Source organism: Mustelus asterias, chromosome 17, assembly GCF_964213995.1.
Source record: "Mustelus asterias chromosome 17, sMusAst1.hap1.1, whole genome shotgun sequence".
Taxonomy (NCBI): domain Eukaryota; kingdom Metazoa; phylum Chordata; class Chondrichthyes; order Carcharhiniformes; family Triakidae; genus Mustelus; species Mustelus asterias.
This window is the reverse complement of record NC_135817.1, coordinates 52,328,115-52,399,664: the sequence shown is the minus strand read 5'-3', so window position 1 is coordinate 52,399,664 and position 71,550 is coordinate 52,328,115. Positions and strand designations below refer to the sequence as shown.

The window sequence follows — 71,550 nt, the reverse complement described above, 5'->3', positions numbered from 1 at the left end:
TGATGGCAACAGGGAAGAAGTTGTTTGTGGTGAACCATCGTTGGTTACCACTGTGGGGTTATTCCAATGTTACTGTTGGGTTAGGGTGTTGCCACTGTGGGGGTGTTATAATGTTGTTGTTGGGTTAGGGTGTTTACACTGTGGGATTAATATACCTGTGGTGGATGCTGTTATGGCACATCCCGGTCGGGCCCCGCCTCCTGGGGAGAGGTATAAGACCCTCTGCTCAGGCGGGACCCCTCCAGTCTGGATTGGTGTACTCGTGTTAGATAGTTCCATTGTTTGTCAATAAAAGCCTTCAATCGCTGAAGCCTTGTACCTCGTGCTTGATTGTCGCGCATCAATTTTATTGACAAACACAAAACTCTCGACAGTAAAGAGAGGATGGAGCAAATGCTGAAACCAGAGCATCTGACGCTGGACCCACGTGCGGTCGGTGCCTCTAACACCTTCGACCACTGGCTGAAGTGTTTCGAGGACTACCTGGCGGCCTCTGCAGCAGTTACTACGGACGACGACAGACTCCAGGTCCTCCACGCGAGGGTAAGCGACACGGTCTATCTCGCGATTCGTGCGGCCACCACTTACCCGAGGGCCATCGAGCTCTTGAAAAAACGATACACGAGACCACCCAACGAGATTCACGCTCGTTACCTCCTCGCTACACGACGTCGGCAGTCGGGCGAAACCATGGAGGACTACGCCAATGAGCTCTTGCAGCTTGCCAGGGGCTGCGACTGCAAAGCTGTGTCGGCTGAGCAGCACATGTACAACCTCGCCCGAGATGCGTTTGTAGCAGGGGTAGGGTCCTCGTACATCCGGCTTAAGCTACTGGAGAAAGGGAACCTCAACCTGACCCAAGCGATGGAGATGGCTGAGATGCTGGAGGCAGCGTCGAAAAGCTTGGCTCTGTACCCCAAAGACCATGTGGAGACAACGTGGCAGGAGCAAGCACAAATCCCTCCTCGCCCCATGGGTTCGCGCTCCCATATCGACCCGACGACGGCGGCAGCTCCAGGCGGCCAGCGGTGCTATTTTTGCGGAGGGGCCAAGCATCCACGGCAACAGTGTCCAGCTAAAACAGCGATCTGCAGTCAGTGCGGTAAAAAGGGGCACTACGCGAAAGTCTGCAGATCGAAGCCTAAGAACGGCAGTGCAGCCTGTGACCCTCCAGAGCGGAGACAATCTCCTTCGGCGTCGCAGTATCCACGAGGTCCGACCACGTGCGAATACAGGACGACGCCATCGTGGCTGGCGGAGGAGGAAGATGACCACCAGGAGTCGCTACGCTTGGCGCCCTCACCCACGTGCGATTCATGGGGGCGGCCATCGTGGTCGACGACGACCAGGAGCGACCAGCAGGGGTCCTCAGTATCAACCTCGGCTGCCTGCAGTGACATCCAAGGGCCAACGGTGGCGTCGATCTCTCTGGACCAGACAAAGCATCACAGGCTTGACTGTTCGATGATGAACATCAAGGTAAATGGTCGTACTGTGTATTGTCTGTTTGACAGTGGGAGCACCGAGAGTTTTATTCACCCTGACACTGCAAAGAGGTGTGGACTCCGGGTTCTACCTGCCAAACAGACAATTTCTATGGCATCACGGTCCCGGTCTGTACCGATCCAAGGACGTTGTATGGTAACCCTGGAGGTGCAGGGCACAATTTACGAGCGATACAGGTTCCTTGTGTTGCCGCACCTTTGCGCGCCAATTCTCCTCGGACTAAACTTTATGGTCCACATGAAGAGTGTGATCCTACAGTACGGTGGGCCACTCCCTTCGCTGGCAGTAGGGAATCAGCCGCAGCCTCCAAATTGTCCAAAGCGCCCCGCATGCAATCTTTCCACACTAAAGATCACCACACCCTCTTTATTTAAGAATCTGGTACCAGGCTGCAAGCCCATCGCTACTAAAAGTAGGCGTTACAGCGTTGAAGACCGGATCTTCATTAGATCTGAGGTTCAGCGGCTCCTCAAAGAAGGGATCATACAGCCCAGTGCTAGTCCGTGGAGAGCGCAGGTGGTGGTGGTTAAAAGCGGGAACAAACCCCGGATGGTCATCGACTACAGTCAGACCATTAATCGTTATACGCAGCTGGATGCGTATCCTCTCCCGCGCATATCTGATATGGTCAATCAGATTGCGCAGTACCGGGTGTTCTCCACCATAGACCTTAAGTCCGCCTACCATCAACTCCCCATCCGCCCAGAGGACCGACAATAAACGGCTTTTGAGGTGGATGGTCGTCTGTATCAGTTTCTTAGGGTTCCATTTGGTGTCACCAATGGGGTCTCGGTCTTCCAGCGTGCTATGGACCGAATGGTGGACCAGAACGGGTTGCGGGCTACCTTCCCGTACCTGGATAACGTCACCATCTGCAGCCATGACCAGCAGGACCATGACACAAACCTCCAGAACTTTCTGCGCACTGCGTCTCGCCTGAATCTGACCTATAACAGGGAGAAGTGTGTTTTCCGTACGCGCAGGTTAGCTATCCTGGGATACGTGGTGGAAAACGGGGTCATCGGCCCTGATCCAGACCGTATGCGCCCCCTTACTGAACTTCCATTGCCCGCTAGCGCAAAAGCACTGAGGAGATGCCTCGGCTTTTTTTCTTATTATGCGCAGTGGGTCCCCAACTACGCGGACAAAGCCCGTCCGCTCATCAAGTCCACGACTTTCCCACTCACGCCGGAGGCCCAATTGGCCTTCAAGGCTTTGAAAGGTGACATTGCAAAAGCCACGATGCACGCGGTGGATGAATCCATCCCTTTTCAGGTGGAAAGTGATGCATCGGATTTCGCCCTGGCCGCCACACTGAACCAGGCAGGCAGGCCCGTCGCGTTTTTTTCCCGCACCCTTCAAGGTCCCAAAATTCGGCATTCAGCGGTGGAGAAGGAGGCTCAGGCTATTGTGGAGGCCATCAGACACTGGCGCCATTACCTGGCGGGGAAGCGGTTCACCCTGATCATGGATCAACGATCCGTGGCGTTTATGTTCAGTAATACGCAGAGGGGCAAGATCAAGAATGATAAGATCTTGCGGTGGAGAATTGAGCTCTCCACCTATAATTACGATATTATGTATCGTCCAGGGAAACTCAATGAGCCCTCGGATGCCCTCTCGCGCGGAACATGCGCTATCATGCAGGAGGACCGCTTGAACGCCCTCCATAATGACCTGTGCCATCCTGGGGTCACTCGGCTCTACCACTTCATAAAAGCCCGTAACCTGCCCTACTCGGTGGAGGATGTCAGGTCTGTAACGAGAAGCTGTCGGATTTGCGCGGAATGCAAACCGCACTTTTATCGACCTGACCGGGCACAATTGGTCAAGGCCACTCGCCCCTTCGAGAGGCTGAGTGTGGATTTTAAGGGCCCCCTTCCCGCAACGGACCGGAATGTGTATTTTCTCAATATCATAGATGAATACTCCCGGTTCCCGTTTGTTGTCCCCTGTGCGGACACGTCAACTGCCACAGTGATTAAGGCATTCAGTGATCTTTTTACCCTGTTCGTGTACCCCTGCTACATACATAGCGACAGGGGCTCGTCGTTCATGAGTAACGACTTGAGGCACTTCCTGCTCTCATACGGGATTGCCTCTAGTAGAACCACGAGCTACAACCCGAGGGGTAACGGACAGGTGGAGAGAGAGAATGCTACAGTCTGGAAGGCTGTCCTATTGGCGCTGAAGTCCAGGGGCCTTCCAGTCTCCCGGTGGCAGGAGGTCCTTCCAAATGCGCTTCATTCCATTCGCTCCCTCCTGTGTACGGCAACCAATGCTACTCCCCATGAGAGGATGTTCTCATTCCCTCGGAAGTCGTCCTCGGGGATCTCCTTACCAGCCTGGTTGACGTACCCAGGACCCGTCCTTCTGCGGCGACATGTGAGGGCCCGCAAGTCCGACCCCTTGGTCGAACCGGTCCAACTCCTCCACGCCAACCCTCAGTATGCCTATGTGGCATATCCTGACGGGCGAGAGGACACAGTCTCGATTCGTGACCTGGCGCCCGCAGGGGACGTAGCAACTCCTGTCGCTCCTATACCCCCTGTCACGAACCCCCTTTCACTTCTTTCTTCCCCAGACGTGGCGCGGTCAGCACCGGGACCAGTGCATAACAGTTATACTCCCATGTACAACTTGCCTGAGACTCGGAGATCGGCGCCACCACAGAAGATACCAGGATCCCCTGCACCACCGCTTCACCAGGGTCAACCGGCCCGTGAGTCCTCGAGGGGACAGCCGGACGCTGTTTTGGAGAGAACGCCACCGCAAGCACCTGCTCCGGTGTCGCAACCGGTGTTGAGGAGATCACAGCGACGGTGCGGTCCTCCAGACCGTCTGGACTTGTAGATTTTGTATATATGTAATCTGTTTTCACACCCCGCCGGCCTTTGTTTTCAAAGGAGGGGTGAATGTGGTGAACCATCGTTGGTTACCACTGTGGGGTTATTCCAATGTTACTGTTGGGTTAGGGTGTTGCCACTGTGGGGGTGTTATAATGTTGTTGTTGGGTTAGGGTGTTTACACTGTGGGATTAATATACCTGTGGTGGATGCTGTTATGGCACATCCCGGTCGGGCCCCGCCTCCTGGGAGAGGTATAAGACCCTCTGCTCAGGCGGGACCCCTCCAGTCTGGATTGGTGTACTCGTGTTAGATAGTTCCATTGTTTGTCAATAAAAGCCTTCAATCGCTGAAGCCTTGTACCTCGTGCTTGATTGTCGTGCATCATTGTTGAAGAAAGTACCAATGAACCAAATATTTCTGTGTGCATACTCAACAGCCTTATGTAGGCTGCCCATCAAAGTCCTCATCTGTGGCCCCAGCAGCAAAACCTGTGTGAAATCTTGTCTTTCTATGTGCAGGTGCTGCCTTTGTCCCCTGCCCTATCTGCAGTTGACCAACCCTGCCCCTAAACTATCATTTAAAGTACATTAGTGTCAGTATCTGAGTGTGAAAGTGAGTGATTGTTTCCTCATCATCACTGCCTTCCTTCTATTCCACCTTGTTCTCTTCCACCACTTCCAGGCCATGGTTACAGTTCTTGGGTATCTGATATGAGAAAAGCACAAGGCTAGGATAATTGTGAGGGAAGACAGAAAAGCAAGATGTGCTTCTCCCAACTGCAGCTAGCAGATCAGAGGAGATTGCAGGATGAGGGACAAGTGGGATATGAGAAGAGAGATTAGGTTGGAACCCATCATCATCTTCAATCCTTTTAACCCCACTGCTGGTCATAGCCTCAGCATTGGCTATTACAATAGTAGCAAGCACCATCTCCTTCCTCCTTGGTGGTGGGGAGATGCAACCATGCCTGTTCCCATCTTCCCCTCGCTGCTAGTTAGATGCTGCGTCTGTTTATTGCGAGTCACTTTCACCTGCAACAAAGAGGAAAGTGAGTGTGGTACAGTGGGATGTGCACTTGTGGTTGAATACCTGGCAGTGTGTGCAAAGTGTGCAGTCTACAACAGTGCTAAGTGTGTGAAGGTGATATGAAGTTATGAATGTTAATATGAAGAATGACTGATAGACATTTTTGATAGCTGAGTTATTGGTTGTGGTGCATTATTTGAAGCTTTCGGGTGCATTCACTAACCTTGACCACTCATGAACTTTTTGCAGCATGGCATTCAGGTCGTTGGAGCTATATTCCTGGCATTGACTGTGATAGTTATCAACTCTCATTAGCATCTGAGAAATTGTCTGGCTGTCCCCTGACTCTCTGTAGATTGGTGCCATCTCTCCTCCCAGGCATCTTCTGCATCAAAGGTTCCAGAGCAGTGTCAGAGAACATTGGTAGCCACTATTTGGCACCTTCTGCCATAAGTCCGTGGCACTATCTGTTCTGCATCTTTGGGCTAGGTTTTACCAGTCTTCTAGGGATGGGCTAAGATATGAGGGATACAGATGAAATGGCTCTGGAAGGTAGGGGTGGGATGGCTGTTGTCTTTCCATTGCTGTGTCGCCTTGTCAAGGGAATGTGGTGGATGCCCTTCTGCCCAGAGATAAATTGAAACATGTAAGTGGCTAACTAAGGGACTCTTCCTGCCTCCACTGGCATTTAGCATTTAGGTCCTCTGCCATGTGGGAAATCATCAGGTGATTGGTCAGCCACCCTGGGAGCAGGCAGTCATCCCTGGCTGCCACTGACAAGGTGCAAGGCCGAGTTCCACTTGCAGAGAATTGACACCTCCCCCCACTGCTTTTGAGCCCTTTGATGGGAACCCAATTCTATTCTGAGCTCACACCCAGACACCTGAAGCTGAGAAATTCAAATATGTTTTTTAAAATGTGGAATTAAAAAATTGGCATCAGTGGCTATGAATCTGCAGGATTATCATCTGGTTCACTACATAGAACATAGAACAGTACAGCACAGAACAGGCCCTTCGGCCCACGATGTTGTGCCGAGCCTTATCTGAAACCAAGATCAAGCTATCCCACTCCCTATCATCCTGGTGTGCTCCATGTGTCTATCCAATAACCGCTTAAATGTTCCTAAAGTGTCTGACTCCACTATCACCGCAGGCAGTCCATTCCACACCCCAACCACTCTCTGAGTAAAGAACCTACCTCGGACATCCTTCCGATATCTCCCACCATGAACACTATAGTTATGCCCTCTTGTAATTGCTCCATCCACCCGAGAAAATAGTCTTTGAACGTTCACTCTATCTATCCCCTTCATCATTTTATAAACCTCTATTAAGTCTCCCCTCAACCTCCTCGGCTCCAGAGAGAACAGCCCTAGCTCCCTCAACCTTTCCTCATAAGACCTATCCTCCAAACCAGGCAGCATCCTGGTAAATCTCCTCTGCACTCTTTCCAGCGCTTCCACATCCTTCTTATAGTGAGGTGACCAGAACTGCACACAATATTCCAAATGCGGTCTCACCAAGATCCTGTACAGTTGCAGCATAACCCCACGGCTCTTAAACTCCAACCCCCTGTTAATAAAAGCTAACACACTATAGGCCTTCTTCACAGCTCTATCCACTTGAGTGGCAACCTTCAGAGATCTGTGGATATGGACCCCAAGATCTCTCTGTTCCTCCACAGTCTTCAGAACCCTACCTTTGACCCTGTAATCCACATTTAAATTTGTCCTACCAAAATGAATCACCTCACATTTATCAGGGTTAAACTCCATCTGCCATTTTTCAGCCCAGCTTTGCATCCTATCTATGTCTCTTTGCAGCCTACAACAGCCCTCCACCTCCTCCACTACTCCACCAATCTTGGTGTCATCAGCAAATTTACTGATCCACCCTTCAGCCCCCTCCTCTAAGCCATTAATAAAAACCACAAATAGCAGAGGACCAAGCACTGATCCCTGTGGCACTCTGCTAGCAACCTGCCTCCAGTCCGAAAATTTTCCATCCACCACCACCCTCTGTCTTCAATCAGATAGCCAGTTACCTATCCAATCGGCCAACTTTCCCTCTATCCCACACCTCCTTACTTTCATCATAAGCCGACCATGGGGGACCTTATCAAACGCCTTACTAAAATCCATGTATATGACATCAACTGCCCTACCTTCATCAACACACTTAGTTACCTCCTCAAAAAATTCTATCAAATTTGTGAGGCACGACTTGCCCTTCACGAATCCGTGCTGACTATCCCAGATTAATCCGCATCTTTCTAAATGGTCGTAAATCCCATCCCTAAGGACCCTTTCCATCAACTTACCAACCACCGAAGTAAGACTAACCGGCCTATAATTACCAGGGTCATTTCTATTCCCTTTCTTAAACAGAGAAACAACATTCGCCACTCTCCAGTCCTCTGGCACCATCCCCGTGTACAGTGAGGACCCAAAGATCAAAGCCAAAGGCTCTGCAATCTCATCCCTTGCCTCCCAAAGAATCCTAGGATACATTTCATCAGGCCCAGGGGACTTATCGACCTTCAGTTTATTCAAAACTGCCAGGACATCCTCCCTCCGAACATCTACTTCCTCCAGCCTATTAGCCTGTAACACCTTCTCTTCCTCAAAAACATGGTCCCTCTCCTTGGTGAACACTGAAGAAAAGTATTCATTCATCACCTCTCCTATCTCTACTGACTCCATACACAAGTTCCCACTACTGTCCTTGACCGGCCCTAACCTCACCCTGGTCATTCTTTTATTCCTCACATAAGAGTAAAAAGCCTTAGGGTTTTCCTTGATCCGACCCGCCAAGGACTTCTCATGCCCCCTCCTAGCTCTCCTAAGCCCCTTTTTCAGCTCATTCCTTGCTAACTTGTAACCCTCAATCGAGCCATCTGAACCTTGTTTCTTCATCCCTACATAAGCTTTCCTCTTCCTTTTTACAAGACATTCCACCTCTTTCGTGAACCATGGTTCCCTCACTCGGCCATTTCCTCCCTGCCTGACAGGGACATACCTATCAAGGACACCCAGTATTTGTTCCTTGAAGAAGTTCCACTTTTCATTAGTGCCTTTCCGGACAGTTTCTGTTCCCATCTTATGCCCCCTAATTCTTGCCTAATCGCATCATAATTACCTCTCCCCCAATTATAAACCTTGCCCTGCCATACGGCCCTATCCCTCTCCATTGCAATAACAAAAGACACCGAATTGTGGTCACTATCTCCAAAGTGCTCTCCCACAACCAAATCTAACACTTGGCCCGGTTCATTTCCCAGTACCAAATCCTCTTGTCGGCCTATCCACATATTGTGTCAGGAAACCCTCCTGCACACACTGCACAAAAACTGCCCCATCCGAACTATTCGACCTACAAAGCTTCCAATCAATATTTGGAAAGTTAAAGATGTCAGAAATCTGATTTCCTTACAGGCTCTATCCTACATGTGACTCCAGATCCACAATAGTGTGCCTAACTCTTTACTGATCTCTGAAATTGTCCAGCAAGCCATTTGGATGCACTAAGCATTTAAAAATATGTCTAATAAGATAAAACTGAGTACAACAAGCACCAGAAACAGCAAAGGCGTACCCTGTCTGGTCGACGCTGCAAAGTCCTCAGTACTGACATCAACCTCACTTTAAGACTGGAGTCGGACTCAATCCAACATGAATAGTGTCGTCCATTCGGAACTCGCTGCTGGGGTGTGGAATCCAGTGCTGCTGCAGTGTTAAAATAAATGCCACAGTTTAAATCCAGAAGCAAACAGAAGTGAATAGTGGCACACAGGACCATGAATGAGGCAGGAGTGGTGGGTCTTCTGACATCAGGTTTTCTGCTTCTTCCTTTGAAGATTCATTGGTCCCGATATGGGGGGGTACAGAGGAGTTATTTGAAGCTCTAACGAAGGATCACCCAGACTCAAAACATTGGCTCTATTCTCTCGCCACAGACGCTGTCAGACCTGCTGAGATTCTCCAGCACTTTTTGTTTCAGATTCCAGCAACAGGGGGGGGCAATGACCCAGTGGTATTATCGCTGGACTATTAATCCAGAAACTCAGCTAATGTTCTGGGGACTTAGGTTCGAATCCCACCACAGCAGGTGGTGGAATTTGAATTCATTAAAAAATATCTGGAATTAAGAATCTACTGGTGACCATGAAACCATTGTTGATTGTCGGAAAAACCCATCTGGTTCACTGATGTCCTGAAGGGAAGGAAATGTGCTGTCCTGGTCTGGTCTACATGTGATTCCAGAGCCACAGCAATGTGATTGACTCAACTGCCCTGCAAGGGTAACTAGGGATAGACAATAAATGCCAGCCAACTAGCAACATCCATGTCCCACAAATGAATTTTTTAAAGATCTGCAGTATTTTACTCTTATCTAGGAGTCATTTGAGTTTAGTTAACAATGGGAACATTTATCAAAAGTGTTTTGATGGTTGAGGTTAAGCCATGTAATTGAGTGTGCCACTTCCTGAAAGAGGTCACGGAGGTTGTTCATATAGGCTCTTCCTTTCCTGAATCCATGCTGGATGGTGTTTACTTGGTTACGGTTGTACAGATAATCCTCAACTTTGGATAATTGATTCCATTATTATACATGGAGTGGAAGTATGACCAAGGGGTCTGTATTTGGGGTGTCTGTTTATTTCACCATTTTGAGTATTCCATATTAGCCTGTTTTTGATGAACTAATACCCGACATGAGCCTGTTTTTGATGTACTGTCCCAGTTTCCATTCATTCCCTCAGAATGATTGGCAATGCTTAAAGATCATGCAGTAGTATGGGATAAATACAATTTGTCCCTGTGGTTATATTCATTTTAATCATACTTAGCCTGTCAAACATTTCTATTTCGCTTATAATGAAGTTATTGACATTACAGTAATTTGGATATGTTTGTGGAGGGCAGGATGTTCATGAATACTTGGAGTAATCACACTCAATATGATCTACTTGTGCTCATCCTGTTTCACACATGGTTGCATCTTTTGTTTCCATCTAACGACAAAGGAAAAGAAGAACCAAAAAAAAGAGGAAATAATTATATATTCAGAAACTGTGAGGCTCCATTATGGGTACAACATGACCGTGGATACAAATGCATGGTAGTTTGCAGAATCAAGCCTGCAATGCAGTAGCCCTACCTCTGGTCAGTGCCTGTATTTAGCAAAGCCCTGTGCTGGCAGCAGAATCTCACTGGTTCTGATATATTTTTATTGCACTTGCTTATGTGTCAGTGAAACTGGTTTGGGTTTGGTGGATCTTTTGGGCATTTCAATGTTTTCCTCTGGTGGCTATTACAGAAGCGAACATGGAAATTTAACAGTAATCATGGGCTGAATTTCCCTTCCTCCTTGGCGGGGGGGTTTGGGAGGGGAGCAGGGGCAGAGGTGGTGTGGAGCTGGGGCAACAGTCACTGACCTGGAATTTTGAAGGGACCCCTTAATCAGCAGGTTCCACGTCCATTCAGGGGTGGGTAATAAGCCTCAAGAGGCACAGCAGGCTGTGATGGCAGAGGTGGCGCTTCAACATGGAAGTACCCTTGCACCAAATCTTTCAAAGGTTTAATTGAAAAATGGTTCCTGCAAAATGGCTCACCACTACAAGTCCCTCCATAGGGCAGCATGTGGCTGCCTCTCACACCCAGATGACTGGGAGGCTCTTTAGGACTTGTCGAGTGCTGGACTCCGGCCTGCCACAGTGGCTGCCTGCCTCCAAGAGTCTGACCCTATTGGTGCGGAACACTGGAAGCTGACGGGAAAATCTGAGTCATGTGGACTTAACAAAGCTATGTTTTTTCTAGTGTTTCTATGTTTGTCTTCATGAAGCTAATCGGATATCCACCACATGGAAGCTGGTAGCCCTGCTGCCCCCAAACCCAGCTTGGCAAAAGCAGCTGGGGGCCGGGAATGGGTTTGGGAAACGGGCACACACCAGACAGCCCAGTATTTTCGGGTCTTGTCTGCTTCCATTGCCATTTCCAGCAGGGCCCAAATATCCTGTCCCTTATATGTGCAGAGATGGTTCCTGAATAGGGAAAATAGCACTTCAAGCTGGAACCAACACTGCAACTACTGACTTGCAATCAGTATAAACTACATTTGCTACATTATAAACTAATTCAACAGCTTTACTGTTTGCAAGTTTTTCTATACATTCAGGTTGAAAGGTTGAAAGCTCTGTGGTGTAATGTTTCACACAAAATGAGCCAATGTTGTATCATTTTCTGATAAATATTTTATCTGTTACCACCAGAATGTCAGAAAGGATGATATAGCGATATACACTAGTGCTACCTTCCACCCTGTAACCTGTGAACTCAGGCTACCCCAGGAATTTGCTACTAGCAGCATTTCATAATCAATGAATAATTCTGGCAACCCTGCGGATCTCCAAGGCCTCCTCTGCAGCAGTTACAATCACCGGGTGACCATTCACCTTCCCCCCACCCCCCTCCCCACGCACTAGTTCTCAGCAGTACCGCTATGGTGTTCTACACTCTCCTCTCGCAAAGACAGAATGCAGAGAGTTATAAGTGTGAGAATTGGAATGTGTGCGGAGGATGAAATGATAACAGTTGTGGAGGGTGACTGTGAGGGATGGTGCGAGATGGCACTAAGATGAGGAGGACAGGTGTCATTGTTAGCTGCTCAATGGCGATGTGAGGAGGTGCCTCAAGAGAGAGGAATGATGTGTTGTTCTGAAGGGTGCAGGACAAAAGAATGCTGGGGAAGTCAAAGTGTGACGGTATAAAGTGGGACACCATTCACCATTCCTGCCTTCATGACATCATTGAAATTCTTTGACTCTGATTCCAGGCTCGAGGAGCCATATTCCTGTTGCTGACCTCCTTCATGTCTGCTGGTTTTGAGAGGCTGGCTCCTTCCATCCATCCACAGAGAACTGGGGAGCAGAATTTCCAGATTTCCCTTCTATTCCTCTGCATCAATATAGAATGTAGTCATTCTGAGGGCGGCACGGTAGCACAGTGGTTAGCACTGCTGCTTCACAGCTCCAGGGACCTGGGTTCGATTCACGCCTTGGGTCACTGTCTGTGTGGAGTTTGCACATTCTCCTCGTGTCTGCGTGGGTTTCCTCCGGGTGCTCCGGTTTCCTCCCACAGTCCAAAGATGTGCGGGTTAGGTTAATTGGCCATGCTCAAAACTTGCCCCTTAGTGTAGGTTAGAGGGATTAGTGGGTAAAATATGTAGGGATATGGGGGTAGGGCCTGGGTGGGATTGTGGTCGGTGCAGACTCGATGGGCCGAATGGCCTCTTTCTGTACTGTAGGGTTTCTATGATTCTATGATTTTCTGAGCCGGACTGGGATTCCTTTAAATAGGAACCCTTCCATTGTCAGTTGCGGGTCATCACCACATCTGCACTCTGTCATTGTTCAGGAAGCAGCTTGTGAATGACTGAGTTAAAGAGCCTGGGCAAAGTCCACACTACAAAAAATTCTATTTCCACCCACAGCTGGCCTATCAACCCCTCGCACCACTGCATGCAGATGAAAGTTCTGACCATTGTTTCAGCCACATGCAAATATTTTAGTAGAACTATCTTACACACTATACAAGTAAATGTGTTTCATGCATATGATACAGTCAGCTGCAACAGGACATGGATAAGCTGGTAGAATTGGCAGCCAAGAGGCAAATAGAATTTAAAATAGAGAAGAATGAGATGGTGCATTTTGGCAAGGTAATATAGACATAAGGACACATTTCCAAAGAATGTGCAAGGAGCGAGGGATCTGGGTGTGCATATATCAGACACAGCACATCTAATTCCAGACATCTCACTGCCCTCCATCTGAAACACACTTAATTCAGGTTGCCTTTCACCATGGGAACACCACCAGTTGGAAGTTCCACTCCAAGACACTCACCTTCCTGACTTGGAAATATATCACCATTCCTTCACTGTCATTGGGTCAAAATCCTGGAACTCCCTCCCTAACAGTTCTGTAGGTGTACGTACGCTACATGGACTGTAGCAGTTCAAGAAAGCAGCTCACCACTACCTTCTCGAGGGCAATTAGGGATGGGCAATAAATGCTGGCCTAACCAGCAACATCCAATCCCTTGAATGAAACTAAAAAAAAAAGCAGACATTGGATTGCCAATCCTACATTGTGAATTTATCACCCATCATGTTGTGGCACCACAGAACAGTAGGAGCAGAGCTGTTCTGATGCTAGAGGACTGGGAGGCCAAAAGATGATCTGAAAGTATGAGATTAACTTCACTGTCTGCTCTCACAATTGCCCAAGCATATTGGAAGGGCTTGTGGAAATATAGCAGGGCCCCAGTCCCCAGTAGCAGCTGAGATCCAGAATTTGTCACTTGACGAGCCAGAAGTTGAGGGTCGAGGATGCCTCAGTGACTCATTGAATCATGGAATCCATTGTGCAGAAGGAGGCCCTTTGGCCCATTGAGCTTAAACTGACAACAATCCCACACAGGTCCTATCCCTGTAACACCATGTATTTACCCTCCTAATCCCCTGACACTAAGGGGCAATTTAACATGGGCAATCAACCTAACCCACACATGTTTTGGACTGTGGGAGGAAGCTGCAGCACCCGGAGGAAACCCACACAGACACGGGGAGAAGGCGCAGACTCCACACAGATAATGACCCAAGATGGGAATCGAACCCGGGTCCTTGGCACTGTGAGACAGTAGTGCTAACCACTGTGCCACCATGACTCACTTTTGGATTAGGGCCCAGTTTTAAACTAGGCTTTCAGGAAATTTTACACCTCATTACAATAGTTTCTGCACTAGGTACATGTGTGTTACAACATGCTAGGGTTTAATCCAGAATGGCAATTGAAAAATACTGCAGATGGAGCAGGGATGTGTTGTTGCAATTATACAGGGCCTTGGTGAGGTCACACCATTGTGTGCAGTTTTGGTCTTCTTTTCTGAGGAAGGATGTGCTTGTTCTCGAGGGAGTGCAGCGAAGGTTTACCAGGCTGATTCTGGGGATGGCAGGACTGATATATGAGGAGAGATTGACTAGGTTAGGATTGTTTTTGCTGGAGTTCAGACAAATGAGAGGGGATCTCATAGAGATTTATAAAATTCTAACAGGACTAGACAGGGTAGATGCAGGGAGGATACTCCCGATGGTGGGGGAGTCCAGAACCAGGGGTCACAGTCTGAGGATTCAGGGTAGACCATTTAGGATGGAGGTGAGGAGACATTTCTTCACCCAAAGAGTGGTGAGCCTGTGGAATTCATTACCACAGGAAGTAGTTGATGTCAAAATATTAAATTTATTCAAATGGTGGCTGGACATAGCACTTGGGGCGAATGGGATCAAAGGTTATGGGGAAAAAGCAGGATTAGGCTACTGAGTTGAATGATCAGCCATGATCTTAATGAATGGCAGAGCAGCCTTGAAGGGCCAAATGGCCTCCTCCTGCTCCTATCTTCTATGTTTCTAAAACCAGGAAATGGAAATACTCATTAGATTTGGCGGCAACTGTGGCGGGAGAAACAAAGTTAATATTTCAGGTCAATGACCTTCATTCAGATTAATTGTGTGTGGGTTATCACAATGTGCCAGTTATGGATTCAGCATTAACTGGGTGCAGGTTACAAAGTAAGTGCAGCTAAATACTGACATTTCCAAAGTTGAAATAATGTTTTCATGCGTATTTGATTTAACACAGTTCTAATCCCTTTGGCAATAATTCTGACGCCCCCCCCCCAAAAAAAATATTTCCTCGTGGGCTCACAATCAGCAGGTCGTGAGGGGCGAGTTAAGAGACAGAAGAAGGGACCCCAGCTCATGAGAGGGGTAGGGGGCTGGAAAAGAAGACAACCAAGACAAATATCCCATTGGATTGTTGTTATTTTTTTTTAAAACTTGTCTTCAACCTGGTGTGCAGGAAGGAAAACGTTGCTATTCAAATGATGTAATGGAAGGAAGTTTTAGACTGAGTGACTGGTTGTTTGTAGATGAAGGAGGGTGTTGCTGAGGAGTAGGCAGGCTGGCGAATAGGACAGAGGCTCAGCGCCTGCGGAAGGGCGAGGTGAATTCTCAGAAAGCAGACATGTGTCCAAGCTGTGCTCTCCTCAGTGTTAGAAATCTATAGCGATTAATACTGAAGGTTACACCCTGCCTTTTAAAAAATTTATTATATCTATAAAAACATCGGAATTATTGCTCTTAGGTTTCGCTTTCTCTTTGATGATTTTTTTTCCGGACTGGGTGTTGTTTCCACCATCCGCGGGCTCAGGCTGAAGTTGTGACCGACAAAGTGGACCATGAGGTCGGTCAGTGCCGCTGCTGCTCTCCTCCTCCTCCTCTTCTTCTACCCCTCCGGTAAGTTGGTGCAGTCTTCCACCTCAGGGCCCTGGGCTGGAGTTAGAAAAGCTGCGGGGTGGGGAACCTGAACCTGGGGTTTATCCCGCTCCCTCCCGCCAGCTGCTTTCTGAAGCAACGGTGCTCTTGGTAAAAACCCCCAATGGCTTCATCGCCAGGTTTTCTGCGCGTCTTTTTTTTCCTTGCTCAATGCTTTCAATAGACATTTTAGTCAGTCAACAACTGGCTAAAGATCTTTGGGCCTCTGTTCCAAAGCTCCTCTGCCGTGACCGCTGTTTCTGCTCGAGCTTAACACTATGATTAGTTTTCACCCGGGTGTTGAGGCCTTCTGCTCCAGCCACAAAATCATCTCTTTTGTCGAAAAACTTAAGTCTTTTACTTTTGATTTGATTTATTATTGTCACGTGTATTAGTAGACAGTGAAAAGTATTGTTTCTTGTGCGCTAAACAGATAAAGCATACTGTTCATAGAGAAGGAAACGAGAACGTAGTGTTGCAGTCATAGCTAGGGTGTACGGAAAGATCAACTTAATGCAAGATAAAGACTGTTCAGTCTTTTTAGTTACAGTTTTGTACATAAGAAGTGTGGCCCAGTGGTTAGCACTGCTGCGCTTACCTGACAAAGGAGCAGCGCTCCGAAAGCTAGTGGCTTTTGTTACCAAATAAACCTGTTGGACTTTAACTGGTGTTGTGAGACTTCTTACTGTGCCTCGCAGCATCAGGGCCCTGGATTCAATTCGGGTGACTGTGGAGTTTGCACATCCTCCCTCTGTCTGCGTGGGTTTCCTCCGGGTGCTCTGGTTTCCTCCCACAGTTCAAAGATGTGCAGGTTAGGTGAATTGGCTATGCTAAATTGCCCCTTAGTGTCCCAAAATGTGTAGGTTAGGGGGATTAGCAGGCTACATACATGGGATTGCGGTGGGTGGGCTTGGTAAAATGTTCTGTTGGAGAGCCAATGCAGATTTGATGGGCCAGATGGCCTCCTGCACTGTTGGGATTCTAGGAACTGTGGAAAAGAAAATTAGCAATTTGAAAATGTTTTTGACATCCTTAGTTTGAAAACAAAACAAGAGTAAGAGGATCTTTATTATAAAGCAAAGCTAGTTTTCTTCCTCAGTAGGGAAAAAAGATCAACTTTTTTTTGATTGGAACCATTTTGGTAATTACTAAATGACCTCAAATGTGCAAATGGAATATATACAAATGTACCAGGAAGTATCCAGTTTTAATTTATTTTCCACCAGCACTGAGACTGAAATTTAATATTTAAGAACATATATCAATATGAATACTGTTCATTCATATCATCTTTGTCTTCTGATAAGCAAACAAACAATAATTTTGGAAGTGAGTAGCGCCACAAAAACCAAACGAGTGGAGCAAGTGTAATAAAGGCAAAATACTGCGTATCTGGAAAAACTCAGCAGTCTGGCAGCCTCTTTGGAGAGAGAAATATAGTTAATGTTTCGAGTTCAGAGGAAGGAGTGTCATACGAACTCAAAATGTTAACTCTCTTTTCTCTACAGATGCTGCCAGACCTACTGAGTACAGATAGTGTGTTGAATTTGTGAGAATAACAGTCATTTAATTTGATCCAAACTAGAAGAAAATTTTGGAAGTATTCTGTAGGTCAGGCAGGTCATTCGATTTAGTATGTAATGTTAAAAGAACAAAATGCTTGGACACTGCAGAACTTGCACCTTTTAGAATCATAGAATCCCTACAGTGCCGAAGGAGACCATTTGGCCCATCAAGTCCTCACTGACTCTCCAACAGAGCATTTTACCCAGGCCCTACCCCCATAACCGCACAAATTTACCCCATTAATCCCCCTAACCTACACATCTTGAGGCAGTAAGGAGCTTCTTAGCATAGTCAATCCATCTAACCATTGCATTTTTGGACTGTGGGAAGGAACTGGAGACCCGGAGGAAATTCAACAGAAGGTGGGAACATGCAAATTTTGCGCAGACAGTCACCCAAGACCGGAATCAAACCTGGGTCCCTGGCACCATGCTGCACTTTTGGGCTACCTAATAATGATGGATGTCAGTGGATCACAGTCGGAAAAAAACATAGCATATAAAGTACTTTTCAGTTTGATATTTGGTGAACAGCCACAAAGAGGTGGCCGGAAGGCGGTCCAGACAATCATGTTTTAAACAGAATAGTAGGTTAAAGATTAATGATGTTCGTTCAGGGATGAACACTGGAATGACTTCCTTGCCCTTCAAAATGGTGATATGTGTTTTTGTTTATTTTTGCCCACCCCAGAGGGCAACTCAGTTTAATGTATCATTTGAGAGACTTGACTGTGTTTGGTTAGATTATGCGCTTATTCTGTTTGTTCTTGGAGTGGGGGCACCATTCCTCATTGCCCAAGAGAAGTTGCTGGTGAGTCACCACCTTGCAGTGCTGCTATCCATGTGGTGTAAGTCCACCCTGGTGCTGTTAGAGAGGGACTTCCAGCATTTTGGCCCAGGGACAATGAAGGGACATCAATAGGACTTGCAGGGGAACTTCTCAGCGGTGGTGACCCATCTGACTGCTGCCCTTGGCCTTCTACGTTTTCAGATGTAGGTGGGTTTAGAAATGATGTTGAAGTAGTCTTAGCAAGTTGCAGTGCAGCTTGTAGATGGTACACACACTGTGTGTCAGTGGTGGATGGAATGAATGTTTAAGGGGTGCTGGATGATGTTGAGTTTGAGTGTTGCTAGAGCTGTTCTCGTTCAGGCAAGTGGAGAATAAGCAATCACACTCCTGACTTATTATGCCTTGTAGATGGTAGACAGGCTTTGGGGAGTTAGGTGAGTCACCTACTGCAGAATTCCCAGCCTCTGACCTGCTCTTGTACCCAAAGTGTTTATATGACTAATCTTGTTGAGTTTCTGGTCAATGGTAGCCTGCAGAATGTTGATGGTTGAGGATTCAGCGATGGTAATGAAGGGGAGATGGTTAGATTCTTTCTTGTTGGAGATGATCATTGCCTGGCACTTGGGTGGCATGAATATTACTTGCAATTATTCCAAGCCTGAATTTTGTCCAGAACTTGCTACATGCAGGGCAGACATCTTCATTATCTGAGGAGTTCTAAATAGTATGCCGTGCAATCATCAGCGAACATCCTCACTTCTGACCTTGTGTTTGAAAGAAGGCCATTGATGAAGAGCTGAAGGTGGTTGGGCCTAGGATACTACCCTGAGAAATTCTTGCAGCAATGCCCTGGGCTGAGATGATTGGCCTCTCAACAACCACTGATGAACAGATCCCAAGCCAGATGGAGAAGTATGAAACTATATATAAACCCTTCTCTTAATAGTTCATTCATTTACAGAACGTAGTTTTACACATGTCTGTATACCAACCCAGTGACCCAGAAGTCTCTGCTCAAATATTTAATTAAACAGACACTTCACCTGTTTATCTCAGCAGTGAAGTTAACATACCATTAACCACCTTCCTTTGTGCTAAATATGACTCCAGCTAGTAGATAGTTTACCCCTAATTCCCATTGACATTCAATTCAATTGGTCAAATCAGATTTGCCCTACATTTTGTGGATAGAATATGACTGGGAAATGTTCCATGTTTTAGATCCCCAGTGTTTTAGCTGTACGGACACAGCTGGCCTAGGGTGTGGCTCGGTCTTGCACAGCTGAGAAGTTGCCAGGGATCCAAAATTTTTGTTGTATCTAGTGCGCTCAGTTGTTTCTTGGAAGTGAATCGAATTGGCTGAAGTCTGGCATCCGTGATGTTGGGGAACAGTGTTCTCTCTAACTACTATTTGCTGTGCATGGCCAGCCTGTTGAAATATGCAGTCCTTTTAAGATTGATGTGTGACCATGCATGTGCCTGCCTTCTTAAAGGAATATTGCTTGTGCATGACCTGTTTATTCTCTGCGCAAGACATTCCCGATTGTTACATGATTGTGTATTCATATAGTTTAAAGGAAACTGTCAGGAGCCTCGCCCTAAAGGCCTAGTTAGATTATCCAAAGGCTCTATTGGCAAAGTTGGTTACCAACAGTTCAACTGTGTCTTCTGCACTAATGTGCTGGGCCCTTCCCATCAATGAGGATGGGGGTGATTGTGTAGCCACCTCCTCTTGATGTTTAATTGTCCACAACCATTTATAATTGGATGTGGTGGAACTGCAGAACTTTGATTTAATCCTTTGGCCATTTGATTGCTTTGCTCTCTCTTCAGCATGCTGCTTCGACTCTTTAGCACACACATTGTCCTTTGTAACTTCACCAGATTGGGTTTGGTTGGACACCTGGCATGCTGTCTCCTTGCACTCTCCACTGAACCTTGACTGATCCCTTAGCTTGATAATGTTAGAGTGCAGAATATACTAGGCCACTAGGTTAATTGTTTGTGGTTGAAGACAATACTGCTGCTGATGGCCCACAGCACCTCATGGATGTCCAGTTTTGAGCTGCTGGATTAATTCTGAATCTGTCCTATTAGCACAAACCCCACAATATGATGGAGTTTGTCCCAAGTGTGAAGGCAGAACATTATCTCCACAGTGACTGTGAGATTGTCACTGCTGTCAGTACCATCATGAACAGATGTATCTGCAACAAGTAAATGAGAAGCATGAGGTCAGGTAGTTCTTTGCCGTGGTTCTTTCCCCACCTACACAGTCTGGTAGATATGTCCTAAAAGACTTGGTCAGTAGTGGTGCTACTGAATTACTCTTGGTGATGAGTATTGAAGACTCCCGCTCACAATAGATTCTGTGCCCTTGCTGCTCTGTACCTCCAGTTGGTGTTCAACATAGAGTACTGATTGATGAGTTGAGAGAAAGTAAATCGGCAGCAGGGTTTTCTAGCCCATGTTTGATCTGATGCAATGAGACTCCTTGGGATCCAGCTCCCTCAGACTGTATACCATTGTGCTGCCACCTCTGGCTGGTCTGTCCTACCAGTTGGATGGGATATATCCAGGGATGGTGATGGAAGGGTGGCTGTAAGGTATGATTCAGGGAATATGGCTGTCAGGCTGTGGCTTGACTAGTCTGGAGGACACCTCTGCTAATTTGGCATGAGTCCCCATATGTTAGTGAGGAGAACTTTGCAGGGACAACTGGGCATGATGTACCTTTGTCATGTCTGGTGGAGAACTAGGCTGTTTGTCCAGTTTTATTTTTCAACTTTTCTGCAGAAGCTTGGTGTATCTGAGTGATTTCTCGGTAATATCTGAGGGCAGTAAATGTCAACCACACTGCTGTGGGTCTGGAGTCATGTATAGGCCAGGCGGGATATGGACAGCAGATTTCCTTCCCTCACCATCAGAAAATCAGATGAGTTTTTACGACAATCAATAATTACACGGTCACTATTGAGACTAGCATTGTATTCCAAATTTATTCTATTTAAATTCTGCAGATGAAATTTCGACTCTTAATGCAGAATATTATTCCAGGCCTCTGCATCCAGGTCTCTGCATGATCAGTCCAGTAGCATTCCTGAAATCTGACTGTTTCCCCATGCCTTCACCCTCCCACCTTTTCTTTCCTTCTCTGACCAAGACTGCAAGAAACTACAAAGGGTTGTGAACGTAGCCCAGTCCATCACACAAACTAGCCTCCCATCCGTGGACTCTGCTGCCTTGGAAAAGCAGCCAGCATAATAAAGGACCCTGGATGTACTCTCTTCCACTTTCTTCCTTTGGGGGGAAAAAGATACAAATGTCTGAGATTGCGTAGTAACCAATTCAAGAACAGCTTCTTCCCTGAAGCGATCAGACTTTTGAATTGACCTATCTTATGTTAAGTTGATCTTTCTCTACACCCTAGCTATGACTGTAACACTACATTCTGCACCCTCTCCTTTCCTTTATGTACAGTATATTTTGATTGTATAGTGTGCTAGAAACAATACAGTTCATTGTATAACAGTAGGTGTGACAAATCAATTCACTGGGTTAGAAGAACTTAAGGACCTTTTCATTCAGGACAAAGTAGCCTGCTCGATTAGCGTCCCATTCACCACCTTAAACATTCACTCCCTCCATCACAGTAGCCAATTTATATACTACCTATGAAATACACTCACCAAGGCTCTTTCGACAACATCTTCCAAACACGCAACCTTTATCACCTGGAATGACAAGGGAAAACCACTTGCAAATTCTCCTTTAAGCCACACTCCATTCTGACTCAGAACTAAATCACTGTCACTAATCCTGGTCAAAATCCTGGAACTCCCTTCCTAACAGTACTATGGGTCATCCCTAACGTCCATGATGGGGAGCATTAGAATAGCTGAATTTGGTAGTGACAAAGCCATGTATGAATATTTTAGAGGTACAGCAGTATTGCAATGATAAAAATGAGTGGTCATTCGGATGGAGACAATATGATATCTAAAGGCAACCTTTGAGATGAAATAAGGGCTAGAATTTTACCATCCTGCCCACCATGCGAATCGGAGTGGGCAAGGGGCAGACAATGGAAAAGTCCATTGACCTCCGAGATTTTACAGTTTCGGGATGAGCAAGGCTATAATATCCCGCCCAAGATGTCAATGTTGTGAACACTGTTTACTCGAATAATCTGGAAGTGTGGATTCCAGAAAGACCACTGATCCTATTATCAGGAAATTGATAATGCAATTTTTTTTTACCAGTTTAGATTACAATTGGTCTCTTGCCATTTGTTTTGGAGGGTTCTTTGGTTTTATTTGCTGCCCAGTGTACACCTGGGGGGGATCAGCAGTGGCGCTAATTCTCTGACTGTTTCCACTTCCCCACCACCCACCATCTAGATGTATAGCTGCTATTTTGAATGCATGTGCGTCATGTTACTAAATTCTCAGAAGTTTTGGGGAAATTTCACACCACAAAATTGCAATCGCTCATGTGACTATGCCAGGCCTGTTAGTCAGATACTAATTAATTTGGTGGCATGTAAAACAAAAAGTGTCTTTTGAGTAAAGGGAGTTTTTCCACTGCTTATAAGAGGTAGTCATGATGTGGAGATGCCGGCGTTGGACTGGGGTAAACACAGTAAGAAGTTTAACAACACCAGGTTAAAGTCCAACAGGTTTATTTGGTAGCAAAAGCCACACAAGCTTTCGAGGCTCTGAGCCCCTTCTTCAGGTGAGTGGGAATTCTGTTCACAAACAGAACTTATAAGACACAGACTCAATTTACATGAATAATGGTTGGAATGCGAATACTTACAACTAATCCAGTCTTTAAGAAACAAAACAATGGGAGTGGAGAGAGCATCAAGACAGGCTAAAAAGATGTGTATTGTCTCCAGACAAGACAGCCAGTGAAACTCTGCAGGTCCACGCAACTGTGGGAGTTACAAATAGTGTGACATAAATTCTGATTCTAGGATCGCATGATAAAGACTCAGGAGGAAAAAAGCAGAAATATTTATGTGAAATAGTGTGACATAAACCCAATATCCCGGTTGAGGCCGTCCTTGTGTGTGCGGAACCTGGCTATCAGTTTCTGCTCCGCGACTCTGCGCTGTCGTGTGTCGCGAAGGCCGCCTTGGAGAACGCTTACCCGAATATCAGAGGCCGAATGCCCGTGACCGCTGAAGTGCTCCCCAACAGGAAGAGAACAGTCTTGCCTGGTGATTGTCGAGCGGTGTTCATTCATCCGTTGTCGCAGCGTCTGCATAGTTTCCCCAATGTACCATGCCTCGGGACATCCTTTCTTGCAGCGTATCAGGTAGACAACTCGGCCAACGTTGTCTACCTGATACGCTGCAAGAAAGGATGTCCCGAGGCATGGTACATTGGGGAAACTATGCAGACGCTGCGACAACGGATGAATGAACACCGCTCGACAATCACCAGGCAAGACTGTTCTCTTCCTGTTGGGGAGCACTTCAGCGGTCACGGGCATTCGGCCTCTGATATTCGGGTAAGCGTTCTCCAAGGCGGCCTTCGCGACACACGACAGCGCAGAGTCGCGGAGCAGAAACTGATAGCCAGGTTCCGCACACACAAGGACGGCCTCAACCGGGATATTGGGTTTATGTCACACTATTTCACATAAATATTTCTGCTTTTTTCCTCCTGAGTCTTTATCATGCGATCCTAGAATCAGAATTTATGTCACACTATTTGTAACTCCCACAGTTGCGTGGACCTGCAGAGTTTCACTGGCTGTCTTGTCTGGAGACAATACACATCTTTTTAGCCTGTCTTGATGCTCTCTCCACTCCCATTGTTTTGTTTCTTAAAGACTGGATTAGTTGTAAGTATTCGCATTCCAACCATTATTCATGTAAATTGAGTCTGTGTCTTATAAGTTCTGTTTGTGAACAGAATTCCCACTCACCTGAAGAAGGGGCTCAGAGCCTCGAAAGCTTGTGTGGCTTTTGCTACCAAATAAACCTGTTGGACTTTAACCTGGTGTTGTTAAACTTCTTACTATAAGAGGTAGGACAGGCAAACATCTTTTAATGCATAACTGAGCCTGCGGTATGCAGAGGAGGCAAAATGCAAGCTGTTTGTTACATGTTGCTTTTTGGGGGCACTTGGAACACTGATGTATTTGAGACATGAAGCAGATCTCCAGTTCTCTGGGTTGTACATAGTGCAGAAGATCGGACAAACACCTTTCTGGAACACAAGAAAGAGGAGTCTGTTGAGCCTGCTCGGCCATTCAATATGATCATGGTTGACGTTGGACTTCAATTCCGTGTCCCCATATCCATTGATTTCCATTGAGGCCAAAAACCTGTCTATCCCAGCTCTAAATGTATTCAACATTGGAGCATCTGGGATAGAGAATTCCAAAGATGCACAACACTTTGGGTGAAGAGCTTTATCCTCCACTCAGTTGTAAATGATTGGGCCCTTATTTTGAGACTCTGCCCCCACTTTTTAGATTTCCCCAACCAGGGGAAACAATAATTGGGTCAACTGTTTCAAGCCACTTCAGATTCTAGATCACTTCTCATTCTTCCAAACTCCAGAGAATATATACCCGATATATTCAGCCTCTGATCATAGGACAAGTCCTTCATCTCAAGGACCAACTTTGTGAACTTTTGCTGTATTGCCTCCAATGTAACTACATCCTTCCTTGTATATGGAGACCAAAACTGCACGCAGTACTCTCACCACAGCCATGTACAATCGCAGCACGGTGGCACTGCTGCTTCACAGCGCTCAGGACCCAGGTTCGATTCCCGGCTTCGGTCACTGTCTGTGTGGAGTCTGCATGTTCTCCCCATGTCTGCGTGGGTTTCCTCCGGGTGCTCTGGTTTCCTCCGCAGTCCAAAGGTGTGTCGGTTAGGTGCATTGGCCATGCTAAATTCTCTCTGTGTAGCCAAACAGTGCTGGAGTGTGGCGACTAGGGGATTTTCACAGTAACTTCATTGCAGTATTGATTATAAGCTTACTTGTGACACTAATAAATAAAGTTTAAACTTTACAATTGCATCTTTATTTCTGTACCCTAATCCCTTTCTGCCTTTAATGTACTAGACTTCTGATGTGCGAATGGTGTAATCTTTTGGTTCGCGCTGACCCGCAAACTCTTGGAATTTCAGAGAGCTCATCATTTGTGCAAAATTAATTACATTTTAAAACTAAAATAATTTGAAAATTATTACATCTTGTTGTCTTCTGTTCTACTCTGGGCAAATTGAACTCCCAACAAGTTGTCAGTAATATTTAGAATAGTTCTATAATAATCTCATTATTACCTTTTGGATTTTCTTATTTGTTACAAAACTTGATAAGCAGAAGTTGGGCTTTCAAAGTAGTTGTTTTCAGCATGTCGTTCTCCACAGTGGATTTTTGCTTTACGTGTCTGTGGGTTTAGTAAGTGATTCTGCCACCTGTCATTTTTCTACTTGCTGTTAATCTAAAATCTCTTCACAGTGCCTTTTGTGAGATTTTGTTTTGAGTATCTAGATCAAAGGCCAGAGGGGAATAAGTGATCATTTTCAAGTTTTATTTTTAATGTTGAATGAAGCTGGGATAAAGAGTTCTTCAGGTATTGCAAATTTGCCATCAGTCATTTTATAAATGCATGAAATAAAAGCATTCGGCATTGGAGGTGATATTCTTTGTACTCGCCATCTGAATATGATTGTTGTTTTTGAATCACTGATTTTTATTTTCTTCCCTGAATGGCTGCCCTCTACATAAGGTCTAGTCCTCATAGTTTCAGCTGTTCCAGTACTTCATTCTAACTAACTTGAACATCGGTGGCACAGTGGTTAGCATTGTTGCCTCACAGCACCAAGGTTTCCAGCTTGGGTGACTGTCTGTGCGGAGTCTGTATGTTCTCCCTATGTCTGTGTGGGTTTTCTCTGGCTGCTCTAGTTTCCTCCCACAGTCCAAAGATGTGCGAGTTGGGTTGAGTGGCCATAGTAAATTGCCCTTGGTGTCAGTGGGACTAGTAGGGTAGCTACATGGTGTTAAGGGGTTAGGGTCTGGGTGGGATTGTGGTCGGTGCAGACTTGATGGGCTGATTGGCCCCCTTCTGCACTGTATGGATTCTATTCTACTCTAACATTGTCGCTTCTGCGCTATTGTAATCAAAAAAGCATTCTTTTTCATTCTACCAGGGAATGTTAACCACAAGATCTAGCTTCACATCTGCCAAGCCTACCTGTTATGCAACTTTGTGTTTAAAAAAAAATCTACATTTTTATAGTGCCTTTCACAACTTTAGGACCTCTTCACAGTAATTAGCTAAACAGATTTAATTTGAATATTGGTTGACGTTGCAATGTATTCCTCCTGAGAATAGCAATCTTGCACAGAGCAGCAGAGAAAGTATCCTTTTACATAATGCGAGTTGCTCTATGTGGTAGAGGGTGGGAGACGAGGTTTTATTATTTTATACCAACCAGAAGATCATACAGTTTACATTGTGCTGTTTTGTTGCTGGGCTACTTGCGCTGCAAACAGGCATTGTATTGTTTTACTCCAAATGCCCAGAACTATCCTCCCATTTCCTCTGAGCAATCATTCTGAACACACAACCTTTTAAAAAGCAGCACAGCTTTCATTCTATTAATACTACTGATTTGCCTACTCCACCAGCCTGCTGCTGTGTAATCAATGCTTGCGGACTTCTCTTTTTTTGTGCATTGTCCCATGCAGCACACCCCATGTTGAGCCTTTTCAGATCCTGCATAATGCGTTCAAGTGGATTGAGGTCAGTCTGGAAGGAGCTCGATAGGGATGGTTGCAGAGCCCACTTCACTGACTGAGCAATATGTTGTAGTATTGGGGGATTTGTTTTTGAAGGCAATGAGTTGAGTGTCTCCAGAGAAAGTTTTGTCTATGACTGGTCTACTATCAAGAAAGTTCTGGGGCCAAAAGGATATGGTGACTTTCATAAACAATATAACTTTTATGCAAATTGACTCAACCATCTTCAGCTGCTCGTTAATGACCTTCCTTCCGTGATGAGGTCAGAAGTGGGGGTGTTTGCAGAATGTTCAGCACCATTTGTAATGAAGCAGACCATGTCCAAATGCAGTAAGGCCAGAACAATATCCAAGTTTAAGCTGACAAGTGACAAATAACATTTGTGCCACACAACTGCTTGGCAACGATCATCTCAAACAAAAGAGAATTTAACTCGGGGAGGTGGTGGCATAGTGATATTTTCACTGGATCAGTCATCCAGAGACTGATAGCAATGCTCTGGAGACCAGGGTTCAAATCCCACCATGGCAGATGGTGAAATTTGAATTCAGTAAAATCTGGAATTAAATGTCTTAATGATGACCATTAAACCATTGTCGATAAAAAACCCATCTAGTTAACTGATATCTTTTAGGGAAGGAAATCTGTCATGCATACCTAGTCTGGCTTATTTGTGATTCCGGACCCACAGCAAACGCTCTCGGGGATGGGCAATATATGTTGGCCCAGCCAATGAGGTCCAAATCCCGTGAACAAATTTGAAAAACTATTGTCCCTTGACATTCAATGGCATTACCATCATTGAATCCTCTACTGTCAACATCCTGGGGGTTGCCATTGACCAGGAATTCAGCTGGACTAGCAATATAATTATAATACAAGGGCCATTCAGAGGCTAGGAATCCTGTGTCAAGTAACTCACCTCCTGAATCCCCAAATATTGTCTACAATCCAACAGCCCAAGTCAGGGATGTGATGGATACTGAATCTTGCAGGGTGAGTGCAGCTCTAATATCACTCAAAATTCGACACCATCCAGGACAAAGCAGCCTGTCTTATTGGCATATCTTCCAGAAGTTTTCATTCCCTCCACCAGCGACACAGTAACAGCAGCAGTGTGTACCATCTACAGGATGCGCTAGAACTCGCCAAGATTCGACAGCACCTTCTAAATGCATGACTACTATCATCTCAGGAAAGGGCCGCAGCTAAATAGGAACACTGCCACCTGGAATTTCCGCCTCAAGCCACTCACCATCCTGACTTAGAAATATATTGTCATTCCTTCATTGTCACTGGGTCAAAATCCTGGATCTCCCTCCCCAATGCACATTGGATATGCCTACAGCACCTGGACTGCAACAGTTCAAGAAGGCAGCTCACCACTACCTTCTCAAGAGCAACTAGGGATGGGCAATAAATGCTGGCCAGCCAGCGACACTCTCATCCCATGAATTAATTTTTTAAAAAGCTTGTTCAAGCTCACCAGTGGCATCTTGAAAACTGAGCTTGCAGTGAAAGTAAGAATTCCAGAACAAAAGAGGACTCAACTGATCACAGAATTGCTGGATGGGGGTCCGAATGTTCAAATAAATAGAATGTAAATGATTTTGCTGAGAGAGAAGGATCTCAAGAACAAAGAAAATTACAGCACAGGAACGGGCCCTTCGGCCCTCCAAGCCTGCATCGACCATGCCTGACTGAACTAAAGCCCCCTGCCCTTCATGGGACCATATCCCTCCATTCCCATCCTGCTGACTTGGTAGGTGAAATGGTGGAAGTGCCATCAGAGAATTTCATTGAATGCACAAGGTCTCAAATCAATAAAATGCTAGAATAAGAAATACTGTGCTTACGCCAAACCTCTAACTTGGCGAAAGAAAACATTTCTCAGTGATGATAGGGTTACAGGGATGGTCTTATTTATTCAGATAATTGCTTCAATAGTCTCTCTGGCTGGTCTCCAAGCATAAACTTGAGCTCATTGAAATCTCTGCTGATTGTGGCTACAACAAGTTCCATTCATTCGCCTGTCTTCACTGGCCTGTTTGGCACCTGATCTCAAAATGTCTCAAATGTAGGATTCTCATTATTGTGTTTCAATCCCTCTATGGCTTCACTTCTCACTGCTTCAACCGACAAATCCCTTCAATCTGAACTCTCCAACCTTCTGATTTATGCATCATCTGCATTCTCCCTCCCCCTCAGCAGCCTTACCCATAAGCAAATTGGTCTTTTCCTATGGAATGCCCTCGCTAAACCTATCTCTCCACCTCCCTTCTCTGCTTTAAGTTTATTTATTTGTGTCACAAGTAGGCTTACATTAATACTCCAATGAATATTTCTATGACAATCCCAGTTGCCACACTCCAGCAGCTGTTTAGGTACACTGAAGGAGAATTTAGCATGGCCAATGCATCTAACCAGCACGTTTGGACTAGGGGAGGAAACCCACGCAATTACGGGGAGAACGTGCAGACTCCGCACAGACAGTAACCCAAGCTGGGAACCAAACCCGAGTCCCTGGCACTGAGGCAGCAGTGTCAGCCACTGTGTTTTAACTCTGGCTACAACAAATAGTTTTTAACGTGGCGAAACAACGCACAGAGTTTCACGAGCAGCAATAAACAAAATTTGACACAAGGTGTTAGGTGATATTAGGACAGGTGACCAAATGCTTGGCATAGCAGTTTTAAGGAACAACAGGAAGACAAGTGAATGAGCAAGATATTTTGGGAGGGAATTTAGCTCCAGGCCGAGGCAACTGAAAGCAGTGGTGGAGAAATTAAAATCGAGGAATTGGAGGAGTGCAGAGACCTCAGAGTTGCAGAGTTGGAGGAAGTTATAAAAGGCCATGAAGGGAATTGAATAAGGATGAAAATTTTAAAATTGAGTCACTGCTGCACCAGGACAATAGTGTGTATAAGGGTGATCAGTGAACAAGACTCAGTGCAATTTAGATATGGACAGCAGAATTTTGAATGAACTCATTTGTAGAGGATACAAGATCAAAGGTAAAAATCCTCATTGACCAAACTTCTGACCGTCCCTCCTAATATCTCCTCCTTTGCAGCAAACTCTTGTTTGTTTTCCTTGCTTCTTTGAAATGCCACTAGACTAAGGGGGACAATATAAATGAAAGCCTTCATATTAGTGGTAGTTCTATCTGCCTCATAGATTATGTCTGAGGAATAGACAGGTGTAAAGCAGTAATTTTAGATGGGAAGTTGTGATACCCATTCTCTTCCTAAATGCATGCACAATCCAAGCTTAGCATTTATGGAAGATATATGAATTTGAATCAAACTCTTAAATGCAGTCTTTTTGTGGTGTACCAGTTTAGCCTAATTCCAGCCAATGCTCTAGTTTGAACAACTGCTGTGTCGATCTTAGAACTAAATAACGAGCTGGAATATTTGTTAAATGTAAACATAGTGACATAAGTCCTTTTTCTATCTGTGAATAATCTGTGAATTTCTTTGTTGGCATTAATTAAAACAACTTCAAATTTGTTGCTGCTTTATGTAATAGCTTTCAAGTGCCAACTAGTATGATCAAGCTTATGGTTTCAGAAAGTTGCTTTATTGTTAATCATTTAAAAAAAGCTCTAATCTTCTGCATTTTTCTTTTCCTCCAGTTTTTACAATCAACTCCTTGAAATTTCAAACCATCTATGGGTTATTGCATAATAATGTATCCCTACGTTTCTCAAAACCTAATACTACAAATGAAGTGGTGTGCAAGCTTGATGGCAACAAGGTATTTGAACAGGAACACAAGCATCCGCCAGTTTATTATGGATCATTTTTGGGAAAGATTGAGCTCCAAAACAGTAGTGTTTTGATAAAGAGATTGCAGATGAACAATACAGGCCATTACATACTGGAGTTCACAGATATGGACGGGGTCATTACAAAAGAAAATATCTCCCTAATCGTGCTTGGTAAGTAATCTGTTTTATGGTGGTTTATTTCTTGCTGCATCTAATTAAACTATAAACACCCAGTTCAGATCTCATGGGGAGACTTGCTACATCTCCTAATGTAAGATGCTCAGACACCTGAGTAAGTGACTATCACTGCTACACCAGGAAATAACTGATGCAGGCCCTTAAATTTCTTGAACTATGTAAATACCTCTTTTTATTCTTTTGAATATAGTTAAATGAGCCAATTAAAACTGCTTTCAGTAATATTAACTGTCCCAACAGTCATCGTGGTTCTTAGAATTCTTCTGGTGACAGGGAAATTGTTGGCCTTTCATTACGTGATGCCCCCAACTAGAAGGTTGCATCCCTGTTAACACTATCAGAGTCTTTCATGATACTAAAAAACTCAATGAAATTTGGTCTGATCCTTTTCTGCTCTCATAAAAGAAATCCCAGTATCATCATAGAACAATACAGTATCTCGAGTCTCGCCTTCATAATAGTTTCCCATCCATGGCTCCAACTCGGTGAATTCATCCTGTACAGTCTTTAGAATGTTATTGTTGTTTGTAGAGTTTTGCACCCAAACTTAACATGCTATACCAACTGCGACCTAACCATTGCCTTATACCAATTTATTGTTGCTCTTTTCTCTAGTTTATAAGTAGGAGCACAAAACTATAGTTTTATGAACCTGCACTTCCACTTTCGAATCATTCAAAAAGGCCTCCATGAAATCTATGCTCCAGAGGAAATCCAGGGGCTGGATTTTCAGGAGCCCAACGCCTGGATGACTTACAGCTCCTGACCCCTATGTCTCAGTTGTTTAACTCTGGGGATGCTATTTTTAAATGCAAATTGTCTTATTGGGTCGGAGGTAAGCATCGAACCAAATTTGTGATGCCAAGCACCACCAGGAGGCAGAAGCTGTCTGCCTGGCATCAGCAGCAAAGGCAGGTGGTAGCCATGATCGGAGTGCAGCAACCTTTGCTGATTAGGTCAGGCAACTAATCAGATAGCCAGAAGGTCAAATGTGGTGGAAAACAGCTATGGAGGACAAGGTTAGGGGCAGACCTTGAGCCGGCATTAGTTGGCCAAATACATTTTGAATACGTAAAGAACAAAGAAAATTACAGCACGGGGAACAGGCCCTTCGGCCCTCCAAGCCTGCACCGACTGTGCTGCCTGACTTAACTAAAACTCCCTGCCCTTCCGGGACCCTATCCCTCTATTCCCATTCTATTCATGTATTTGTCCAGACGCCCCTTAAAAGTCACTCCCGTATCCGCTTCCACTACCTCCCCCGGCAACGAGTTCCAGGCACCCACCACTCTGTGTAAAAAAAAAAACATTTTGTCTCGTACATCTTTTAAACCCTGCCCCTCGCACTTTAAACCTGTGCCCCCTAGTAATTGACTCTTCCACCCTGGGAAAAAGCTTCTGACTATCCACTCTCTTCATGCCTCTCATAATCTTGTAGACTTCTATCAGGTCACCCCTCAACCTCCGTCGTTCCAGTGAGAGCAAACCAAGTTTCTTCAACCTCTCCTCATAGCTAATGCCCTCCATACCAGGCAACATCCTGATAAATCTTTTCTGCACCTCCTCCAAAGCCTCCACATCCTTCTGGTAGTGTGGCGACCAGAATTGAACACTATATTCCAAGTGCGGCCTAACTAAGGTTCTATAAAGCTGCAACATGACTTGCCAATTTTTAAACTCAATGCCCTGGCCGATGAAGGCAAGCATGCCATATGCCTTCTTGACTACTTCACCTGCATTGCCACTTTCAGTGACCTGTGTACCTGTACACCCAGATCCCTTTGCCTATCAATACTCTTAAGGGTTCTGCCATTCACTGTATATTTCCCATCTGTATTAGACCTTCCAAAATGCATTACCTCACATTTGTCCGGATTAAACTCCATCTGCCATCTCTCCGCTCAAGTCTCCAACCGATCTGTATCCTCTGATGGTCCTCATTGCTATCCGCAAATCCACCAACATTTGTGTCGTCCGCAAACTTGCTAATCGAAACAGTTACATTTTCCTCCAAATCATTTATTTTATATATATTACAAACAGCAAAGGTCCCAGCACGGAACGCCACTTGTCACAGCCCTCCATTCAGAAACGCACCCTTCCACTGCTACCCTCTGTCTTCTTTGACCGAGCCAGTTTTGTATCCACCTTGCCAGCTCACCTCTGATCCCATGCGACTTCACCTTCTGCATCAGTCTGCCATGAGGGACCTTGTCAGAGGCCTTACTGAAGTCCATGTGGGCAACATCCACTGCCCTACCCTCATCAATCATTTTCGTCACTTCCTCGAAAAACTCGATCAAGTTAGTGAGACACGACCTCCCCTTCACAAAACCATGTTGCCTCTCACTAATATGTCCACTTATTTCCAAGTGGGAATAAATCCTGTCTCGAAGAATCAGGAACATACACAGGAACACGTACACAGGAACTTACTTGGCTCACTGGTGAAACCTTTTGGGCTTGCCCAAAAATTCATTTCAAATTGCGGTGCCAAATGGACTGTACCCATAACAAACTCCTAAAGGAGCTTAGGGGGCTGTTAATTTGCATTTCCCTCTCCCTGCTCTCTGGCCCTTTGAAAACTGCGAACTGTCCCAGAGGCATCAGGATTGCGAATTTGAATTCCTGCCCGGACAAGATGCCGACAGATGGCCTTTCGAAAATCCAGTCCCCGATAATTCAAATCTGTAGGCATAATATTGCCATTCTCTTTTGCACCTTTTCAATGTTCATGCCAATTATTTGGGGTTTTTTTCCCTCCCAAAGCATTTTCTCTTATTTCTCAAGCTGTCTGTCATTTTTGTGTTGTCTATTTCTCTGAAATCATTACAGCTTTCCCTTATTGTCTAACAAATCTCCTACCACTGCGTCTTTAGCAAGTTACAGTACGGTGCGCCTCCCATGACCATGTTCAGCTCGCCCAGCTGAAGAGTTGAAACTTCTACAAAGGGAATTGATGCATTAGTATCCTTCAATCCTTTCTGTAGGTCAGGATATCAAGTTTTAGAGTATGACTGTGGAGAGAACATTCACTGGATGTTATCCTGACAAAGTATGCAAATCCTGGAGCATGTATAATACTTGAATGTTATCAAGACAACTTACCATTGATTTGAGAGAATGTTAATTTACTCAAGTGTGAATACTTTTTCTCTCATTTCTTTTAAATTGTAGAACCGCTTGCACGTCCGAAAATTGCCTGCATTGTAAATGACTCCGTTGCATTTCTCAGCTGTGATCTAAATGGCACTGGTTCCTATACTACTGAATGGAAGTATCAAAACTCTCCTGTAATCTCAAATAAGACCACAGGCTTATATAATGAGGGTGACCGTTTAACAATAGACAACCTTGAGCGATTTCCTGGAAAATTTATCTGTGTCGTGAAACAACACATAGTCAAAAATCAGAGTCATCCTTTTCTTGCAACGGGTTGCTCGGCAACAACAGGTGAGATTTTTCAAATAAAACATTTATTTGTAGTGCTCCAAAACCCTGGGGGAATACAGATAGTTTTGCAAACAGCTCGTTTTGTTTTAATACGATGGCAGTGATTTTGTTACCAAGTTATGCATGTAACCATCAGCAGGAGAAGCCTTGGTTCCGTTCCCTGGGACCACGTTGAAATTGATTAACTTCTTTCAACCTCTTTTTTTTATTTTCCTAATGTGCTGTAATTCCAGGCAGTCATTGCCTTACTGAAATAATTTTCACTCTGATCCTACCATCCGTCTAATTCTCTGCCGCGTGCTAAAAGTTGAATCACTTCATTGGAAGTCGGCACAGAACTAGCATTTTATCACTTTCGGGAAACGATGATTGAAGGCTGCCTGTTGGTTTCTGTTAGATCTTAAGAGTCCTGCCAACAGTGATGTATTTGGATGTACCTTCTTTCATGTAGAGCTCATAAGTATTCTACAGAACGTGCAGAGAAGTATTTTATGTCCCTGCTGTACAATGTTCGATTAGTAAATTGTAGAGAAATGTATTAATACACAAGAGACCAGAAATAAAACCTCTTTACCAGAAAGTGGTGAGAATGTGGAACTTGTTACCACATGGAATAATTGAGGCAATTCAAGTTGCAGCCTTTAAGGGGAAGCTAGATAAATACAGGAGGGAGAAAGGAATAAAACATTGTGCCAATAGATAAAGCTGTGATCTAAATATATGAGGAAACTTGAGGAACCAAAACACTGGCGTAAGCCAGTTAAGCGAAATAGCATGTCTTAGCAGTTACTACTTAGAAATTACAAGAGGTAGCAATCATAAACCAGGGTATCGCTTGTGAAAGCTTCCCTTCTGCGTGGGTTTCCTCCGGGTGCTTCGGTTTCCTCCCACAGTCCAAAGATGTGCGGGTTAGGTTGATTGGCCATGCTAAAAATTGCCCTTAGTGTCCTGAGATGTGTAGGTTAGAGGGATTAGTGGGTAAATATGTAGGGATATGGGGGTAGGACCTGGGTGGGATTGTGGTCGGTGCCAACTCGATGGGCCGAATGGCCTCTTTCTGTACTGTAGGATTTCTATTTCTATGATCTATGATTCTCACTCGTGCATGGTTACCTCCTGGTGTCCACAAGGATCTATCGGTAGCCCCTCCTGTTTTTGATCTGCATGTTGCTCACCCCAGCAAAATAACCTGAAGGCACAATAATCTGAACACCCAGTCTTGCTTTTCCACCACCTCTCTCAACCTCCCCACTGTTGCTAAATTATCAGATTGCTTAACCAACATATAGTAACTAGATGAGCAAAAACTTCCTCTAATTAAATACTTGAAGGGTGAAGTCATTCTCTTTAGTCCCTGCTCAAAACTCCGTTCCCTCACTGCTGATTTCATCTCCCTGGGTGAGCTCACAAGGAGTTGAGACCATCTCAACAGTCCAGGTGAAGGGGTCGGGGATGTGGGGTTAGAGGATGATTAAACTTGGGTATGCAGATGTCCTTCATCTGAGAGTAACAATTGGAGAAGGATGGGGTTAAAAAAAAAACAGTACAAGTCTAGGGCATCAACCCGAGTCAGTGTCAGAGATATCCTCAGTGGGGCCTGGGCAGCAAAATGATGACCATTGGAAGTTTAACCTTCCCAGGTAAATTCCATGTATGTGTACAGGTCAGGACTATTTCTGCATCCCGATGTGCAACAGTGGAAAATGTTTGAATGTTCACCACAGTGGTAATCAGAAGATCCAGGCTAATAATTTCTTTGTGTTAATCTGACTCTTGAAAACTGATCTGAATTTTGTTTCTTTTTTTTTTAGAAACTTTTCGTAACTATTCATTAACTATATCGGTCATTGTCATTGTCGTTCTCCTTGTCGTTGTCGTTGTCCTTGTCGCTCTCTTTTTCTCCCGCCTTCGAAAGCAAAAAAAAGGTAGGTATTCACCTTCACTGCCGCCCTAACCATTTTGCAATTAGTGACAAAGCTAATTTTCCTTCATGTTTTGTTGGTAATGCCATTTTATATCTATCCTGTATCTGTTACATCTGTGCACACCCTTGCCAGTGATTTTCATTCTAAATTCCTGTGTTCACATTGATAAAGGAAACTGCCCATTTAAACTCCATCACCCTGTAATTACATCTTCCCCAGAATAGTGATGTTTTGTTTCATTTTCCATTCCGAGTGGGCACTGCAGAGAAACACTGTTTCCACTGATATCGTTTGTTATCTAACCATAAATGATATAACCTGAAAGCACGATGTGAAAATATGCACATAATATTTAAAATGGGAGCAGAGTTAGATCTATGTGCCCTCGTCCAGTTCTACCCTTTAGCCATGCTTTACTTGGAGACCGCACTTGGACTAGATTTATAATGAAAACTGTCACATGATGATGCTGCACTGTCCGTGTTGCCGGTGGAGTATTCGTACAATCCAACAAGTTTCCGTTATAAATGTGGACGTAGGAATTTAAAGTGGAAAAGTTGCCGAGAAATGCACAAACATGTCCTTTTAATATAGGTGCTTATGCCATATATACATTTCATGGTGCACCTTGTTTACCTTAACATCGATGTTTCAGCTACTGACCATTCAGAAAACCCATTCTTCACTTCACCCACTGTCAAAGTTGATCTGTTTCTTTAACTGACACCACCCCCGTGGCCCCCCCAACACCAGTAATTTAATGGCTTTGCACCACAATAGTGTATATTTCTTCCTTTGTGATAAATGTGTCAGTTTTGTTACAAATTGATTTCTTTATCTTAGATAACACTGAAAATGAAACTGAGAGAGCAACTCAATTATTACCTGGGAACAAGGGTGCATCAGAAGGTATAATCCCTACCACTATCATTAATGACAAGTATTCTTCCTGTTCTCTATGTGATGTGTGTTTTGTAACTTTTTATTGAAAATCCCCAGAGAGTTTGCATATCAGAACAGCCTGACATTAAGTGAATGAACTACAGCCCTCCCGTGGTGATTGCAGATCCTTTTTGTCTTTCACAATTGTTTTCCAGAAAAGCCAGGACCAGTCACTCTGAAACAGTAGGTGGGAGTTGGGGGAACAAAATGCTGAGGATTTCTGAAAGAATTGTGCTTTTCACTAATGTGTTGTTTTGGAATCAATTGAAATCTAGTGTCGTCCACAACTATTTCCTGCAGTGTAACCATTATTGGAATGTAGGGAACTATGACATCAACTTGCATATGGGAAGGTGCCACAAAACACCAGATAGTCTGTTTAATGATGGTGATTGAGGAATGCATGATGGCCAGAATACCAGAAGAACTGCTCTGTCTCTTTTGGAATAATGCCATGGAATCTATCCAGTGGATTCTTACTTGAGAAGATAGATGAGAGATCTATTACTACTGCCTTAGCTAAAAAGAGAGATCCAGGCCCGAGGAGAGGTATCGATTGCTTTACCTGGACAAATGAAGGGGATGACATCTGTTTAAGGCCTCCCTCTGCAGTATTGGTTATCCACAAGTGTGTCACCCCCTAACTGCCTTCAGGAGAAATTTGTCTACATGCAGCTGAACAAATAGTTTTGAAATATAAGTTTGTTAAAGATGCCAACCAGATTGTGGAGCTATGAGGAACAGGACTGCTCCTCCCAACCCCAAATTAAGGCCACTTCCAACTGCCCATTCCTCTCCTTGCCTCTCGCAATCGCACCACCAACACCCCGCACCTTCTACACACACAAGCAATGTCAATTTATTAATTACAACTATTAATTTCTAGGAGTTGCTCCAAACACAATTGAACTTACTCCTCTTCCAAAGTGGCTTCTGTTGGTATAGAACTACATTGATATAATCTGTGGATAGCATTGCTATGAGTTTATTTAACTTGCCATTTTGACTTGTTAATGGTTTTTTGAGTTCAACACAGGATACATTCCCTTGCTCAGTGAAATTCTGTTACCAATAGTAACGATAAGGATTGTACTAGAGAACCTCTGAACAAAGTGATGAACAACTCTAACAAAAATGTGAAAATTAACTAGTAGCAATCCTGACAAATGTTAGAGAAAATAAATTCTGGCATTTATAATTTCCTCAAATGCGCCAAAAGAATAATTGTTCCAAGGAAATGAACACAACAATCACACCAAAGCAACCTCCTAACTTATTTGTTCACTGCATGTGACTATCGCAGGCAAACTCAGCATTTATTGCCAGTCCCTACACTTGAAAAGGTGGCATAGCAATCCTCTTCACAATTGCTTGGCTTGGCCATTTCCATTAAGAGCCAGCCATACTGATGTGGATCTAGAGTAGCATGCAGTCAAGACCAGGTCAAGGGCAGCAAATCTTCCCAAGTGTACTAGATGGGTTCTTATGGCAATCTGGTCGGGAATTTTCACAGTAACTTCACTGCAGTGGTAATGTAAGCCTATTTGTGACACTAATAAATAAACTTCAAACTTTAAAACTTTAGTTTCCTGGTCACCTTTACTGATGCCGGTTTTTTGTTCCAGATTTATTTAATTAATTGTATTTAAAATCCCCAGCTGGCATGGTGGGATTTGAACCCATGACCCTGGATCGTTATTCCCGATCCCTGGATTGCTAGTCCAATAGCATAATCATTATTCTATCATTTTGAAAAAAATCATACAGCAAGGACATTTCATTGGAAAACTCAGCCATTTTAATGTTCTTAAACAAAACTATTGAATTATGGCATAAATGCCAGAGAGTGGTCTCTCTACAAACTATTTATAGAGTTTGTGGATGTCAATAACTATGCATTATGGTGGCACAGTGGTTAGCACTGCTGCCCCTCAGCGCCAGGGACCCAGGTTTGATTCCCGGCTTGGTCACTGTCTGTGCAGAGTCTGCACGTTCTCCCCATGTCTGTGTGGGTTTCCTCTGGGTGCTCCGGTTTCCTCACACAGTCCAAAAGGTGTGCTGGCTAGGTGCATTGACCATGCTAAATTCTCCCTCAGTGTACCCGAACAGATGCCGGAGTGTGGCGACTAGGGGATTTTCACAGTAACTTCATTACAGTGTTAATGTAAGCCTACTTGTGATGCTAATAATTTGTCTCCGTAACATATCTATCAAAGGTGTAAAATAATTTGAATAAGGCGTGAAACACAGTTTGCAAATTGTATCACGTTCAGCTGAAATTTGGCAATCTTGATGTCTCAAAACAGTAGTCACTAAGCGAGAAAGAAAATCACAATTGTTCTGATAACGACATAACTTTCATCAGATGTCTTCTTGTCTGTCTACAAATTGTAAAGGAAAGCCACTTTTTAGGCTTCTAGTCTCGTGTGTTGTCATGGATAATTTATGACGTGACTGCATTCATTGCGAACAAGATCACGAGAGTTGCTACAAAACCTTTTTACATACTAATGATTACTAATTGGAATCCATTGTTTAAAAATGTATTGACAAAGTTTTAGGCAAACAGGCAGACACCAGACATCCTGCAATTGAACGGTACAGCCAACTAAATTGCACTGATTCATCAAACCCTGAAAGCCACTCTGGAATGAACAACTGAACCATTTCATTATTTCCAGACATAGTTCAAATCCATCAGCCATTCACAAGTTTAACATGTAGCAAAAACCTTAATTGTCTGATATTAAAATTCACCACACATGTATATGTTACAGGAATAGGGTATCGTACAAGTCCCCTATCAAATATAGAATTGTTTCTCCTCTCTCAAATCTCTTTGGCAAATTTGAATATGTAAGGGGGAAGCAACAGATCGGGATAGGGCCAATTTTTCTCCCTAAAGTCTCGGTAAATCTTTTTTGCATTTTTGACTTCCATGAGTATTCCAATGATTAACCAACAAGAGATTGCTCTCATGGGGAGGAGTGGTAGATTGTGTCAGGTTTTCCCCATTCCAGATGTGAAGTGCTTCACCATTACCAAACTTCCAGGATAATGAATTGCAGTATCACAATCCATGACCAAAGTTATCTACCTTCCCGGATGGGTGGAAAGCAAGTGCAGCCTCCCTCTTTCATCATGGCATTTTCAGATCATGTCTGCATGCAAGGGAAGTTCTTCCAGGTTTCTGGGGTTCTTTACGATGGATAAGCCAAAGATTTGTTCCAAATCTATTTTTTTTTTCTTAGATTCTCTCAATAAGAAAGAACCAGACTCGTGTGAACCACCAGACACTGAATCAGCACAAGGTAACAACTTAGTTTTAATCAATTATCATAAATCATTATCTTCCTAATTTCTCTTGTGATTAGTATTTTTATTATTTTATTTTGTTTAGCAAACTTGGAGGAGTTGGCAGATCAAAATGGTTTAGTATCGAGTGAGTATATTATTCCTTGCTGAGTAATTGCTGCTTTCCTGTTTTCTTGCTCATTTATCTTTTGGAAGGAACTGGACCACACCCAGCTCTGTGTCAGTAAGGGTAGGTTGGGGTGGGGGTGGGGGTGGGGGGGGGGGGGGGGGGGGAGATTCCAGGCATTTCTGAAAGAATTTGTAGTGCTTCTTTTCAAAGATGTGTTGTGGTGTCAGCTGAAATCTTGTGTGTGCCCCAGTCAGTAGAATCGTGGAAGTTATTCAACCCGCAATTCTCTTTGAAAGAGCTGTCCAGTTTATCCCCACACTGCTGCTCTTTTCCCATGACTCTGCAAATTAGTTATTTTTAAAAAGTGTTCAGGTATCTTGAGAAAGTTCTCACAGGACCTGAGTCCATTGCCCTTTTCGTGTTGTCTAGAATGTACTACATCATCCACCACAGGATAGGAGGGCGGCAAATTCTCCTAATTTCCCCCCAGTTCTTTTTCTTATTCATTCATGGGACGTAGGCTGGCCAGCATTTATTGCCCATCCCTAGTTGCCTGAGGGTAGTTGAGAGTCAGTCGCATTGCTGAGGGCTGGGAGTCACGTGTAGGCCAAACCAGGTAAGGATCGCAGATTTTCTTCTCTAAAGCTCATTAGTAAACCAAAAGTATAAACAGTTTTTCCATAAAAACAAATGCCAGTAATTTGCTTTTACGGAAAAACTGTTTATACTGAAATTTCCAGCATTAACTGGTTATACTGAAATTTCCAGCATTAACAGTTTTCCCCGTACTTGCTGTACCAAATGCCTGATAAATTTGAATATTTGTTAGATCCCCCTTCCCCTTACCCTTTTCTGCTGCAAAGAGAACAATCCCAGCTCCTTCAGTGTCTCCATGTAACTGAAATCCTTCATTCCTGGTAAATCTGCTTCTCTGTACCCTTTCTGAGTCCTTAGCAACCTTTTCTAGTGTGTGATTCCCAAAATTCTACACGAAACATCATCTGAAATGTAACCAATCATTTGTAAAAGTTTAGCATAACTTTGGAGATGCCACCTGGAGGTGTAACCTGAACACAGTTCTCTTGGCTGAATAGGGGTGAAAGACTCGTTGCCTTTTTTGCCTTCAATGAGCATATTCTCAATGAATGTTAAATTTGAACGTCCCATTTGTATGGTTTTGAGAGCCTTGATGTAATGCAGAGGGTTATGTTTATCAACCCACATGGGAGATCCAAAGTAAGGTCATAGTGCATTTGTAACCAAGATTGCAATGTTTTGTTGATAGACTACAGTCTACATTGTTACTCAGCACAGTAGAGGTTAGTTAGACTTACAGCATGCCTGCTTGCCAAGGCTTCTTGCATGAGGTTATTGGCACGTGCGGGATGTGGCATTGGACATTAAAGCTTAAGAGTATTATGATTGGTATACCATGGAGGGCAGATTTGCCATACTGTTGAAAAAGCCTGAGATTTGGGGAAGATGTTACCAGGAGACTGGATCTGTGAATCTTGTCACTTGTCCACTGTGTCCACCTTGATTATGTTCCATTGCCAAATACGTGCCGCTAAAGCTCTACAACTCAGACTAGTCAAACCTAATTGATAGGGTACAGCACACGTTTATGCTTTGATTAGAGGGGTTGTGACAATGCAGTGATAAGTGATATAGTGTTCATTGCTTTCTAAGGAGTAGTTCATGCTCCATTGTATGATAAATATTGGATCTATGGACGTGCTTTAGTCAGTTTAAATGTCAACTTCATTTATGGCAAGTTATTTATCTCAAAGGACATCACCAAAATCAAATGAACCTGGTCATTTATCTCGCTTTACTTCATGGGACCTTATTGTCTCATTTGCCCTCATCAGAATGTCTATAGAAGTATTGTCTCTGAAGAACTGAGAGATATCCTGAGGACATAAAATGGATTTCCGTGATCTTAGTGAGGGTAGCATTTGGACTCAGAAAGGGAAACACAATTCCATTCTTGCTGATTGCTATTCATTAACTCCTACTACAGTTGCACTTGAAAGCATCTGCTAAAGACAGAACATGACTCAAATGTGATTGCCTCCACTGTTAAATAGCCTGCCCGCACAATATCCCTCCCTGCCCTGGCCTTTGAGCCTATAGCTTGGTATAGTTTCTCCCCTCCTGCTCTCCCCTAATTCATCTGTCTATATAATTCATCATCCACTCAGTTCATTCAGTTCTCACCTCACCTGCTGACCACCCATCTGCCCTTACTGTTCCCCATCTTATTTCATAGTCAACAATGCTGTCTCCTCAGGTACTGACTATCTCTCTCTCTCTCTCTCAAGTCTGCTGTCACCAACAATTGATCCCTTCCTCTTTACAGACTACCATCTTGCCTCCAATGTCCCCTTCCTCCCCAGGTTCTTGAAAATGCTGCCTCTCCAAATCTTTACCCATCTCCCTCCAAGCTCTATGTTTGAATCTTTGCTATCAGCTTTTCATTCCTGCCTCCGTACTGAAACAATTCTGTCACAAATGGCATCCATTGACTGAAAAGGGTAAGCTAAACTTCTTGGTCTTCCTCAACCTGTCTTCAGCCTTCAAAAAGTTTGACCACACCAGCCATCTCTGATGCCTTTCCAAAATCATTTAGTGGGATGGAGTTGCACTCACCTGGTCCCATTCTTAACTAATATAAAAAGAGAAAGTACTAGAAAAACTCAGCAGGTCTGGCAGCATCTGTGAAGAGAGAAACTGAGTTAATGTTTCAAGTCCAATAAGACTTCTTCAAAACTGATTCTTATCTATCCACTGTAGCCAAAAAAATCACCTGCAGTGACTTATCTTCCTGCAGCTCCACTGTTTTCTCTTGTGTTTCCCCTAAGATCTATCCTTGGCCCACTCCTATTTCTCACCCACATATTGTCCCTTGGTGATGTCATCTGAAAAAGTGATGTCAGGTCCCACATGTATACTGATGACACCCAGCTCTACCTATTCAACCCCTCTGTTGACCTCTGCTCTGTTGCTCTGAAAGCTTATGGTATTTGCTACCAAATAAACCTGTTGGACTTTAACCTGGTGTTGTGAGACTTCTTACTGTTGCTACATAGTCAGCCTACTTGTCCGACATCTGCTACTCCATGACTAAATATTTCCATCCCTGCTAAATATTGGGAAAACTGAAGCCATTGTCTTCAGTCCAGTCCCCGCCACTAGTCACCAACTCCATCCCCCTCATAACTGGGGCTATCTGACTGTTTCCTGAGATGATCTTCTGATAACATATCCACCTCATTGCTAAGACTACCTATTAACCATCTCTGTAACACTGCTAAAACCTCATGTGTGCCTTTGTTATTTCTAGACATGATTGATCCTCTACACTTCTGACCAGCTTCCATAAATATTAAACCATCCAAACATTTGCTGCCTAACTTGCACCTAGTCCCATTCACCCAAACCGCTGTGCTCCCAGTTGACCAGCACCTCAGTTTTCAAACTCTGATCCTCATTTTCAGATTCCTCTATTGCCTCATTCCCCCCCCCCCAACCTGTCCTAAAACCTTCTGAGATATTTGCGCTGTTCGTGTTCTGTTCTCTTGAACATTCCAATTTTTTTTTATCAAGCAACTATGAGCAGTCAAGCCTTCAGCAGTCAAAGCCTTAAGCTGTGAAATTGCTGCCTCCCTCTATTATGAGACATTCCTTAAATCCTACCCCTTTGACCAAGCCTTTAGCCATCAACCCTAACATGGGATGCAGTGTCAAATCCCATGTTGATAGCACTCCTGTGAAACCCCTTGGGACATTTTATTATGTTAAAGGAGCTATATAAATGTAAGTTGTTGTTTGTCACCATGTAGGCTCTCATATGAAGGAAGATCATTTGGTTGAAATGACAGAACACAATTGTTGCTCTAGTGGTGTGAATCAGCACCTTCAAAAATGGGGGAAACCTTCTGAGAAAAGGAAGCCACCCTGCCCAAGGATATTTGCATTTCTGCTCCCCATTCAGCCTGTCAATTATACGTTAACCTTCTTTTAAAAAGTGCTAAATGTATGAAACTTTTAGAGTTGGGAATTACTGCATAGTGTGTAGAATACTGCTCACTCTTTTATTTGGCTACAGATGAACCTAGGAAGATAAATGAAGACGGTGCTGATGCTGGTGATCTTAATGATAGTTCAGAATGCTATAACGGTGAAGAATTGAAGACTGGAAACCAGGAAGCAAGGTCCTCTGGCTGTCAGTAACTGTTGAATGCATTGCTATCCAACTGTTCTTGGGTGAACCGCTTGATTGTAAGAGCAACTAATTTACATCCTCGCCATTTAAAAAAAATTTTCACGGGACGTTAACGTTGCTGGCTGGGCCAGAATTTTTAATGTCCTTGAGAAGGTGGTGGTGAGCTGCTGCCTTGAACCACTACAGTCCATGTGGAGCAGATACACTCCGAGTGTCAATGATGGAAACCAAACTGAACAGCTGTGAGCAGGTTACTCCTGAGTAATTGTCATTTGATAGCACAGTCAATGTTCTCTTCCATCACTTTGGTGATTGGGAGTAGACTGATAGAGCATTAATTGTTCTGGTTGGATTAAATCCACAACTAGCAGCCAAAGGAAGGAATAGACTTCTAATCATGAACATGAGTAGATATCGCTTCAAATTGAGGGACAGGCATTGATGGCGAGTCTGCATGTTTATAATCATTGCTGTGCTTTTGAGTGGAGAAGAATCTTAATCTGTTTTCTGATCCAGCATTGTCTACTCTTAAATTCACTACATGATGTCCGTACTGGAATATGTTTCAGTAGTTAACGACTGATATTTCAGAAGACAATGCCATTGTATGGTTAAGACTCCTGAGAGTTGTGACTGCAGTTACACTATTGCTGAATGCCAAGGCTAATTGGTGCATTTGATATTGTAACAGTCTTGTAACTGTTTGTGTTTACCTCACGTCAGTGAAATTCATTCCTTTGAGGATTGAAAATGGATTTCGAGCCAAAACAATTTTTGAAGAAATGTTGCAATAATGAAACTTTGCATTTTAAAAATGAATGGAAATTTCTAAATGGATGAATTATGTAAATTATTGAATGGTATCTTTTATTCATGGGTGGCACAGTGGTTAGCACTGCTGCCTCACAGAGCCAGAGACCCGGGTTCAATTCCTGGCTTGGGTCACTGTCTGCGCGGAGTCTGCTTCGGTTTCCTCCCACTGTCCAAAGGTGTGCAAATTAGGTGGTTTGGCCATGCTAAAATTGCCTGTTAGTGTCCCAAGATGTGTAGGTTAGGGGGATTAGCGGGTAAATGTGTGGGGTGACAGACATAGGGTGGGAGAGAGGGCCTTGATAAAGTACTCTGTCAAAGAGTCAGTGCAGACTTGATGGGCCGAATGGTCTCGTTTGCACTGTAGGGATTCTATGAATTTTAAAAACAAATCAACTTGCACTGCCTTCTAAATTCACTGCTGCCTGTGGTCAGTAGTCATGATGTGGCGATGCCGGCGTTGGACTGGGGTAAACACAGTAAGGAGTCTAACAACACCAGTTTAATAGCTTTCGGAGCGCTGCTGCTTCGTCAGGTGAGTGGGAGATCTGCTCATACACCGCAAACAGGGCATATAAAGACACAAACTCAATTTACAGAATAATGAATAATGATTGGAATGTGAGTCCTTACAACTAATCAAGCCTTAAAGGTACAGACAATGTGAGTGGAGGGAGCATTAGCACAGGTTAAAGAGATGTGTATTTTGGCCTCTGATATTCGGGTAAGCATTCTCCAAGGCGGCCTTCACAACACATGACAGCGCAGAGTCGCTGAGCAGAGACTGATAGCCAGGTTCCGCACACATGAGAACGGCCTCAACCGGGATCTTGGGTTCATGTCGCACTATCTGTAACTCCCACAACTTGCCTGGACTTGCAAAGTCTCACTGGCTGTCCTGTCTGGAGACAATACACATCTCTTTAACCTGTGCTTAATGCTCCCTCCACTCACATTGTCTGTACCTTTAAGACTTGATTAGCTGTAAAGACTCTCATTCCAATCATTATTCTGTAAATTGAGTTTGTGTCTTTATATGCCCTGTGTGTATGAGCAGATCTCCCACTCACCTGACAAAGGAGCAGCGCTCCGAAAGCTAGTGGCGTTTGCTACCAAATAAACCTGTTGGACTTTAACCTGGTGTTGTTAGACTCCTTACTGTGGTCGGTAGCACAACGACAATGTGTCTTCCTCATGTCTAGTTCTCCTACCCTACCTCAGTCAAATGAAACTTCATTCAAGGGGCGTAGTTAATTTGTTTTTTTTCTGAATTTGTCCTCGTAATATTGGAATATTGTATATATATGAAAATGCTGAAGAAACACAAAAGGTTCACAAGCACCTAACAGTAGAAAAGACCTGAAAAGATATTTTGGCGTAGGTCCTTAATCAGAGGAAGGAACTGCACCTAATGGGTTAACTCACATTTTCAGCTTTTTACTTTTTTTAAATCATAAGGTTTTGTATTCAACAGTGATTGTGTTCAATTTATGAAATATTTTGTAAACCTTTTTTTAAAAACATTTGACCTTTTTTTATTTTCAAACATTGATTGAACACTTGGAATTGGGCTCTATTTTCTGTCTGTCTACAATTAACATTAAATGGGTCTCTCCACAATCCCCCCTCCCACCTCACTCAAATGAAATATTATGGGCCATAAACAGAATTGAATATTTAAATAGGGTAATGGAAAGAATTGGTGAGAATGTATCATTTACATGTAGTATATTTATTAAAGTGGAAACCAAGGTCAATATGCCAGATCTTTTTTTCATTTCGTCATAGGAGTTATGCAGTGTACAGACTTTTAAAAACATTCTTTCAGTATGTGTGTCTTTGGCCAGTGTTACAATGGGCAGGTAACATGAGTAAAACATAGCATTCTCTGAGGCATAAGGGGCCACTGCAGTATTTCCTTCTGAAATGCAGTATTGACTTGAAGTTCGTTGTTCAATGCTATTGCATCATTGAAAGGAATAGTTGTCACTGCAAATTTTCTGCTGTTTTTCTGCCTTACTTGAATGATACCAGTTGAGTGTTTGCTTTTATAATGCATGGGCAGGTTTTGTAGCTGTTGCCTTGTCCACAGATGGGTTTGGAGTCCCTGCTGCTCTTTCAGGTGCTGATTACTGACCTATACACTCGAGCCATAACTGCCTGGCATTGCAGAAGCTGAGAACAAGGGAAGATACTTGATGCAATACTCTTTAATGACAGCATCTTTATCACCACAGTAAACTGATGTGATATCTGGAAAACAGTTCAATAGCATGCCAATAAGCAGTAAACACATAAAACCATAAGAAATTGTCCAAAAATTTAGAAATGTAATAGGAAAGCTTTATAAGCATAGCATTGACAAACTAACCAGGATAAATGAGGAGAGACTGAGTAGACTGGGGCTATACTCATTGGAATTCAAAAGAATGAGGGGGGATCTTATAGAACCATATAAGATTATGAAGGGACTAGATAAGATAGAAGCAGGGAATTTGTTTCCACTGGCAGGTGAAACTAGAACTAGGGGGCACAGCCTCAAAATAAGGGGGAGCAGATTTAGGACTGAGTTAAGGAGGAACTTCTTCACGCAAAGGGTTGTGAATCTGTGGAATTCCCTGCCCAGTGAAGCAGTTGAGGCTACCTCATTTATCACCACATAATAGTGGAATGTTTTTAAGGCAAGGATAGATAAATTTTTAAACAGCAAAGGAATTAAGGGTTATGGTGAGCGGGCGGATAAATGGAGCTGAGTCCACGAAAAGATCAGCCATGGTCTTATTGAATGGCGGAGGAGGCTGGAGGGGCCAGATGGCCTACTCCCGCTCCTAGTTATGTTAAATCCTCAGTGAAACCAGAAAGAACATAGAGAGCCACAGTGGGCAATGTTGAAGTTCAAGATTCTGTCACAGGAGACGTATGCCCAAGAACACACCATATGTTATAAGCACAAATCATGCTCTGAGTCCAGGGAAGGAAATGCTCAACCTCCCACATCTCCATCCCATTGAAGATCACCGTTGTCCACAGCTTGTATGCTTAAATGTCTTTCTAGATACCACATTATAGGAGATGGTCATAACTGAAGCCCATATTTACTGTGTACTGTTCATAGCATTTTCTGCTTTATTGCATGTGTGCCTTCTTGCTAAATATTGTCATTTAAATATTTTATACTTGTACAATGGTTCATTCAATAAACAATGTTAGATGCAAAGTCAGTATTTTTAATTATGTTTCAGTGAATGATGTCTTGAGTGTATTTTACGTTTTGTGTCCAGTAAGTTTCTGCTCCACTTTCCACTTATTAATCATATTCTCCACATAGCCTAATTAACTATGGTGAAGCATTTCACAAATGATGGAAAAGAAACTATGGGTGACTACAGTGACATCTAAAGCAAAGTAGGCTATTTTATTTCACTGATTATTTACAGGTAGGAAAACAATGGACATCTTTTCTTTCAGAAATAGCAAATTATATATACTACTAATTACACTGCAGGAACTGGAGCCCCCCTTCAATTTGCTCCACTGTGGTGAAATGGCATTAAGATAACAGTTACAGGGTTTAGAGTGTGCAGGATTCTCTCCATGTGATGACTAACCGGTGAAAAAGCAGAATTTTTCCCCGTTCTACAAGGACACTTACACAATTAAATGAACACTTTCAGATTTCACAAATGCAAATCTCATTTCATTTTTGAAAGTTGGATTGATCTGTCGGTAAAGATATTTCATATATCTTTGATGTGTAATCTATTGGAGCTTGCGTAGAATAAAACCTTATTAATTGAACACCCCAGCATTAAAGAGGCTCATTGACAAGTCCACAGACAGTGCACACATGATGGTTCAGTATGCTTGCTGGAATGTAAAAACAATTTAAAGTTCATCCTTGCAAGCACATTGGAGATCAAGAGCTAAGAGCCTCACTGCTGCTGGAGATGTAGGACTATTCTTGTGATGGAATCAAACACAATGCCTGTGTACCCAAAATTGAGGTCAGCGGTCCCAAACAATGGGACAGAACGAGGCAACTCTGTGAAAAGAAAGAAAACTCTTGCATTTATAAAGTGTTTTTCATGACCATCAGACATCTCAAAATGATTCACAACTAATGAAGAAGTACTTCATTTTTGAAGTATTGTAGTGTATGAAATGCTAATTTGCATTCAGCAAATTCCATCATAACCTGGCCACTAAGATCCAATCTATACTCACTGTATTCACAGCTCAGTCAGTGGCGTTCTAACTTTTTTGTCAAATGATTGTGATACAATATTACGGTAGCTGTTACAGAGCCCTGAGAAAATTAGATTCCAAGAACTCCACACGTGGAGATGTTAATCTGAATCCCCATCTGCATGCATATGGCATTCTTTATTAGATAAACAATTGCATAAGGATAAAGTAAACATAGCATTAAAAAAATTCTATGGCAGGAGTTTATCCTGGCAGGTTTATGTTCCTCAATCAACATCACAAAAACAGATTTTCTGTCCATTGTCTCACTGCTTTTTGTGGGAGCTTGCTGTGCACAAATTGGCTGCTGCTTTTCCCACAGCAGTGATTAGGCTTAAAAAGTATTTCAATGGCTGTAAAGAACTTTGGGAAATCCTGTGGTCACGAAAGGAGCTGTATAATTACAAATCTTTGTTTGCTTTTTCACTGAGGTACTGCTGTGAATTCAAAAGGAAAGCTGGACCTCACTTCCCAGCACATGCATATGTGGATATGTCATTCCACCTGACTTGCTGTGACTAAACACCGATACATTTTGGGCTAGATGGGAAGATATGGCATTAAATTAATTGTACATGAGAGAGAATATTTATCCATCTGCATAACAGTTCCCTTAGTAAAGGGGAATGGGTTATTACTTCCCATATAAACAGCGATCTTGACCAACCATCAATCATTTGTGCAGAGGCTCTTGAAATGTCCATTCTAATAAACAATGAGATATACAATGGTGTCTGAAGTTAAATTGGATGCTTGCATTTAAGGGCTCAAATCTTCCAGTCAGATTATAACCTGATCTAACACCTGGGTAATTCTACGACTGACCACCCCAATCACACCCCCTGACTATCCAACTACCACCTGCCTGCATGGCAAAACTTCATCCTTTTCATTTGTTACAAGAGATTGAAACCCACAACCTATTTCAAAGGGGGATTGGGGTGGGGGTACAGGAAGCCTCCCTTTAACACCTCACCCCCTTCAACGAGTTTGCTATTCATGGACACCCAAGTCCTGGAGCTGGGGCACAACACAAAAGAATTTCTCAGCCGGACAATTAGCATTCCAACATAAGATTAACACGGATATCAGAAATCTAAGCGTTGCAAGCATTTTGGTTAGTTTTCCAAGACTAAAGGGTTTTCACATCCTTTCAGGAGTGCTAGAAATGTGTGTCATGAGTATGTGCAATCTTTTCCAGGTTTCCACCCCGGGACTCAGGTGATGATAGCCCCAGGTGATGTAGCGTTGCAGCTAGTAACCCCTCACTGCACTTAATCACCCATCACTTTCAAAACATCCAGCCTGATTTAAAAGGGAGGGCATTGCAAATGGTGAGTCAGATTATTGATAATCAGAGTCCATCTTTTTGACTAAATTAAACTAAATCAAATTAACTGAGGGACAAATTAAAAGGGGCAGCCCCAAAAAGAAGGGAGCCGCCCGAAACAAAAAAAACAAGTAGAAAGGAAACTTAAAACATAAACTAAAATGAGGGTAATCAGAGTCAAGGAAGCCCTTTCCTTAAATGATGAACGCCCCTCCCTCCCCCAGCTATTAAAACCAAAGAGCTGGTCTCCACAACCCATATTTTAAAAGAGGGTATTTTCTAAGCACATAAATCTACATTCTATTACGTTGCATAAAACATTGGTTCATGAAAGAATTCCTAGTTGCGTCCAAAGCAGAAACTCTTCCCCTATCATAGAAATCATAGAAACCCTACAGTGCAGAAGGAGGCCATTCGGCCCATCGAGTCTGCACCGACCACAATCCCACCCAGGCCCTACCCCCACATATTTACCTGCTAATCCCTCTAACCTACGCATCTCAGGACTCTAAGGGACAATTTTTAACCTAGCCAATCAACCTAACCCGCACATCATTCTCAAAATGAATATAGAACATGCTGATTTCATGAGTCTAGGGAAAAAAAATCCTTATGGTTTTATATTGAATTAGATGGAAAGCTATCATATTCCAAAAGTGACTCACCAAACATTAATAGGCAATTTAGAACAAAGAGAAAAAGGAAAGTACAGCACAGGAACAAACCCTTCGACCAACCAAGCCCGTGCCGATCATGATGCCCTAACTAAATTTAAAAAAACCTTCTGCCATTACTCAGACCGTATCCCTCTATTCCCTCACTATTCATGTACCAATCCAGATGCCTCTTAAATGTTGCTAATGTGCCTGCTTCCACCACCTCCTCTGGCAGCGCGTTCAAGGCACCCACCACTCTGTGTGAAAAACTTCCCCTGCACATCTTCTTTAAACTCTCCCCCTCTCACCTTGAACCTGTGCCCCCAAACTGCGATCAAACTTAAAATAAAAACCAGTGAAAATTCATATTCTTTTGTGTCCTAGACTCTACCATCTTTAGCTGCTTCATCAATGATCTTCCATCATAAGATCAGAAGTAGAAATGTTCAGTAATTGCATAATGTTCAGTATCATTCAGATGCTGAAGTGTCCATGTCCAGATGCAGCAAGGCCTGGACAACATTCAGGCTTGGGCTGCCAAATGGCAAGTAATATTCATGCCATACAAGTGCCAGGCAATGACCATCTCGAATAAGAGAGGAACTAACCATCGCCCCTTGACATTCAATAGTATTATCATCGCTGAATACCCCCCTATCAACATCCTGGGAGCTACCATTGACAAGAAACTGAACTGGACTAGCCATATAAATACTGTGGCAACAAAAGCAGGTCAAACGTTAGGAATCCTGTGGTGTGTAACTCGCCTCCAGACTTCCCAAATCTTATCCAGCATCTACAAGGCACAAGTCAGGAGTGTATTGGAATACTCTCCAATTGCCTGGATGAGTGCAACTCGACAACAATAGTCAAGAAGCTTGGTACCAACCAGGACAAAGCACCCTGCTTGATTACTATCCCTTCTACAAACATTCAATCACTCCACCACTGACACACAGTGACAGTCGTGTGTACTATCTACAAGATGCATTGCAGGAACTCACCAATGTTCCTTAGGCAGCACCTTCCAAACCCACAACCACTACCATCTAGAAGGACAAGAGCAGCAGATATCTTGGAATGCCACCACCTGAAGGTCCCCTCCAAGACACTTGCCCACCTGACTTGGAAATATATTGTTTTTGCTTCACTGTCGCTGGGTCAAAATCCTGGATTTCCCTCCCTAACAGCACCATGAGTGTACCTACGCCTCAGGGACTGCAGTGGTTCAAAAAGGCAGCTCATCATCACCTTCTCAAGGACATCTTGGGATGGGCAATAAATGCCGGCATAGCCAGTGACACCCATATCCCATAAAAATGAACTTATAAAAAACGAACATAAGAATTAGGAGTAGCCTAATTAGGCGAGCCTGCTGTGCCATTCAATAAATTCATGGCCGACCTGCTTGTAACTTCAGTCCCACATTCCTGCCTACCCCTGATGACCTTTCATCCCCTTGTAATCAAGAATCTTTCCAGCTTTGCCTTTACAATATTTAAGGTTTTGCTTCCGCTGCCTTTTGAGGAAGAGAATTCCCGAGACTCATGACCTTCTAAGAGAAATGATTACTCCTCATCTCTTCTTAAATGAGTGACCCCTTATTTTTAAACACTGACCCCCCCCCCCCCCCCTCCCCAGTTCTAGATTCCCCAACAAGAGGAAACATCCTCTCCACAGCCTTCCTATCAATACCCCTCAGGATCTTGAAACACAGCACTTAAAGATAAGACATCATCTGTCGGAGATTAGTCAAGTTAACATCTCAGGTGCCAATCCTCTGATGACAGAACTAATTAGCTGGTTCCCTCTGAAGATGCTGTCTAAGCTGATGAATGTTTTGAACATTCCCTGTTTTCATTTCAGAAATTCAGTTTCTCAACTTTTGCTTAAAAGGGACTCATTCCCAGATCACTTCTGTGAAGGAGAAAATGATCAACTATCCCAAATTGTGAAAGTGTGGTGAAGGCGCTTGTGGTTTTTGGGGTACAAACAGAAAATGCTGGTAATACTCAGCAGGTCTGGCAGCATCTGCAGAGAGAGAAATAGAGTTAATGGCCGGAATTCTCCCGCCTCTGCAATTGTAGCGGGCGGGTTGCGGACAAGATGAAGGTCCACTGACAGTTGGGCGGGAATTTCTGGCTTTTAGACCAGCGCGGCCGAAGAATTCCGTCCAATGTTTCAGGCCTTTCGTTCCAGTATCCACAATACTTTGGTCTTGCTGTGGCCTTTCGAAAGCGTGTGATTTGCCTGTTAATAACTCAATCCATTTGTTCCGAGTCCTTCTGTGTTCATTTTAATTGCCAAGATGACATTCATGAGACACCTGTACTGTCTAGCACTCTGTTTCTATGCCAATAATGTGCAAAAATGCACAGCTTTGTAACAACATCTTGTTAAAGGTGTGAAAACAGTGAGATACATGATGCAACACACTGTGAAGACCCATGGATTGCTGCTCAAGGCATAACTATTATAAGCACAGGATTTAGAATTATCATAAGATTGCTGACTATGACGGCAGTATGTATTATTTACAGCTTCCACACTATCTCCCAGCCCCCACAGCAGTTAGCTGAGGAGAACAAAACCAAAAATTTCATTGGACTAGCAAAACCTACAAATTCCTCTCCACTGAGAATCCTCGACACTGTGAAGGCGCTGGAGATCAGGGAATGACAGAAATGGGGATCACACCAAGGCTGGATCATGGCCTGGAATATTCCCAAAGGAGACCTCATGAAGTTTCCCCTATTGTAAAGGCAAATGTTTACCACTGATGAACACCTTTTGGGGCGGCATGGTAGCACAGTGGTTAGCACTGCTGCCTCACAGCGCCAAGGACCCAGGTTCAGTTCTTGGCTTGGGTAACTGTGTGGAGTTTGCATGTTCTCCCCATGTCTGCATGGGTTTCCTCCGGGTACTCCGGTTTCCTCCCACAGTCCAAAGATGTGCGGATTAGGTGCATTGGCCAAGCTAAATTGCCCCTTAGTGTCCCAGTGTGCATAGGTTAGAGAGATTAGTAGGATAAATATGAGGGTTTATGGGGATAAGGCCTAGGTGGGATTGGTGTCAATGCAGTCTCGATGGGCTGAATGGCCTCCTTCTGCACTGTAGGGTTTCTATAAGTCTATGAAAGTGCACACTATCCTAAATTGGACATATATAATTCCTTCACTGTCGAATTACCTATTTACCTATTTAGCTCCTTGTGGAGCTGATCAGGACTGATGTGGTTCCAGCTGACAGCTCAGCACAATCTTTCCAGGGAATCAGGAAAAGGGAGATAAACGTGGCCTTGTCAGCAAACCTTGAAAACATCCCATCAAGGAATTCCTGCTGGCAGCAGGGATATGTGGAAGTTCCATATTCCCCAGCAATGACCTGAAATGTAAAAAAGGGGGCTGATCCGAGAGGATACCACCTGTTCAAGCTCTCACTGTTCCTGCTTCTTTTGCACTGGGAATCCTCGACACTGCGAAGGTGCTGGCAATCAGGGAATGACAGAAATGGGGATCACACTAAGGTTGGATCATAAGAACATAAGATAAGAAATAGGAGCAGGAGTAGGCCATCTAGCCCCTCGAGCCTGCCCCACCATTCAATAAGATCATGGCTGATCTGACGTGGATCAGTACCACTTACCCGCCTGATCCCCATAACCCTTAATTCCCTTACCGATCAGGAATCTATCCATCCGCGCTTTAAACATATTCAGCGAGGTAGCCTCCACCACCTCAGTGGGCAGAGAATTCCAGAGATTCACCACCCTCTGGGAGAAGAAGTTCCTCCTCAACTCTGTCTTAAACCGACCCCCCTTTATTTTGAGGCTGTGTCCTCTAGTTTTAACTTCCTTACTAAGTGGAAAGAATCTCTCCGCCTCCACCCTATCCAGCCCCCGCATTATCTTATAAGTCTCCATAAGATCCCCCCTCATCCTTCTAAACTCCAACGAGTACAAACCCAATCTCCTCAGCCTCTCCTCATAATCCAAACCCCTCATCTCCGGTATCAACCTGGTGAACCTTCTCTGCACTCCCTCATGGCCTGGAATACTCCCAAAGGAGTCCTCATGAACAAAGAACAAAGAAAATTACAGCACAGGAACAGGCCCTTTGGCCCTCCAAGCCTGCACCAACCATGCTGCCCGACTTAACTAAAACCCCCGACCCTTCCGGGGACCATATCCCTCTATTCCCATCCTATTCATGTACTTGTCAAGACCCCCCTATTGTAAAGGCAAATGTTTACCACTGATGAACACCTTTTGGAACCTGGCCAGACAGCTGCTTTCCCCCACAGCATCTGTCCATCATATCTTCCTCTCCTGGACTGTAGCAGCATCCAGACTGCCGGGCACCTCTTGGATTGATTTAAATTGGATATCCCCACCCGAACCCCGAATCCTGCAGCAGGATCAAGAATGCAGTTTACTGGTGAGCTAGTATTCCTACTCCACATGGCTATGGTAGCAGATTGGGACAGAGGCAATTTGGTTCTGGTTTAGGCAGGAACAGTGGCCACTTGATTAAGTTAAAGGAGGGCTTACAACTTTTTGCAACTCTACTTCAGTACGGAGTCAGCACCTTCAGGAAAGGAGCACTGAAACATTGGGGAAGTGGGGGGGGGGGGGGGGTGGTGGTGGGGATTAAAAGTATAGCAATGGATAGAGATTAAATTTTTCAATAGCAGTCCTGAATTCAAGCCAATTCCATTGACATCACCATCCAAGTGGGATTTTGTCTTGATATTTGGGTTTGTGTAATGACTTGTCCGTGTGGAGAGGATTCATATCCCTTTATCTTTTGCTCTGATTCTTTGAAGTGTGTAAATAATTGAATAGTTGACTCATAGATTGTTTCCAGTGACACTGAGTACCAGAGTCAAGGGATTGGGTGCAACCATCGATTGAAGATATTTCCTTTACCTCCAGGACGAGCTGAATCCGGTCCAAACTGATAAGATGAAAATCTCCACTTTCTGAATGAATTTGGGCATCCAACCAATCCAATTCCCCGTGGTCCTGGATGCACAGCACAGTTTGTCTATAATTCTATGTTGACTGGTACTAATGAGTAAAGCATTAGTCAGAGAGTGCATCATAGAATCATAGAACCCTACAGTGCAGAAAGAGGCCATTCAGCCCATCGAGTCTGCACCAACCATAATCCCACCCAGGCCCTACCCCCATATCCCTACATATTTTATCCACTAATCCCTCTAACCTACGCATCTCAGGATACCAAGGGGCAATTTTATCATGGCCCATCAACCTAACCCGCACATCTTTGGACTGTGGGAGGAAAGCGGAGCACCCGGAGGAAACCCACGCAGACACGAGGAGAATGTGCAAACTCCACACAGACAGTGACCCGAGCCGAGAATTGAACCCAGGTTCCTGGAGCTGTGAAGCAGCAGTGCTAACCACTGTGCTACCGTGCCGCCCCAAATGGGACTGTCACATAGATCCAAGACCAAAGCTGCCCTTTGACAGAATTGTTAGCTGCAGCTGCTCTTTCCAGAGGCAATCCCACTTTACAATTTATTTCCCAGGGGGATTTCCTCAATATCCACTACGTGCCACATAGCCTGACTATGTTCCAAATGTGGGGTTTATAAGATTATTAAGTTTTAGGACTATATCCTTTGGTTTACAAGATGATCATAGTTTGGGACAGTATTTTTAAATGCAGGTCAAATGAAAGGGGTCATGTGACCTATGTTGGAGTCTATCCGATAGTCAACCTGGTGGTTTAATTGCAAAATCAAACTGAAGATTCAGGTTGTTCCAATTCTATTGAAAGAGTGGTGCCCAATATTTACATTCAGCAACATTGACAGTTGTTTTTAAGTCCAAATGAAAAGATCCTAAGTACTCTAATACCCAGGAATGTGTTACTGACGTCAATTTGTAAACAATTGCGCTGGAACCTGCCCTTTTGTTTCTAAGATGAAAGGTAGTTGTGACCAGAGATAACTGATTAGGATTAATACAAGAATACAAAGCTAGTATCTAAAAGCTAGTATCTACGAAGCTAATACAAAGCTGATTCCGGGATGGTGGGACTGATGTATGAGGAGAGATTGACTAGGTTAGGATTATTTTCGCTGGAGTTCAGACAAATGAGGGAGGATAGTCTGTGTGGAGTTTGCACATTCTCCTCGTGTCTGCGTGGGTTTCCTCCGGGTGCTCCGGTTTCCTCCCACAGTCCAAAGCTGTGCGGGTTAGGTTGATTGGCTTGGTTAAAAATTGCCCCTTAGAATCCTGAGATGTGTAGGTTGGAGGGATTAGTGGGTAAATATGTGGGGGTAGGGCCTGGGTGGGATTGTGGTCGGTGCAGACTCGATGGGCCGAATGGCCTCCTTCTGCACTGTAGGGTTTCTATGTTTTTCTATGTTCTATCTCATAGAACTTATAAAATTTTAACAGGACTAGACAAGGTAGATGCAGGAAGGATGTTCCCAATGGTGGGGGAGTCCAGAACCATGGGTTACAGTCTGAGGATTCAGGGTAGACCATTTAGGATGGAGGTGAGGAGACATTTCTTCACCCAAAGAGTGGTGAACCTGTGGAATTCATTACCATAGGAAGTGGTTGATGCCAAAACATTGAATTTATTCAAGAGGTGGATGGATTTAGCACTTAGGGCAATGGGATCAAAGGTTATGGGGAGAAACCAGGATTAGGCTATTGAATTTGATGATCAGCCATGATCGTAGTGAATGGCAGACCAGGCTCGAAGGGCCAAACGGCCTCCTCCTGCTCCTGTCTTCTATGTTTCCATGTTAGTGTGTTTCCCGCTTCCATGGAGAAAGAGATGAAGGAAACCATCTTGAGATCAGGTTACAGGATTCCCAATAAGCCCAGAAATATCACAGATAGATAGATGGGCATTGCAGTTTTATTTTATGGGGTCTGCAGTCCTCTCCTCAAACCAACTTTTGACCCTTAGGGTCTTGAAAACTACTTCCAACTCTCTTTCCTCACCAAGTTCTTTGAACATGCAGTTATCTCCCTAATCTGTTCCATCTTTCCCTCCAATCAGGTTTCTGTCCCGTCAAAATACCAAGCCAACTCTTATCAAAGTCACAAATGGCACCCTATGTGACAATGACAAAGGCAATCTCCTCATCGTTCTTGACCTTTCTGCAACTTTCACACGGTTGACCACATCCTCTTCCTCCAATGTCTACACTGACATCCAGTGGATGGGAGTGTACTCACCATTCTTTTTATTATTCATTCAAGGGATGTGAAAATTGTTGGCTTGACCAACATTTATTGCCCATCACTAGTTGCCCCTGAGAAAGTGGTGGTGAGCTGCCTTCTTGAACAAATGCTGTCCATCTGGTGTAGATACATCACAGTGCTTGCAGGAAGAGAATTTACCTGGCTATGGCCTAAGAATTACCTGTAATGGCTTCTCTTTGAATTCCATACGGTTATCTCTAGTGTGCCCCCTGTGATCTATCTTTAACCTTTCCTATTTTTCATCTACATGCCTTCCCTCAGTGATTTACTTCCCTAAAAGGGACCATAAAACCACTTTTTTTAATAAGATCAATGATAGTTTCATGGTTACCATGAGTGAGAATAGCTTTCAGATTTTATTTATTGAGGTTAAACTCTACCAGCTACCATGGTGGGGTTTGAACTCATGTCGCCAGAAGAACATCCTCAAGTTCCAGGTCATAGATGGGATGCAACAGCAATTCATCTCAGCTGAAGCAAGCCTGAAGCTTATGCTGATAACCCTGAACATTCCAACAGAGAAAGGGCAGAGAAAGAACCCAGAGAGAAGGCAGCTGAAAACCCTAGAAAGAGGGAAACAAAAGACTCCAGAACAAAGGAGACAGAAGACCCCTGAGAGCGGGAAACAATATTCAAGTAAAACACAAGATGGTTGCCAACCACATCAGTGCAATGGAATGCACAAGCCAAAGGTACATGAAGTCCTACTGAGCTGAACTGAAAGATTTCAAAACCAAGATGAAAGCTGAATTTATACCTTTGAACATGTACAATTAACTGAAGTCTTCAATGAACCAAGTTGTGTGAGATCTGAACAAACAGATGATGACACAAAGGGACCTGGTGGGAATAACGGCCCTTAATTCCATAGTTAGCAAAGAAAAACTCAATCAGATGTACAGCGAGGCTATACTGCGGGCAGAACAGACACACAAAGAAGTTGCAAACTTGAATTACTCCATATTGAGTAGAGAACTACCATCAATCCCAGAGATCCATGTGGCCTGAACAACCGCAATGTAACAACAAGTCACCAAGGCCTTAAGGGCCACGGAAATAACACTCAGTGGACAAGAATCTGAGTAAGAAGTCTCACAACACCAGGTTAAAGTCCAACAGGTTTATTTGGTAGCAAAAGTCACTAGCTTTCGGAGCGCTTGCTGCCCCTTCGTCAGGTGAGTGGGAGTTCTGTTCACAAACAGGGCACATAAAGACACAAACTCAATTTACAAAATAATGGTTGGAATGTGAGTCTTTATGTGGAAGGACGAAGGGGCAGCACTCCGAAAGCTAGTGGCTTTTGCTACCAAATAAACCTGTTGGACTTTAACCTGGTGTTGTGAGACTTCTTACTGTGTTTACCCCAGTCCAACGCCAGCATCTCCATATCAAGAATCTTACCCAGACAGACAGCCAATGTCAACGCACACAGGTTCTGTTAAGAAATCTGCATGAATTAAAGACCGCATGTGAGAGACTGATTAATAGAACAAACAGCTCCGAATGCATGAGAACGGAGGGAATGTGGTGGATAACTTGAGTAACTCATAATCACACAGGATCAAGCCTGCAAATGTGTCTTTTGTTTGCTAGGCAAAGATAGATGTTTGTGTCTCTTGTTTGACACGAAAAGGAGGATGTGTAGGTTTTGAAATGTAACCAGTCAAATATCACATCTAGCTTTCCATAGTCATGTGATTATGCCATGAGGCTGTCTCTCTGGAGGCAGACAACATAAGACAGTTCAATAAAGCCTCTCACTGAGAAGGCACTGATGTCCTTAAATACGAAACAGGGTAGGTAAGGAGAAATTATTCCTGCTGGTTAGGGCAGTCAAGGAGATTTCAGGAGTGAAATTAGGAAACACTTTGAAATTCAAAAGGTGGTCAAAGTTTGGAACCCCCTTCTGCAAATGGAAATTGATTTTTTAAAAAAGCATTATTGTTCCTGGACTGACTGCTGCTTTGTAGAATTTATGCAAATAAAAATATTTTCCCACCTTCCATCAATTTATCCATTGCTGATTGGATAAACCGTGGGAATTTGTGAGGGAGGCAATGTTATGTTATTTTAAAAATAAAATCCAAAGGCGGCCTTCACCCTTCTTCTACATTGTTTATAAAGTTAGTTTTCCAAATGTTGGACTGAGATGCTGAATTCAATTGCTTTGCTGAGTTAACTGTACATAAGATGGGTGATAGCTTCAATACCGGCCATTCCAATTGATTATGATGGTCCTGGGGCTGACTTACGGGTGGGTTTGTTGAGTCATAGAGTCATTTATAGTGCAGCAAGAGGCCATGCGGCCCATCTGTGTCTATGCCAGCTCTTCATAGAGCAATCAAATCTATCCCTTTACCCTGATGTATCCCGCTAGCACTGCAAATCTATCTCCTTCAAATACCCATTCAATTTCCTTTTGAAATCATTGTTTGTCTCTGCTTCCAGAACCCTCGTGAACAGGGAGTTCCAGATAATTATCATTTACTTTGTCAAATAGTTCTTCCCCACATTCCCATCACCTGGTCAGAATCTTAAATCCGTACCTCTAATCCTTGTACCATGAGCTAATTGGAACTCTTTTTCCTTGTCTACCTTATCCAAAACTTCTGTCCCTTGATCAAATCTCCTCTCAATCTCCTTTGTTCCAAAGAAAACAACCCCAACTTCTTCAACTTAACCTTGTAACTAAATTCCCTCATCCCTGGAACTATTCTGCTAAGTCTCCTCTGCAGCCTATTGAAGACTCTTACATCCTTCTTAAGGTGTGGTGACCAGTCTGGATGCAATCCTGTAGTTGTGGTATAACCAGAGCTTTATAACGGTTCAGCATAAAATCGCTGGATTTGTTTTCAACACCTGCAAGCCCAAGATCCTGTGTGCTTTGCTAACCATTCCTTCAATATGTCCTACCACTTTCAAAGATCTCCTAGCACATCCAACTCCCTCTGTCCCTGAACAATCTTTTGAACTGTGCCATTAAGTAACTGTTGCCTCTCCCCATCCCTTCTGCCAAACTGCATCGCCCCACACCTCTTTGTATTAAATTCCATCTATCACTTCTGGAACTGTAGGACATTAGAAAAGTTATGGCACAGGAGGAGGCTATTCAGTCCATCATGTCTGTGCCATCTGTAGAAGTAAACATTTAAAAATCAGCTGCCCATTCCAATCCCACCTTCCAGCACCTGATCTGTAGACTTGCAGGTTACATCATTTCCATTATTATCTTTTTATTTTATTTTCTTAATTTTATCTTCCCATTCTGCTGGTCTGTTGATGCCCTATTACAGTTGATGTGCAATGAAAGGAAAAATGACCAGTTTCCCTACTCTCCTGAATCTTTTAGGTGTTGCCTGTGGAAAATTATATTTTTATACATATCTGCTGAGAACATGATTTGGTCCTCTATGATGCTTCTGCTCCTGTCCTCAGTAATAGTCAATATGCTTTAAGCCAGGGTTGTCCAACCATTGGAGCAGGTCAGATCCTTGTGACATAACTACTTTTTAATTTATTCAGGGTGGCACGGTGGCACAGTGGTTAGCACTACTGCCTCACAGTGCCAGGGACCCGGATTCGATTCCTTTCTCAGGTCCCTGTCTGTGTGGAGTTTGCATGTTCTCCTCTTGTCTGCGTGGGTTTCCTCCGGGTGCTCCGGTTTCCTCCCACAGTCCAAAGATGTGAATGTTAGGTTGATTAGCTATGCTGAATTCTCCCTCGTGTCAGAGGGATTAGCAGGGTAAATGTGTGGGGTTATGGGAATAGGGCCTGGGTGGGATTGTGGTCGGTGCAGACTCAATGGGCTGAATGGCCTCCTTCCGCACTGTAGTGATTCTATTCTATTCTATTCATTCTTGAGATGAGAACATCACTGGCTGGGCCAGTATTTATTACCCATACCTAATTACCTTTGAGAAGGTGGTGGTGAGCTGCTTTCTTGAGCCGCTGCAATCCCTGTGGTGTAGGTACACCCATAGTGCTTTTAGGGAGGGAGTTCTAGGATTTTGACCCAGCGACAGTGAAGGAATGATGATATATTTCAAAGTCAGGATGGTGTGTGACTTGGAAGGGAACTTCCAAATGGTGATGTTCCACATGCATTTGCTGTCCTTGTCTTTCCAGATAATAGAGGTTGTGGAGCCTTGCTACAGTGCACCTTGTAGGTGGTACAAACTGCTACTGCATTGCAGCAGTGGTGGAACAAGTGAATGTTTAAGGTTGAGAAGCAGGTGCCGATTGAGCAGAGGCTTTGTCACGGATGGTGTCAAACATGTGCCTAACTCGTGCCTTGTAGACGTGGACAGGCATCTGGGAATCAGGGGGTGAGTTATTTACTGCAGAAATTCCAGACTCTGACCTGAACTTGTCAGCCACAGTATTTATATAGCTGGTCCATGGTAACAGCCAGAAATTACAGTGGGGGTTTAAATGATGGTTAGAGGTTAAGGGGAGATGGTTAGATTCTCTTTTGTTGGAAATGATCCTTGTCTGGCACTTTTGTGACATGAATGTTACTTGCCATTTATCAGTCTAAGCCTAAATGTTCTGCAGGTCTTGCTGCACCCGGACATACATTGCAACATTATCTGAAAAGTTGCAAATGGAGCTGAACACTTTTAAGTTTATTTATTTATTAATCACAAGTAGTCTTACATTAACACTGCAGTGAAGTTACTGTGAAAATCCCCGAGTCGCCACACTCCAGCATCTGTTTGGGTGCACTGAGGGAGAATTTAGCATGGCCGATGCACCTAACCAGCGCATCTTTCGGACTGTGGGAGGAAACCAGAACACCCAGAGGACACAGACACACGGAGAACGTGCAAACTCCAAACAGTAACTCAAGCCAGGAATCGAAGCCAGGTCCCTGGCACTGTGAGGCAGCAGTGCTAGTTACTCTGCCACTGTGCCACCTTGTACAAACATTAACAAGTAGCCCTGCTCCTTATGATAGAGGGAAGATCATTGATGAAGCAGCTGAAGATGGTTGGACCATGGGCATTGAAGAACTCCTGTGCTGACATCCTGGGGCTGGGCTAATTCACCTCCTCGCTTATTTGAGCTAAATATGATTCCAGCCAGTGGTGGGATTTCCCCTTCAATTTTGCTAAGACTCCTTGATCAAAGGCTGCCATGATGTCAATGATATAAAAGATATAAAACTTTCTCTTAATCTCCAGAATTCAGCGTTTTGGTCCATGTTTGTACCAAAGCTGAGATCTGGAGCTGAATAGCCCTTGGAACCCAATCTCCCTCAACATCAACAAAATGAAGGAGATTGTCATCAACTCCAGGAAGAGTATGGAGAACATATCCCTGTCTACATCAACGGGGATGAAGTAGAAAGGGTCAAGAGTTTCAAGCTTTTAGGTGGCCAGATCACCAACAATCTGTCCTGGTCCCCCCATGCCGACACTACAGTTAAGAAAGCTCTATCTACCCTTCCAACTGCCTCAGCAAAGCAGCCAGCATAATTAAGGACCCCACGCACCCTGGACATTCTCTCTTCCACCTTCTTCCGTCGGGAAAAAGATATAAAAGTCTGAGGTCACGTACCAACCGACTCAAGAACAGCTCCTTCCCTGTTGCCATCAGACCTTTGAATGGACCTAGCTTGCATTAAGTTGATCTTTCTTTATGCCCTAGCTATGACTGTAACACTACATTCTGCACTCTATGAACAGTATGCTTTGTCTGTATAGCACACAAGAAACAATACTTTTCATTGTATACTCATACATGTGACAATAATAAATCAAGTCAAATCAAATTGGGTGCTATTCCACTCACAAGATAGTTATCAACCTTTTTTTTAGCAAATTCTATTTTTGTATGTCTTTCCAACCAAGAGCTCTTCCACTTCTGTAGTTCCATAATTTCCTGTTTTGATTCCAGATTCCCAGCGGTATGTTGCGTTGACAGAACTTTCACAACAGATGCATTTCAGCAGACAAGGATTTTTTTAAGACACAAACTTTGAAATCTCGAATAGGAAGGGGCAGAAGCATGTGAAATAGATGGTTGGTTGCCCCAACATCTAAAGTAAAAAGTTCATTTATTAGTCACAAGTAGGCTTACATTCACACTGCAATGAAGTTACTGTGAAAATCCCCTAGTCGTCACACTCCGGCACCTATACGGGTACACTGAGGGAGCATTTAGCATGGCCAATACACCTAACCTGCATGTCTTTGGACTGTGGGAGGAAACTGGAGCATCTGGAGGAAACCTATGCAGACACAGGGAGAATGTGCAAACTCCACATAGACAATGATCCAAGCCGGGAATCAAATCCAGGTCCCTCCCGTTGTGAGGCAGCAGTGCTAACCACTGTGCCACCGTGCCGCCCCATCTGGGGAAAGAAAAGAGGAATAGTAAGGCAACATCTAAAATGCTAGCCCCTCTTTCCAATCCCAGCACACACACACAGACACACACATGCTTCATGATTTCAGCTAGCAATTCATGAGGTAAGAAGTTCTGTAACTTTGCCACTGCGTGAGTGCAGCTATTGGAAGTGAAATCAGAACCTGAAATGAATGATAGTCATTCTGTGTAAATGAATTGAGAGGGTACTGATCGATAGGAGAGCAAACAAAGAGAAAACGCAAGTGAGAAAAACCTGTAGCAAGCCACGGCACACTGGTGTACCATGGTACAATGGTTGGGAACCACAGGTTTAGAGACCCAGGGTCTCCTTTGGGGACCCATGTTCGAATCCCACCACAACAGGTGATGAAATTTGAATTCAATAAAAATCCAGAATTAAAACTCTACTGATGACCATGAACCCATTGTCAATTGTCATAAAAACCCACCTGGTTCACTCATGTCCTTTGGGGAAGGAAATCAATCATCCTTACCTGGTCTGGCCAACATGTGACTGCAGATCCTCAGCAATATGGTTAACTCTTCAATGCCCTCTGAAATGGCTCAGCAAGCCACTCAGTTCTCAGTGACACCCACATCCGATGAATAGAAAAATAAATCTTGACTAGTGAAGCAGCTAAAACCGGAGTACAGATTTTAAGTAGTACAGCCAGGATGTTGTCAGGGCCATTGTTTTTGCTGTGTTCAGTGCATTAAGTTGTTTCTGGATATATAATGAGCAGGCAATGCCTGATTAAGATAGAATCATAGAATCCCTTCAGTACAGAAGGAGGCTATTCGGCCCATCGACCACAATCCCACCCAGACCCTATTCCCGTAATCCCACATTTACCCTGCTAATTCCCTGACAGTAGTGTCAATTTAGCATGGCCAATCAACCAAACCCGCAGATCTTTTGACTGTGGGAGGAAACTGGAGCACCCGGAGGAAACCCACACAGACACATGGAGAATGTGCAAACTGCACACAGACAGTGACCCAAGTCCGGAATTGAACCCCGGTTCTTGGCCTGAGAGGCAGCAGTGCTAACCACTCTGCCACTGTGCCGCCCCATATATATATATATATGTGATAGCTTGTATTTGTCCGCTTTGTCGTCCATGTTGCCCATGCTTTTCAGTAAGGCTGAATGATGCTTAACAACCACAGCCCCAAAATTCCTGGGATTTCTTTCTGTCATGGCGAGATTTGTGTGGCAGAATTTCCACCCACAAGTACCTAGGCTGGAGGACCTATCCCAAATTCCAGGGACAGGATAATTTCACTTCACCCATTTGTAGTTCCATCCCACACTCTACAGCTGGGATTGACCTCACAACTATTGTTCCTGCTGCTACGAGGGAGCATAGTCTAAAGATTAGACTATCTTTTAGAAATGAAGTTAGGAAACATTTCCACGTATGAAAGATGACAGAAATTTGGAAATTTTATTCCACAAATGGCAAGTAACATTTGATCATTGGTAAGTTTAAAACTGAGATTGTGTTAGCCAAAGGTATTAAGGGACATGGGCCAAAGGTGGATGTTGCTATTGGTTAAAGTCATTGAATGGCAGAACAGGCCCAAGGAGCTAAACGGCTTACTCCAGTTCCTGTGTTACTATAATTCCTATCACTAACTTAGTTATTGTATCTTACCTATGCAAGCACCAGTGCAGAGCTCTTATCAGAAAGAAGTAGTTAATGAGGCAAAAAGTTTTCACTGGCTGAGGCACTGAAGGCTAGTGAGCATAAGGAACTGGAAATGAAAGAGGGGGATTGAACCATTCCTCCGTGAAGGGCAGGGAATTTGAAATGAACTCTCTGCCTGTGACAGAACCAAATGAACAACCTATGTGTGATATACAGGAGAGATAAGACCAATCTTCAGCTGCACCAATGTGATATCCACATCAAGAATTCCCTACCCGTCATTGTTGGCTGTCCCTCAATTCACGAATGACATCTACAGGATTGCAAGTTTCTGCCTTGGGTCTTCATGATAATGAACAGGCCAATTCTCAACCCACTGATATTTAGGCACATAGAGCAGGGCGAATAAGGTACTGCAGGATTTACTTCCCTTTCTTTACTGCCACTCATTAGACTGAAAAAATGATGCACTTTAATGGACACATTGTCAAATTGTCAATGATTGGTAGCAACTCCTCAAAGTAATTAAGGTCAATGCTGCCAGGCTTCAGGGAGAGTTCCAGAGTCTTTGAAATGTTTTCTTTGTCCTCCCTGAAACGTCAGTCATTTGAGAGTTGAGAGAACAGGACCTGGCGGAGAGACGGGTTTTGGTCATCTGGACACAGTGTCAGGTCCATCGAAGTTGATTTTGTAGGAGTTTTACCTGAACGCTGTGTAACTGGCTTCCAGGAGGACACTAGTGTTTGTTCAATGGTCCTCCTATTGAACGTGGAAGATGCAGCAGGAGTGTTGCTGCTGGAATTTCTCTGACAATCTTATGTGTTACTGATACACAGTCCAGATCTCACTGCAGTGTAAGAGTGTGCTGACAACAACTGTTTTGTACACTCGGACTTTTGTTGAAAGGAGTTCTTCTACCGCCATTTGTATGATCTGCTGTAAATTGGGGTGGAATTTGAGGAAATAGATTCAGAAGTTAGTCACACCCATCAAATCCCTTCTAAGTGCGATGGAGCAGGCTCCCATGGGCCATAAAAGGAACCAATGATTTTGTGCGGATCTGTGGCACATTTTACTCCATCTGATACTTCAAATCCAGAACAAAGCAGGCAGCAATTTGGAGGAATATCCAATCTCTCGATTAATAGTTGTCAAAAGAAGAAGCTACTAAGTTTAGTCTTCCATTTTTAATTCTGGGACAGAAACTGTTCTGAGGTCCTCAAAGGACTAACAGGATTGTTCCTTTAAACATGAAGAAGCTATAAAATCCAATACATGAGCTAACAAAAATCCTTTGGGACTGCCAGTTTTCTGCAGCATAGTAACTGCATATGATGTTAACAGTTAAGAGAACTATTTCCATGATTCACATGCATTGATGCCCTTATTTCCGATCAGCAGAATCTCCCTCTCTTCATATAACATGCCTTTAGAGAGTGTTGGCAACCCTGGAGTTCCATGTGTTGGTTTCACAGTTATGCATGACAAGGTTTGCTGTTGCCTTTACAGGTTCTGGCCGGTCAGGAAACTCTCCCACTCTCACCATCTATAGGCCTAATGATCAACCTGTTTGATCGTGCTTTGGACATACCTTCCAAGGCCAGCTGGACAACTCCCAGAGTGGAACTTGAATCTAGAGCTTCCAGCTCAGAGGTAGAGACTGTGACACAAAACATCCAACAGCATAATAAAGCTCAGTATTTTCATAGAAACATAGGAATAGGTGTAAGATAAGCCATTCAACCCCTCAAATATGTTCTATTCATTCAGTTAGATCTTAGCCATCTGCCTGCACTGGCTTTGTAACCTTTATTACCGTTGCCTAATAAAAAGAGATCAATCCCGGTTTAGAAATTATCAGTTGGCTAAAGTATTAACAACTTTTTGGGTGAGAGATTTCCAGATTGCTGTTGCACTTTGTGTGAAGATTTCTGACACTATCCCTCACAGTGTAGCTTGAACTTTTAGGTGTGCTGAACTCCCCCACCAGAGGAAATAGTTTCTATCTCCTCCATCAACTCCTTTGATCGACTTAAACACTACAATTAGATCATCCCCTAATCTTCTTGAAAAAAGGCCGCAATTCCCTGTAGATTTGTTGAGCAATTGAGGAAGTTTGTGTAATTATCTCAAATTGCACTCTTCTGGGCGTTGTTTCACAATAAGGAAATTGCAATCATTTCTGCAGAAACACACAATATGCTCACTGCATTAAGAATGTTGCTTTATTTAGTGCATGGGAATCTACAGTCTAGATTCAGAGACAGTGACCCTAACCTGGACTATGCGAATCAACCAGTCTAGATTCCTATAGACACTGACACTGACCTGGACTATATGAATTAACCAGTCCACACTCTCGTAGACAGTGACCCTGACCTGGACTATGCGAATCAACCAGTCTAGACTCCTTTAGACACCGACACTAACCTGGACTATGTGAATCAACCAGTCCAGACTCTCAGAGACAGTGAAGGCAGTTCTCCCATTGTGACCTGCAAATTTTCTGGCGGGTTGGGTCAGGAGATGAACGTGTCGGCCATTTTGCAGGATCCCCGCGAGCCTTTATGACCCGCGCGCATCTCCCAACCGGAAAAAAATGGCGCCGCCGGGACCGTGCAGAAAACCGGCGTGCCGCTATTTGCATCACTTTCCATACCTTAGCATGCCATTATCGGGATTGACATGCAATCTCCGCCACGTTTGCGCCTCCCACCTCTTTGGCGTGATGTCACCTTGGCGCGAATCAGAGTAGGTATATAAAAGTCTCAGCCTGGCATGGCAGCCTTGAATAGGTGTGAGGAGGTAAGTGCTGCTAGCGGAGTGTGGGGGATGTTGCAGGCAAGCCCTGGAGATGCCTGGTGGGCTTCCTCCTGCTGTTTTCAGGTGCTGGCCCATGGATCAGTGATATCTGGGATGGGGGGGGGCTTCTATTTTCTCAGAGCTCTCTGGATGAGGTTCCCTGAAGGAGTCCTGCTCAGCCTTCCCCTCCAGGGCAGCGCCGTAGCTCAGTCTGGGAGGCACTCTCAAGGAGTCCTGCTCAGCCTTCCCCTCCAGGGCACTTTGCAGTGGCATTGTCTTGCCATGGGGTGTCGTCAGGGACTCGACTGAGTGCTGGCGTTCTGGGGTGGGGGAGGAGTGTACCATGTTCTGACTGAGGCCTAACCAGATGAAGCAGCTGCTGCTCCAGGTCGGGCTGCAGAGGTTCAGACATGGACTGCATAGAATCTGCTCTCATTGGACACACATCTGATGCTGATTTTCAGTCTATCCCTGCTCTCTGACACGGACCAGCAACACATGCCTGTAACAGATGCTGCAGTTGCACACATAGCAATGGTGCATTGCCCATGACTGCACACCAACCTGCATAATCTGTGCCAGCATTTATCATGATGGGAATTTCACACAACCCTAATCAGGTCATGCATGGCACCATGGACTGTGTGGTGTTGCCAGCACCCACAAGTGGGGATGCCGGCCCCAAGTGAGGGATTGAGGAGGTGCTGGGTCTATGCAGCCAATGATAATAATCCGTCATTCTATGCTCTTTCCAAACCCCACTGTGCAGATGGATCTCGGTTTGCTCGATCTGGAGCTGGCCATGTTGGTGGCAGCAGGGGCGGAGGAGGAGGAGGCGGTTCAGGAGGTGGCAGGCATGGAGAGAGCACTGTAGGAGCACCCAGCACCAGTCCGTCAGGAAGGAGGGCATGGGGCTGCCGCTGAGGGCCAGGAGGTGGGTGAGCAGGCTCCCGAAAGGGTGCACAGAACGCGGAGGGTAAAGGCCCCGTAATTAATTTGAGGCCCTCTCAGAGGGGATGTGCCATAGCCGGCTGCGGCTCTCCAAGACAATAGTGTGACATCTTTGTGAGGTGCTTGCACACCTGGCACCTCAGGGAGGGGCGGCCATCCGCTCCCTGTTGATGTGAAGGTTACGGCTGCCCTGAATTTTTATGCCTCCGGCTGATTTCAGGCACCCAGTGGCGACGTAGCTGGGATCTCCCTGGCCTCCGTGCACAGATGTGTGTGGCAGGTCACAGATGCCCTGTATGCTCCGCAGGGCAGGACATAAATTTTGATGTGGGCCAGGCTCTGGAGCCCCTCAGCAGTAGCCCTCTGAGCCTGGGCTAAGTTGTCGAGGCTCACAGCCACGGCCTGCTGTGTCTTCAGAATGCCAGCAAGAATGCTAGCCATGGCCAGCAGTGTCTCCCACAAGCCCCCGACACCCATGGCCATCGAACGCTGTGCCTCCTGATGCCGGAAACACACTCACCTGTGGCCCGTAGTGTCTCCAGGATGGCCTGGACCCTGTCACCCATGAGGACAGACCCCTAAGCCAGACTTCCCACTGTGGTCACCACCCTTGCAGTGTTGACCTGGGTCTCATGCTGTGTCAGCACCACCT

The 71,550-nt window shown here is 44.2% G+C and overlaps 1 protein-coding gene across 4 annotated transcripts; it reads left to right on the top strand.

The window, feature by feature from the left end:
- The first annotated feature begins 15,390 nt into the window (after nt 1-15,390).
- On the top strand, nt 15,391-48,859 carry LOC144506488 (uncharacterized). 4 transcript variants are annotated; one of them, XR_013499911.1, is made up of 9 exons: nt 15,391-15,739; nt 30,524-30,829; nt 34,034-34,309; nt 36,121-36,234; nt 37,078-37,143; nt 40,428-40,487; nt 40,577-40,618; nt 44,712-45,039; nt 46,724-48,859. XR_013499911.1 is itself a non-coding variant. In XM_078232669.1 (9 exons), exons 2-9 carry the CDS (start codon nt 25,684-25,686, stop codon nt 44,834-44,836), a joined length of 1,023 nt encoding a protein of 340 aa, XP_078088795.1. In that variant the 5' UTR covers nt 15,398-15,739; nt 25,603-25,683; the 3' UTR covers nt 44,837-45,830. The 4 variants fall into 4 exon arrangements, 3 of the variants coding, with proteins under 3 accessions (XP_078088794.1, XP_078088796.1, XP_078088795.1); XM_078232669.1 differs by lacking the exon at nt 46,724-48,859 and adding an exon at nt 25,603-25,717 and having other exon boundaries at nt 15,398-15,739; nt 44,712-45,830; XM_078232668.1 differs by lacking the exon at nt 46,724-48,859 and having other exon boundaries at nt 44,712-45,830.
- The last annotated feature ends 22,691 nt before the right edge of the window (nt 48,860-71,550 follow it).

Bases quoted from the DNA above. Each gene is read 5' to 3' on its own strand.
- LOC144506488 (XM_078232668.1), top strand. From the start codon at position 15,682: ATGAGGTCGGTCAGTGCCGCTGCTGCTCTCCTCCTCCTCCTCTTCTTC. The intron at 36,235-37,077 runs GTAGGTATTCAC...TCTTTATCTTAG, and splicing joins CCTTCGAAAGCAAAAAAAAG to ATAACACTGAAAATGAAACT. The intron at 40,488-40,576 runs GTAACAACTTAG...TATTTTGTTTAG, and splicing joins AGACACTGAATCAGCACAAG to CAAACTTGGAGGAGTTGGCA.